Consider the following 72,089-nt stretch of genomic DNA (forward strand, 5'->3'; position numbering starts at 1 on the left):
CTTCAACTCAAAACCACCAATTAATAATAAGAATCAAATGTTTATCATATAATATAACCATCACAACATAACCCTCATGACTCAGATTTCGTAGACATTTGACTCTACTTCCAGAATACCAATGTATTTAGTGAGCTCATGTACATGTCATGATTTAATCACTCCTCAAGAGATTTAGCTATAGATTTAAATATCAGGACCCAATGTCCATCTCGAGCATGACTATGGTAAATTCCTTATATGTGCGAGTTATGGTTCCTTTTCACATTGCACACAAGTACAAAAACCTCCTTCAACTCTCACCCCTAAATATAATCATCTATGTGAGTTTGATACTAGTAGATTCAAAATGTTCTCTATACAAAATCCTTCTCAATACACTATCTAGCATCACATTGATGTAGTACTTCGTCCTTAGGAATCACTACATTCATAACACCCACATAAAACACATATCTCATTCCAAAACAATTAAATTTACTAAACATAAGGTTTAAAAAATTTCAATTTTATTTAACTTTAGTTATAAAACATGTAGCTTCACAAAGCACCTACATTCTTTCACCCAATGAGTTGCCTTGATTGGTAGTCTTGCTTAATGACAACATGGCTCACTCATTGAAAGGCCAAGATTAAAACTCCTTGTTTTCAAAATGAATGTTCTCACCCAGCGAAACCCTAGTTTGCTCAACAAGTGAGTATTGAGAGTAAATTTCTTAAAAATTCATCCAATGAGCCAAATTTCACTTGGCTTGTCCAACGAAAAAAATGATTCATCCAACGAAAGAAATGCCAAAAGCTTGCTAGAACAAAATCCTCGTTTTCATCCAATGACACTGAAGTCTTGCCTAACAAAACTACATATTTCAAAATCATATTTATGAACTTGTATCAAAATATATTCAGTTTAATGTAAAACCTACCAAGACAATCTAAATGATGATACTCATATATCATATATCAATTTACTTAAATTATGTAGTTCAACCTAATAAAACTTTCATAAACAATCATTTCACAAACAAAGTTCAATATGACATATATGTACTACAATATTATCATCACTCAAAAATTTAAATAGTATTATTCTAAATCTTTACCAATTGTCTTTATCTCAAAATAATTATTTCCCAAAGCTAAACTCTTGCTTACTAATAGACAATGCTATTTCCACCGGAGATATAATACAAAACATCCAAACAAAACAAAAAATTAGTATAAGATAAATTAAGATGAGAAGATAATTTCTTTCAATTATCCTTACTCAGTTTGGTGATTAAAATACTACAAAAGCTTGAAAAGAAAAAAATTAATAAAGTAAATAAAAATTTATTCTATTTGAAAATTTAATCGGTTAAGAATGTTCTTAATCTTAGTGCGATCAATTTATAAAATATATTAGAATTTGAGATGGATTTAAGTTAAAGAGGAAGAAGGAAGTATGGGTTTCAAGGAAAAATATAGATCGAATGTGCATGTCTTAATATCTTTGTTTCCTTTTATTCTATCATTTTAATATTATTTTACTTTAACACATTACAAAACCAAAATAATTCTTTAAAGTTGACATGAAGGAAATGAGTTTACATTTAAGAGTGATCATGGATTTTTAATGATTTAATCTAAATACATTTTAGATCCAAATATTTGGATCAAATTTTTAATACAAATCCATTTTTTCAGTAAAAGTGGTCGACTCGACCGAATACGACCAAATTTGATCAAAGACTGATTGAGCTAAATTTTGACTATAATCGACTCGACTGAATTTGGTCGAATACTACCAAATTTTGTACAGGACCAACTCTGCCAAATACGACCAAATTTAAGTTAGTCCATCTCAACCTTTAGTCTAACTTAACTAAAAATTTAGATTAAAATTTTGAATTGAGTTGTTAGGATTATCTATATTTAAAAATCTAAATTTAGATAATAAATATCTAATCTATAAAATATATAAAATATATTATATTAAAATTCAAATCCAATAAAATAGATTTAAATAAATTGACTTTTTAATAGGATATATCTTAAAATTGAATTTGAAAAAAATGGATCTGATAAAAAATTGGATTTTTGTGTTCACCTTTAATCTACGTAGAGTTTCTTTTAATATTTAAAAAAGCACATTAAATGTTGTGTAAAACAGCTGCATCCCATATGGCATGCCACTTTAGGTTAATTAATTTTTTAATAATTAAAAAGAAAACGAACAACACAAGACCAAACACATCATATTTTTTTTATTTGTATATATGTTCTCTTGATCCTTCTATGATATAAAAACAATGATTATTTGTAAATCGATAACAAACATTTCTTAATATTCAAGTCCCTACTCAAGGCATGCTAACGTCAAAAAGTAAAACAGCAACAATTTTTTTTTATGGAAAATAATATTGTATAATTACTTTATGGCTGAATTATTTTATGGATATACAACGTTTACTAAGAATATTTATTCAAACTATTTTACATTGGGAGATTCAATCATTAGATAAAGCGTAACATGTAACATCATACTGGTAGTTTATTTATTTTAAATGAGGAAATTTCATGAAGTATATGGAATACTTAAGGATGTATCTTTTTAATGAATTTAATTTCATCATAAAATTATTTATACTTTTTTACATAATAACAAATAAAAAACAATATAATCAAGTTTTTGATCTTTTATTCGTAGTTTAACAATTTAAAATTAACTTTTAACTCATCAATATTTTGATTTAAAATGATCAATTGTTAAGTTTTTTCTTTTTTCTAATTTCAAACAAGCAATAAATGTTAGTAACATTTCCACGTGTTGGATTAGAGATGGGAAAAATTTTACTTTTTTAATCAATTATCTTTTGTCCTATCCACCAACTTAAAATTCATTTTATTAAATCCAGATTTCAATCTAATTTACGTTTATATAATTATATAATTTATAGAAGAAAAATAACAATAAATTACTCTAACAAATGTTTACTAAAACCATTCCCTTTTAAGTCATCAAAATTTGTTGTTTTCGTCATAAAATCATGATGCAGTTTATGGATTTTTGTTAGTGATCGTTCATGCTAACAAAAACTGCCTGTTTGTTTAAAAACCTCTTGGACAAAATTACGAATTCCAAAACAATCTGAGACCAAGATTGTAATGAGTAAGTTAAATGGGCCTGAGGCCTGATTTACTAAAACTGTTGTAGGGGCAATTTTTCATGCATTTCCATAATTTCTTTCTTTTTGCATCTCCATACATTTTGAAATTCTTATTTTAGTCCTTTTTTTATTTTAAATTCTGAAATATATAATCTGAGAATGTTTTGAAATGCATGATTCAGAATGTAAAATTTATATTTTAGATCTATAATTTAAAGTATGAAATAAAAAAATCATTCTAAATTATGGTTATACTTATGTATAAAAAAAGTATTTTTTGTGTTTACATTTATTTTTCAAATTTACTCTTTAAATTTATATTTTTAAATTAAAATAATTATTTTATTAATTTTATCTTTTAATTAATAATTTCTTTTAAATTAACCGTTTTTTTTATTTAACCATTTTCTTAAACTTAACCACTTTTTTAATAATAAAAATATTTACAAAATAATAAAACTTATTTAGAATAAAATTATAATTTATGTATATTTGATTTCATAATTATAATAATAACAACAATAATAATTTTATTATCATACAAAAAGTAAAAAAAGTAAGCTCATATCTGTGTCTGTATCATATATGTTTTTACTAGCAATATATAATACAAATATTTTATTTTGTTATTCTATTATGCAATCTAAAATATAATTTTGTTTCTTGTATAATTTGAAATGTATTATTTATCCGAATTGTACCATCTATTTTGTATTTAGCCTTCTTTCCTAATTCAAGTTCAGCTTTCTATTTCACTTTTCATTTTTTCTATTAAACATACAATTCAAATTGTAAAATTCGAAACACAAAAATAAGGTGTGTATTACATATTCTATAATTCGAAATATATTTTTTATTTTTTGTTTTAAATCGTATAATTCAGAATACAAAATTTTATTTTTTGGATTATATAGTTTATAATGTAAAAATAAAAAATATATTACGAGCTATAATCAGAAATATAAAATAAAAGATAAATTTTATATTATGTAATTTAAAATAGAAAATTTGTATTATGAATTTTAGAATATATTTTTTATATTAGATTTTGAAATGTGTAACTCAAAATACAAATTTTATATTTTGAATTGTATATTCTAAAGTATTTTTGGATTGTTTATTTCAGAGTTAAAAATGAAATAAAAAAAATTAAATTGATATTTTAAAATGTACATAGGTACAAGAATAAATTATGAAGTTTCATAGAAAACATCCGGCATGTATATTTCATACATAAAAGAAGTCCTTATAATGCTTGACATAAAAGTGATTTATCCCAATTTAGATATCAAACAGTTTTTAAAATTATGAAATTTTGTTAGACATTTTATTTTCTTAAAAAAGAAAAAGAAAATTGAAATAACACATTCTCTATTTTTCCCTCCCTTTTGTCTTGTTTGTATTTTTTTCAATAACAAAAAATCAAAATTAATAAAATTCATATATAATAAAAATGAAATTACTTTACTGTACGTAATCTGGTGCAATAAATAAAATAATTTGAAACACAGAACAGCACGTGATCCACGGTATATTTAACTTTAGAAAGTAGAAAGGAACTACTTGTCTAAAATTTTCACCAGAAAAAAAGGAACACTTCGATAGTTTTGTTTGTTTGTGTACAATAATTCCTGAGTAAGGGTTTTAGCTTCTTCTTCTTCTTCTTCATCAGAGTACTCCAATGTTCAGTCTCATATCACCTTCGAGGGCTTTACCCATGGATTCTCTTCCAAAACTGCACCATTCTAATATCACTCTCAATCACCACACTTCGCCATTTCCCATTCCCTTATCCTCTTCCCTCTCTTTCCGTTCTCGACCTCCACCACAGTTTTCATCTTCTTCGTCCTTCAGGTTACCTTCCATCAGAGCCTCCACTTCAAGCTCCTCAAACGACCCCGTTTTTTCCTCCTCCAAAAACACCCTCTCTCTATCCCCACTTCTCCAAACCCTAAACTCCTTCCTGGCCCCCCTCGCCCAAACCACCTGCATCGTCATCGCTGCCACCCTCTTCTTCTTCATGCGCTTCCACCACATGCCCGCCATCGCTGCCACCCTCTCCCCGCCCGCTGCAGACTCCGAGACTGCGCTCACCGAAGAGGAAGCCGAGAGAGTTCTGGAGGAGCGGCTCAGTGTCAACCCTGCCGACATCGAGGCGCTCCGCGCGCTCATGGAGTGCAAGATCAAAGCGCGCAAGATTGACGAAGCGTTCGGCGTTCTGGACCGTCTCATCGAGCTCCAGCCGGAGGAGTACGAGTGGCCGCTGCTGAAGGCCAATATGCATATCTACAACGACAACCACGCTGCTGCACGTGAACTGTTCGAGGAAATGTTGAAGAAGGACCCGCTCCGCGTGGAAGCGTTCCACGGCCTCGTCATGGCGACTTCGCAGTTGAACGAGCCGTTGAAAGCGTTGTTGAAAAGAGTGGAGCAGGCGACTGAGGCGTGCAAGAAGCAGAATAGGGACTCGGATGTGAGGGATTTCAGGCTATTGATTGCGCAGATTAAAGTGATGGAAGGGGACTTCCCTGAGGCACTTAAGGCTTATCAGGAGTTGGTGAAGGAAGAGCCCAGGGATTTCAGACCTTATTTGTGTCAGGGTATTATATATACCCTCTTAAGGAAGAAAGACGAAGCTGATAAGCAGTTTGATAAGTTTCGCAGGCTTGTTCCTAAGGACCATCCTTACATGGAGTATTTCGAGGATAACATGTTCGCTACTAAGTTCTTCTCGCAGAAATTGGAGAGGGAGGGAGCAGGTGCTAGGGACTGAGGAAGGTTATGAGTTTTTGTTTTCTCCCTTTCCTTTATACTTAGTCTTGTTTTTGATTATATGTTTGTCTTATGGTAATTCAGATGTTGCCTTAGGTGATTACCGGGTTAGTTTATTAGTTTTAGTTTTCTTTGGTAATGGTGGTTCTGAATTACTGCTTGCTAGGTTTGTGGTGGATATAAATAGTAGGGTAACGAAGAGAAGCTATTTTTGTGCCGAAATATCAAATTGATGATTGATTTTTATTTATTATAGCGTTATATTTTATTTGGATTGCAGCCTCAGTTATGTTATGTTTTTTGCTGTTTATCTTCCTATGTTTTGGGACGGTAATATTGGGTGGAAGAATCTAGACACTGTATAGGTTAACCTTAGCCGTTAATGGTAATATAGGGTGATCATAACAATATGGAACGGAAAGCTCTTTCTGAGCAACAGTGTAGGTTTTGAAAATAGTGTTTTAATTGAGAGGGATTATATATCTTTTGTACAATGCGTGTGGTATTTGGACAACAAAATAACATATTTGGAACAGAAAAAGTTTTTGTAATTGTTAATCATAAGCACTACCATTTTTGTTGCTGTTGCATAATCTTATTTGATATGGAACCATGCTGATTCTAGTTACTGGCTAAGTTATGGATGGTAGGTTGGAATGTTTTTCTGTAGGCGTCTTGTGTAAATTCACAGGGTCCTTGACGGGCATGGATTGCTGTAGTTAATATTCAATTCCAGTCCTAATACTTTGGAGTATATCCATTCTACTTTTTCTTCAAAATATCTCGTAATGTTTTATTTTTAAATGAAAGTATCTGCAAAAAAAACAATTAGGTGATTGTTTTGTACGTGTTGAGTTTTAGATGTTATACTCATAAGAAAAAAGAGCTAAGTAAAGCCACCATTTCTTGTTTAGTTGGTGTCACAGAAATGTGAGTGTAGCCAACTGAGACTTGAGATTTATTTAGCTTGCAGGGACGGATTCATTTGTGACAGTTAGCCCACTTTTTGTGATAAATAATAAGTGATATTTGACATGGTACCTTAAATGAGATTTGCAAACCTATCCTATCTTTATTCTCCCTTTTCTGATTTTAGTGATCTTAGTGGTGATATTAGTCAACTTAGGTTAACTAGCTCCCACTGAAGTTACTTGTGCTTAGTAAAAGGTTGGCAATTGTGATGGTTTTGGTGAGATCTCTAGAGGAGATGGCGAGAGTTGGCATTTACTTTTAGATGATTGGATTTATTATTGTTCTATGGGGCTGGGATGGAGGAATAGTGCTGAAAGCATAGTTATCAAATTCGTGATTTAACTTGTAAAATCGCATGAGTTTACAACCTCACTACCTGTTTTCAAGTTAGGTTGGCAGTAGAATTGTGAGTAAACTAGGTGGGCTTGGGATGACTTGGCTGAACTTGGGCAAACTTACTAGTTTAAGACCGAGCTGACAAACTTGACCAAACTTACGAGTATAGGACTGATTTGATGAACTCAGCTTCAGGTTTTTTGTTATTGAAATAGCTCTCCTCTGTCGATTTGCTTGCGGAAATAGGAAAAAGGAGTAGTAGACCTGCAATAAGGATTATTTGTCATAGCTTTCCTTGGATTCCCTTTCCTTTGTCATTCTTCTCTTTGCACCACCTTTTCCATTCATGATGCTCATCACCACGCTCCTTCGTTGTTCATCCTCTGCGATCTTGCTTTGTTGCTTTACCTCACTGCAATTTGGTTTTTTCCCTTACTCAATGATTTCTCCTTCCTCACTGTGATTACATTGCTATTGTTGGTCTTCTTTGTGATTTATCTGCGATTGCTAACTCTAGCTCCTGCACATGAACTCAGTTCCTGGGAACAACTTGAATTGCATCTCCCTAGAAATTAACTTTCTGTTGTTTGTATTTTAGATCTTAGTTTTGCTTGAATACTCTGTTTTGTCTTTATCCGAATTTGGGAATATGAATTTGTTGAAAAAGATTTTTTTTATTCTAATCTGATGTATGTTTATAAGTAAGGTACCACTAGATTTAGTTACTTTATTATTGATGTTTACCAGTTAGTTTTATTATGGGATTAAAATGTTGAATTAATGTTATCTATAGTTATTTTCATACATTTAGGGTGTGTTCCTTTGTATAGATGGATATGGGGGAGAGTGTGAAGATAGATTTGTGTAGATTTAGGTGGATGGATATTTGTGTTTTTTTGAGTGGATTTAGAGGGTAAAGTGAGTGGATTTGAAGATAATTTTTATGAAAGTTAGTGAAAGATTTGATTGATGTGATAGATAAAATTATATGTTAAAATAGATATATTTATTAAGTTACCATAATACCCTTGTGTAAAAAAAAGAATAATTTTATAATTTGATGTTATAAAAATAATTATCATTAATTAATACGAATTAAAATTATATTAAAATTATATAAAATTTTAAAATAAAAAAATTAAATTTTTATGAATGTAAAAAAAAAGTTAAAAAAATTTTAAAAAAAAAGTCAAAAGAAGTTAAAGAGAAACGTAAAAAAAAAGAAAAAAAAATCAACGACACCGGTGTCGTAACCGGTGTCGCCCCTTGTAAAAACAAGGCACCGGTTACGTAACCGGTGCCATCACTCCACTAACACAACACCACACCGGTGCCAACCCCAACACCACAACACCTCACCACCACCGCGACAGAACACCTCACTCACCACCCTCACCTGTGCCATCCACTCACCACTCCAACACCGGCTGCCCCTGCAACACTGCCAACACCGTGCCCACACCGGTGCATTCACAAACTCCACGCTGCGACGGCACCAGTGCCTCCCTCACCACCCTCACAACCAACAACCAGTGCATTATCACCACTCACTCCACCACCCCGCAAGACACCTCACAGCCCACCCGCAACACCACACCAGAGAGACCACCACACCCCCAAGGTAACTCACCTCTCACGATGCTTCACAAAACCTCTGCCTCACAAAATCAAACGAGGGCAAAATGGAAAAAGAACCCTCTTTACTCTGTAATCTGCTCATAAGAGGGTGGATCGAAAAACCAACACATCCCTCAAATCCGCTCTCCATAATCGGTTTAAATCCATTCAATGGAACACAACACCATTCAAGAATCCGCGCTCTCTAATTCGTTTGAACAGTGCCATCCTCACAAACGAACAGGCCCTTAGGAAGTAAACTCTAACAAATTTACGATTTGAGCTTAAGGGTCAGCTTTATGTACTTCTATGATTATGGGTAAATTCTCGAGTTTGATAACCTTGACTGAAAAGTAAGATTTTCATGAATTTGTACATTTCATCATATTAGCACTTCAGTAAACTTGGGTGTTTGTTAATAACTGTTGCATAACATCCGGGGCCTGAGCCATCAGTTTAACATAATATTTAAAGTATAAGTTGATGTCACTTTCACCTACTTTATGGCCTTAAACGGGGTATAAGCTAATGTTATTTGAATGTTAGCCTGCTTTGTGCTTGAATCTGTAGATCAAGACAACTTCTGCATATATTGTCTTTGGCAAATTTCTGTTTTTGTCAGTACCTGGGAGCTTTTGCCCCGGGTTTTATTTTACATGTTCTTAATTAAGGTATGGGGATTTAGTTATCAGGTCCTTTGTTAATTGAGTTTCGCCCATCGCCTCACAATGGCTTTTTATACCAAATTGTACATGGGAAATGACACTTCACGTATCTGGACTATATTAAGAAAAAGTTCTAGTCGGATCAAATGGCTTGAATGAGAGTATTCTTGCAAGATGGGTATAAGTTTGTTGATATCATTATCATTTGTGTGTAAACATGGATTATTCTTTGATATCTTTGTTTTTTTCGTTGGTACTAGTTTGTTATGGTGTTGAGTTAATAATACTTTGTATACTCTGCGACATTTCGTTGTCAAAATAAATGCTTGTCAACTTTGAGCATGATAACCATTAGATTATGAGTACAAGCTCGATTATCACGCTGGTTCATATTCTGGTCTTATCTGAATTAGACGAGTTGTTTCCACGGCATGCATGCTTTGTCTCAAGTATAAAGGACTCTGAATTTGTTTTGTTTTTGCAGTGTATAATCTGGTTTAGTAAGTGCGCCAATCCAAATAATATATACTTCTATACCTTTCTTTTTCAAACTACTCTCATTTTTAAATACAGTCCGTCATATCCTTGAATTGAAACTCCCCACAACATTGTTTTTTAACAACAGTTGCTCATGTGAGTGGAAGTTGCAGTGGTCAAATAGAAATCTTCTATATTTTGGTTAATTTTTTGGAACACCGTGAGTGAGTGAGATGTGGGTGCAAATGGAATATTTACACTTGGATGCAAGAGATTTTTCTGTAGCAAAAGGATGAATTAAAACTTTATAAACTAGTTTTCAAAGAAAACCGTCTAAGATCTGTTCCAGTAAATAAAAAGATCTAAAAGCTCACTGAAGTAGGGTAATGATAGTCTTGAGTTTGATGAATTGCAGTTGGTCAATTCAATGGTTGCTTCTTTATTTTTTTCTTAAAAGATATTTGCACTTTAAATTTTAGGAATGCAGCTAGATAGACCAAAAGCTACATAAATGGACATATAAGTAAAATGGGAAAGTAGAAATAACAATATACTGTATCTGAATAGTTGTAATGTTCAGAAGATTTAAGCTTGACTTTCTTTTGGATTAGCCCATGCAATCCATCAATTTATTGGATCTAATTTCATATTTTGGAAATGAGTTTTTCTGAATGTATTTTTGGGGTTTCTTCATGCACTTCCAACTTTTATTTCTGCACCTCCAACTTTTTCCAAAATTCCCTAAAGGACCCTTGACTTTTTATTAGGTAGAAAATAATTTTTCTCTGCTCATATATTTACCCACCCATTAGTACTGATCCACTAACACTTTTCTTACGGTATATGGAAGAAAACATGTTTATAAAAGTATCAGGTTTCGAAAGTCGATTTAAGTAGGTAAAAAGTTTTAAAATCTGGTTAAAGAAATTATCAGATTTTGAAATTTAATTAAAATAATTACCGAATTTTGAAATCTGTTAAAATAATTACTAAATTTTGAAATTCGTTAAAATAATTATCAAATTTTGAAAACCGATTAATATAATTATCAGATTTTAATAACATATATTAATTTTTGTATTTATGTAATGTATTAAGAAAAATAATAAATAAAAATAAATTAGTATTCAAAATAATATAAAAAAACAAACAAAAATGAATTAAAAATAAAATTAAATGTGTGTGTGTATATATATATATATATACATTTTCTTTTGTTTTAATTTTTTAAAAATTTTTCCATATAAATTATTAAGAAAAATAAAATAAATAAAAAAGAAATAAAATAGAAAAATCAAGATTAATTTTTTTTAAAATAAAATCAAAGAAAATATTTAAAAACAAAATTACAAAATTATATATATATATATATATATATATATATATATTGCTTTTTATTATTTTCGCTGGTTTTCTATTTTTAACTTTATGTTAGTGTTTTTCAATTTTTGGTTTTTAATTTTTTTTAAATATTAATTATTTTTCATAATACATTATATCAAAATAATATTAAAAAAATTGAAATTATATATATAATATTAATTTTGTTTTTTTAGTCTTCTATATTAATTTTATAACATTAGTTATTTTTTAATTTTACTTATTTATTTAATACAATATATAGAAACAAAAATTATATATATATATATATATATATATATATATATATATTTCAAATCCGTTAACTATTTAAATTGGTTTTTTTAATTTTGGTAATTATCTTAATCGGATTTTGAAATTTGGTAATTTTTGTAAAATATAATTACTGATTTAGTTTTTTAATCTTTTAGTTTGGTTCAATATAGTTTCTTTATTATTTATTGAGTTAATTTAGTTTTTCAATTCTTTAAAAAGGTTCAATTTTGGTATTCTTCGTTAAATTAAAGTTAACACGATGCTAGTACATAACATGTGTCAAGTCGCGAAATTTTAATTTTTTTAAAATCTCTTTTCTAATTTTTTATTTTTTTTTTCTAAAAATACATAAATTGCCACATTCAAGTTAACGTCGTGCCATGTAACAATTTATCGTCGTTACAAGTGATAGTAATGGTAATATCTTCAATCTAGTCCTTTACAAATAATAAAAGAACCAAATTAAACTAAACAAAAACTTAGAGAACCAAATCAGTAATTATAACTTTTCTTAACTAGATTTTAAAATTTGATTATTTTCTTAATTGTGTCTCAAAATTCGGTATTTACTTAAGGGTTAAATATGTTTTTGGTCCCTCAAGTTTTAGTGAAATTTGGAATTAGTCCCTCTTTGAAACTTTATACCAATTTAGTCATTTATTTTAGAAATGCATGAATTTAGTCATTTTAACCTAATTTTGTTAAGTTTATCTGACGTTTCAAGTACATTTCTTGATAATATTTGAATTGTTTATACTGTTTGACACATTTTCGCTTCAATGTTAACTCAAATATTATCATAAAATGCGTTTAAAATGTCAAATAAACTTAACAAAATTGGTAAGAAGGACTAAATTCACGTATTTATAAAGATGAATGACTAGATTGGTATAAAGTTTCGAAGAAGGACTAATACTAATTCCAAAATTTACTGTAACTTGAGAGACCAAAAACATATTTAACCCTTTACTTAAATTTGATTTTGAAATTGGATACTTCTCTAAACTTCTTTTTCCTCTAAACTGTGAGAAAAGTGTGTAGGGGTGAATACCGGTGGATGGATAGATATAAGAAGAGAGAAAAATTATTTTTTATCCAAATAAAAAAGTCAAGAGTCATTTAGTTAGATTTTGGAAATTTTTAAGACTGCAGAATAAAAGTTAGAGGTGCAGGAAGAAACCTTGTATTTTTTACATTTCGGACTAAATAGATATCCCATAAATAAAGGAATGTACACAGTCAAATCCTGATTGAGGTGCAACTCAGGCCAACTATAATAGCAAAGATGAACTTAACTCTTGTTTTTCTACTTGTATTATTTTATGTGTATTGGGCATAGGTGTGTTTAGTTTGGGGCTTGGAGTCTTTGATTCAAATTGTAATGTAAAAAAGTAGAAGTTTCTTTTGACTTACCTAAAATCAAACATGTACATAAATTATGGAAAAGATAAACAGCAAAACAAATTATTGTGTCCTATACTGATAGGATCACGACCTAACGGATCAGGCCTGCGTTAGCAGATGCAAGCTGCCACCTATATTTAAAATCGTCTTACAATAATTGGTTCCGAATTTGCCTCAAAACATTATCTTGTTAAATTTGGTAGAAACAATGTTCCATAATGGAGAAGTTCTTTAAGCATATATATAGTTGATGATGTCATTATTTAATAAAGTTGTAGAAAAAGGTGTAGCTTCCTACGTACAGACAGAGCTACACAAACGGATCTCTGGTTCATTATTTATGAAACTACTTCCGCAGAGAATGAGAACTGCATATTGCTGAGTTAAAAGTGCAAAATTACAGTTAAAAGTTGAAATCAATTGGACTAACGTTATGCTTGGAAATTACTGCTATTGATACCAGTAGACCATTTTCTTGCATTGCAATAATTTGAATCTGAAGCACTTTAATCTCCTACTACATGAACAGCTGGCATTTCTGGGTAGACAATGGGAAAGTCACTGACAGCAGACAAAAGTAATGGTCCTATAAACGATGATAAACAAAGAGACATAGCAGATATAGCAGACAAAGTTTTCCCAGTAACCACACTTCAAACTCACCACACTTCCCACACAGATACAATATGGGAATTGCGGCTTCATCTATACTTTTTACAAAAGTGAGCTTCGGTCTAAGCACTTGAATCTTAATTCATGTGCATCCCACAAAGTTACATTTCAAATTTTGTTTCAGGCAGCAAAATACTCTCGTTCCTGTGTCAAAATTTTAAATGTTTTTCTAAACTTGTAAGTGTAATGTATTTTCATTTCTAGACTCTATGGAAGTAGTCTTCAATATTTAACTGTATTAAGTATTTTCACATGTCAAACTTATTTTAAGATGATGTTTGAATTGTTTATATTCTTTTGATATGTTCAAACTCAAATGTTAATATGGAATATCGTTTAATAAGTCCAAAAAAATTAACATTTATCTATTCATTTTTAAAGTTTGAGGACCAAAATATATCAAAATTTGAGATATCGATGAATTCTAATTTCGTGTTTAAATTTAAAAACTAAAAACATATTTAATCATCTTTAACTTATATAGTTTATATGTCCTTACTTAATTTAAAATATTTGTAGTACATTTTTACACCAAAACATTTATCTCATATATAAAACTATAGATTAACGTAATTTAAACACTACATACCACCGAACAAATAATAAATTTTACTAAAACAAGTAAATTTTAAATGATTTTGATATTATATTAAAATATAAATTTAAAGTCTAACAACATAAGATGAAATTTGTATCATTTATAATCATTTATATAATATAGATTTATTTTATTATGTCCAATAAATTTTAAAAAATAATTTATGTAACTGATTATATGTGATTTAACTCTACACGGTACTATTACAAGTGAATCTTGTTGAAAGCCTCAGCATATTATTGTTATTATTTTATCCATTTATTTCATAATTTAGGCTTTATGGAACTGATTAAGAGATACATGACATGTGGTGTCCCTACTACTAGTTGAGGCAGCTCTGTGGTCTAAGGTTTCTCATAAATAAAGTTTCCAATATTGCTGATTGGGTGTCATGACTCATGGGCAAACGTCCAAGTTTAATTGCAGTACCTACCGATTTAGATCATATGTCGTCAAAAGTTTCTTACTCATTCAAATCTCATAATTGTTTGGTCCTACATAACTTTAACTAACCAACTTGCTTTAAACTTTTTTTTTTTTAGCTTTTCCTATGTTCTTAAAACAATCTTGTTAGAAAAAATTAATTGAAATGATACAAATATAGAATAAATAGGGTTTACGAAGCTTCAAAGAAAACCATTTTATTATAGAAGCTCCGGAATCATTGCCATGCCGCAGAACTTTATTCTCAATGTGCTGCGGACAAACAAAACAATCATCTTTTGTTGTCATGTCTTTTCCTTCGGATCCATAGGGACGACACTGAAACCATCAAAATATGAACTTACGAAGCAACGTGGGCAATTAGATTAGAGCTCTCAAACCGGATAATTTGACCTGATTCGATTTATCATGGATTGATCATTTAGTAAGTTAATTTAACCTGCCTCACCTATTAACGAGTAAAAAAATTCGAATCTGACCCGATCCACCACAGATTGGCTCACGAGCTCTCTTAATTAAAAAAATATAATTTTTAAAATTTTTTTTAGTCAAAACTAAATTATAATTATAATTAAAATCTAAATAAACTTCAATACAGTCCAAATACAAACTAAAATCATAAAAATAACAAATTATCATGTGTTGACTAAAAAAACAATCTAACATGACCTAAATGCAAAGTCAACTTAACACAAAAACACTTGCGTAACTTTATTTGTGGGTTGATGAGCCAACTTGGCTCACCACAAATTTAACTCAAGTGAACCAGATTCTAAGTGAGTCGGGTAAAAAATCAACCCCGTATTGAAATTTATCAACCTAATTCGTGTCAGATTGGCTCGCAAGTTTCAATCTATTTTGACAACTCTGACTTAAATATTATCCGTTAGTTGCTTAGATATTATCCATCAGGTGGCTATGAATTTTGTTCGAATGTTTAAGTTAGAATTAGCTTTAAATCGTCAAATTTTAGCAAATTATAAATTTAGATTAATACCGAATAAATGTTTTTACATTGAAATATGTGTCTCTTTTGTGAAAAATAGGCCTAGCCCTTGAAAATGGTTTTATTGTTTCTGCTTGATTTGGATCAAACATGTTTATGGTACTTTAGCGTAATGATTGATCACAATATTTTACCGACACTGCAATCACTCTTAAAAAGTAAACTAAATGAAGAGAGGAAGAAAAAAAAAGCAAAAGAATAAAGGTGTAGTAGAAAGAAGCATGCACTTGTTAGCCTTTTTGACTTGTCTGTGTAGAATTCAAATATTCATCGATCATTACGTCTATGCTGCTCCCTATCAGCTCGTAGTTTCTTGTCCCTCCAACATTACTTACACACACAAATATTCACCAATAAATATATTATTTTACAATTTTAGATTAAAAACAATGTTCTAATATTTTTATATTGTGACAGGAGCAAAGGAAATAATGAAATTTGAAGTCAGAAATTTATTATACACACAATTATGGGGTATGTTTGACCGTCAATGACATTGTGGAGAGGCAATGTCACTCATGAGTTGCCCTATTATCAAGTAAAATCGCGTGTCATAATAAATTTTACAATTATTATATTTGCTTTGTAGGCACATAAATGGAAAATTTCCGGTCAAACACGAAGTGACAAACTTTAATGTGACACCGCTAAGTAATAAGATAACAACTTAGAATACTATAATTTTTTTTAGAAAATTTTACAAACAAGTGGAAAAAGAAAAGAAAATAAAAACACCTAAACTTAACAAAACGCACGAGATTTTTACATCAAAAGAACAAATACACCTTCAATTTCAGGAAAATATTTTGAAGTAGTGAAAATAATTGGTTCAGTATAGTCCATTGAGTTGGGCAGTGTTAAATTCATCTAAAAATTTTACCAAGCATAGAATCCAGTGCCACATAAGAAGGCTTTTGAGCCTACGTGGTGCAACCAGAGATGACCACGTGTCGTGTAGCATGGACGGAGGATCACACTCCTATACTACTCTTACTAGTTCCCCGCGCAGAGGGTGAGGCCTCCGGTGTCAGTGTATCGGTATTTGAATTGAAACTTCAAAAAATGAACACTATCCCATCGCATTCCCATCACACCTCTCTCCGTCTCTCTCTCTCTTCACGTTTTCTCTCACACTGTTTCAGTTTTGGCTTCTTAACTAAAATCAATCACCTCGCACAATTCAAGATCTGTGCATCTTCACATTTTTTTTTCCTACTGTGCTATTTCTTCATCTTATTTTTTCGTTCTGTTTTTGGTATCCTGAGCATAACATCCTAGGGTTTGTTATCATTTCGCAAACTATTTCTTCCATTTCACGTTTGTTTCGAATCACATTCTCCTGCTTCTTCAACCGATTTAGTGCTTTCAAATGCAGAGACCTAAAGGTGGTGGATCAAGTTCCTCCTTAATTTTTTTTTTTTTTTTTGTGTATGCGCTTTTGAACTGCTTTCTAGCTTTTGCTCAGTGCTGTAGTGTAATAATGCTGTTCTGTTTTCATCATGAATTTCTTGTGTTGTTGTGATGTCTTGTTACTTACGCTGCTTCGCCTTTGATAATTATTTCCAAAGCGTTTTCTGTCGTTCTCTTTATCTCATGCATGATTGAGTGGGAGCCGTTTCTTCTCATACTCTTTCAATTACTACTTTTTATCTTAGATCGTCACAAGTAGTGTGTGTCTCTTTTTAGTATTTTTGAAGAATTTTAGTAATCACTTCTCAATTAAACCCTTTGCCGTACGCGCTCTTGAATCTTCCATCCTAATTTTGTTTTTTAATTCGTTTTCAGGAAGCAAGCAGGTTCATAGACGTAGAAAACTTCAGAGATTTTCCTCTGATTCTGGTTCTTGCAGTGATGGGGTTGCAGATGGAGATTCAGTGAGTTTTCTATTTCTTTCAGCTTTCATCTCTAGACGCTTGGTCACGATTTACTTAACTGCATTTCAGAGTCATGAACCATAATTTCTTAATTGAAGGCTCTATTATGTTCATACAACTCATTGCATTACGTACACCTTATGTGTGGTTGGAGGGTGCGTTTTCTTGTAAAGAAGAATCAGAGAAACTGACTATCGTGAGAAAATGCATTGATTTTTGCAGGGTTCGTTTCAATTGGGGTTCGGGTCCTCAAAGCAACCGTTTGGAACTCCCATGAAGAAGCTATTAGCTGAAGAACTGTCCCGAGAAACTGAACCCAAAAGAAGAGCTCCCGGTGTCATAGGCAGATTAATGGGTCTTGATGGACTTCCGTTGCAATTGCCTGCCAATAAGCATCACAAGCATCTGTCAGAAAATCATGTGAAAGGAACAACACCGGCAGCGAAAACTCGAAGAAGTGGTAAATTATACGGCGGTCGAACGTCTGGAAGAAGTTCAAAGAATCAGCAAGAGTTTAAGGATGTGTTTGAGGTCTCAGAGATCTCAAACATAGAGAACTGTAGGTATTCTTCCCAGGGGTCTGTAAAGTTGAAGATCACTGATGATGAAATGTCATTTGTTGAACAGAAATTCATGGATGCCAAACTCCGTGCAACTTATCAAGATTTACCGTCTTCCCAGGATTCCCATGATACACTCGAGATTTCTAATAATGATCTTTTGCAAAAATACTTTAAGCGGCCAGATTATTTGTTTAAAAGTCATCTAGATGATCTGCAAGGTTCCCCTTCTGAATCACATTTTGATCACATCAGAGTTACCAAATCATCAGATATAGAGAACTATGAACATGGTGACTTAAGCCCGCCGGGCAGGGAGATAAAAGGGTTGAATTACAGTAGATCTCATCAGAAGCATCGTGATGGTTATTCTTCCCATGTAATCAGAAGACAGGATATTCATAGTTCGCCAAAATCATCAGAGCTTCAGTTTAAGGGAAGAAATGAGCCTGATGCAGTCCCAACAAGGATTGTTATCCTAAAACCTAATCTTGGAAAAGTGCAGAAAGCTACCAAAATTGGTTCATCACCTTGTTCTTCACATACTTCTCTGTTGGATTATGGAAAGTATCCTAAATTTTCAGATAGCAGATTTAGGGACTCTGAACTGAATCAAAGGAAAAATTTGCCTGATAATGCCTGGCATTCAAGGCAAAATTCTTTGGAATCAAGAGAAATTGCAAAGGAAATCACAAGCCAAATGAAAAATAATTTGGGTAATGGCTCCATGTTATTATCAACTTCTAGATTTAGAGGAAATACGTGGGACAATAGCTCATGTAGTTTTTCTGGGAATGAATCTCTTGAGGAATCAGAGGTGACACCTGCAACTTTGGGAAAACCATTTTACGTAAGTAATACTATCAGCCCAGCATCATGTTTTAGTGAGTCATTTGTGACTAAAGAGGCAAAGAAGAGATTATCAGAGAGGTGGAAAATGTCACTAAAGTCTCAGCAGGGTCATTCTGTATCCAGGAGTGGCACTCTAGCTGAAATGCTTGCGAAACCTGATAAGGAAATGAAAACAGCTAATTTTGACAGCAGCCCTAGTGGGGAAGGTTTACGTGATAAACTTTCTAACAACGGTAAACCTGCTGGATGGGTTGAACCATTGGGTATTAGCAGTAGGGATGGATGGAAGGATGGATGTATTGGAAGTTTACCAAGGTCTAAGTCTCTTCCTGCTTCATCTACTACTTCCTTCGGAAGTCCTAGAACAATTTTGCGCCATGAAGCTCTTCACGATGATCGATTTATGATCCCAAAGGTAGCCTATAAACGAGAAAGGAAGAAAGTGGTGAAGGGTCTTGATCGGAGACAGTGTATGAATACGAGAAACCTAAAAAGCAAGAAGTCTCGGTGTTCCGATCCATCAAATCTAGAAGGCAATGAGTCATCCCAAGACTTGAATACAATTCAAAATAAAGTGAGGTGTAATCTTGAAGAGGATTTGCCGAAGCAAGAAATGTTGGCCGCTGAGATCGACGGAGAAACTACTGCAGTTACTGAAGCTGTTGCAAATGTGGCAGATGAAAATGCAGTTGTTTCATCTGAATCTTATATTAAGGTGCTTCTTGATCCGAAGTTATTTTATTTTACTCAAAGATGACACTAATGCAGTTTTCAAAGACAATTTAATGCTGCTGTTTAAGCTTTTAGCTTTTTCATTGGTATCCTGATTATATGCTTATTGACATGTATGAATGCCATATTATAATCATAATTGTTTTACTGAACAGGTCAACTTACAGTAAACAGTAAAACACTGACCTATCTTCTCTCAGTTGGCATTGATATTGTATCACGTTAAATTAAGTAATCAATTAATTCACTCGACGCAGATTATAATCAAATTGGAAAAATCCATTTGCTAGGTTGAGACTTAAGTCTTAAGTTAGAAGTATGGAATAATGGTGTGGTGTGGGGTTTATAAGCCCTGGGCTCTCCAACTGTAACAACTAGTTTTTGTAGTATGGTTCTTCCAAGGCTCTTGTCAACTGAAAACCTCATGTTCTAATTGACTTGAAACTGGCTATGAGCGTTGCTGAAAACAGGATGGGATCGCATGAGATGTCTTTGTAATTCGGTGGAAGTGAATAAAGGACAGCTTTGTGCCAGCTATTTTACATTAGTTTATATAGTTTGGTTAATCCTTCTGTATGTGTATTTGTGGAAAATTCCTTTCAAATCCGTTCTCTTAGTTCTTCCATTTGCCATTCATATTTTCAGTAGATTTTCACGGTTATTCATACACTTTTGGTGCTTAAATGAAATGCAGAGTTTTTGGAAACATCTAAATCTACTCAGAAACTATTAGGTTATCCAAAATTGTTTAGATGCTGTAATAATCTAGTGGGTAAACTTCTAAGACATTAGCTTATGTGAGAGTGGTTCTTTTGTCTCAGCATGTCCAATTAATTTGGCCAGTAATTGTTAAACAATCTTTAAAATTCCATATCTTGCTTGACATTTGAAATATTTCAGGAGGTATCAGTTGGGTCTTCCGCTGAAAATTTTGTCCCCTTGCAAACACCTGTATCTGGACTTGAATCTTCATGCTGTAAAGATGCGGATCAACCCAGTCCAGTCTCAGTGCTGGAACCTTCTTTTACTGATGATCTGTCATCATGTTCCGATTGTTTTGAAAGTCTCAGTGTTGACATACAAGGTAACTCCCTCAGACATTTATTTGTATTACTGTATATAGGCAATGTTTAGTTTCCTTGTTCCATCCTTTGTATAGTTCCTAATTTATTCCCTTTTACTCCCTTGATCCTAGTTGTCTGGCATTCCTTCACATTTTCCCGTACTAATTACAGGATTAGTTTAGTATGATGGTTTTTTGTACATACATTTTATCCGTAATGTAATCAAGAAATAAATAGCAAGAGCTCTTGCTAACTGATAGAACCTTGAGAGATTAAACCATTAACTGAAAAGATGTTTTTTGTGATTTGCATTGCACTTGGTCAATGAAGAAACTGGAGATCAAATGTAGTCTCGTGCATGCCCTAATTCCGTTCTAGTTTAAGTGAACTTAATATTTAGCATGGCATCTTTTATAAAATTAAATAAGATGATTTTGTGATTATATTTTTTCCCATGCGATGGCATTAGTGCCTTTTAATTTAACATATAATCTATTAAAATTGGAATTGATGGTTTACCAGTATATTTTTATACATTCTGACTTCATAGCTGCTATTCAATAATAGATTTTGGGCGAGACTCTAATTTTTCATCATGATTGCCTCATTTCCTGTTTTGCATGATGTGAATTAAAATGTCAGACGGGTTGAAATGATAAATGATGAACATGAATGAATTTGTCCCTCATACTTGCATCCATGCTTTGGTTTCAAGCTTTTTTCAATTACCTTGTTGAGCTTAACAGAAAAAATGATTAGAGATTGATTTGGTTTCCTCCTAAACATATTTGTCTTTGATGCTTTTCCTGTTTTCTGATTCCTTGGTTTCATGTGCGTTTCTTGTATTCAGGGCTTCGAATGCAACTTCAGTTACTGAAGCTAGAATCTGAAGAATTTGTGGAAGGATCCGCGCTAATTCAAAGTGATGAAGATGGCGGGGAAGCATATTCAGGAATATCAGAAGACAATGGATTACTTAATGGAGATAGCTGGGAGTCCTCCTACATGATTGATGTCTTGTCTGAATCTGGTATTGATAGAGCTGTACCTGATGCATTTTTGGAAGTTTGGCATTCTCTTGAATGCCCTGTTAGTCTTTCAGTGTTTGATGAGCTTGAAAAAAAGTACTCTGATTGGAGTACTTGTCCACGGTCCGAAAGGAGATTGCTTTTTGATCGTATAAATTGGGGAATTATCGACATATACGAGCAATTCGTTAGTGCACAATCATGGGTAATCCCTTCGAGAGCCACAAATCTTTGTTCTAGTTCTAAATTGATTAAAAGTGGACTCCAAGACTGTTTGTACAGAATGCTGTGGAGTCAGGGAAAAGTAAAGGATACGACACTGGGGAAGGTGTTGGTAAGCGAATTGCAGTGGTTGAACTTAAGAGATGACATTGATGGAATAGTTAGCGAAGTTGAGAGCTTGCTACTTGATGATCTAGTGGCAGAGATAGCTGTTACATAGGCATTTTTGCTCTACGATGTTTCGTAATACATGAATCAAGTAGTAAAATGGTAATTTCGCAAGATGAATAAAAATTGAGACAGTATTATAGTGACTTCCAATATGCATTTAATAAAATGAAAATGTCAACATTTAAACATTAGGGGTAAAGGTTTTTGCCTCCACTGTTGTCAATTGTAAATACAAGGTGACTCCATATTTCTTTGGCACGTAAGTACGAACATATTCTTTTGGTTGGTTTTACCTCTCTAAACAACCCCCATATCCATGAAAATGTTCAAATACGTATAAAAACAAAAACTTTAGAGCATGAATTTTGTTTTGTTTGTTTCCGCCAACACGTGTGTTCATGTCACCAAGAGGAAGATCTAAATTCAGCGTGGAATGTAACAAATAGAAAAAGATTTTGATTCCCTTAAAAATAAACAAGGGAACCGTCACACGGTCTTCAGATAGCTTATGCTAGCGGTAACCGAAAGAGGTGATATTAAAAGCTGATAGTCGATACAAAATCATCCACCATGTAGCTGTCAACATTTCATCACTATCATTCTTTCTCTTCGTGCCTTGTTATTTTCACGTTAGGGGAAAGGCAATTCAATATGGGATATCTCTATGGGTCTCTTGTGCTATATATGGACGTAAAACTCATCACTGTATCTTTCCTTGTATATAGTTTAAATATAGTTTAATAAAGGACTTTCTTCATGCATCCCCAATATTTCTTCTTCACCTCCACATTTTTCTTAAAATCTAAGGTTGCCCTTTGACAATTTTAAATCAATTACTTTCATCATTTTTCTCTCTTATTTAATGAAAACTACTATTCATTCTCTTTTAACCTAAACCTAATTGCCTCCTTACCTCACCCAACCGATCCTCACCTGCCTCATTTTCTAAAGTGCCCTCAAGCCACACTCCTCCTCTTTGTTTTTTGCTCGCTCCTCCTCTTTATTTTTTGTTCGGCTCTTCCTCTTGCCTTCGTCATTTCTCTACATTAACAGGTAATCATATCCCTTTCTCTCTTTGTAGTTTTTAATTTTTTGTATTGTTGCTGCCATGATTGCTGCATCTATACGTATAAACATTCCTTTTTATTCGAGCATAGATCTGTGAGTGAAAAACGTAAACCACAATCCCGAAGTCGGCTTTCGCAAGTGATTTAATTTTGGAAGTCGACCTCCGTAAGTCATAAAATGACAGAAGTGGACTTCTGTAGACAAAAATAAGTTTCGGAAGTGGACTTCCGTATATCACCATTAATAACATTCAAAATGACACTTACGGAAGTCGACTTCCGTAAGCCATCAATACCGGAAGTCGACTTTTGTAGTTGAAAATGACTTTCGTAAGCTGAAATGACTTTTGTAAGAAGAGATAGTGATTTAGTGACTTCCGTAAAAGGCGTGACTTCCGTAGAAGGCGTAGGAGACATGACTTCCGTAAGAGGTGTGTACGTGTGAGAAAATTATCACAGCAAGTCGATTTTCGTAAGCACATGACGACTTTCGTTTATATTTTTTTGTACTTAATTTTAATTTTAATGTAAATACTTTTGGTATTAATTAATTATAATTATAATTTAGAATAATTATAATTTAGAATAATTAAAATTTTAAGTATTTACGATTTTGAATAATTTTAATTTTGATTAATTATATTGTTGAGTAATTACAATTTTAGATTATTATAATTTTGAACAAATTTATTTTAAATTAATTTTAATATTAATTAAATTAATTAAAATATTGATTAATTTTATTTATAATTAATTATGATTTTGAATAATAATAATTAATTATTATTTTGAAAATTTATAATTATTATTATCAAAAGCTGCTTACTACAAGAAAAAAAAATTTACTCACCAGAAGTCGACATCCGTTAAATTTCATTTTCTGATGTCGACTTTCGAAATTTGCGAAATATTCACTTTAAAGACCGGAAGTCCACTTTCGCAACACTAAAAAAAATTTCACTTCACTACCGGAAGTCGACTTCCGTTTTACAAATACACTCTCGGAAGTCGACTTCGTATATGGGAAAAAATAACTTGACTTCCGCAGAAGCTCACTTGTCTTCCGAAAGTCGACTTCCGTAAATAGCCGGATGAAAAATTACTTCCGTAACATGAAATATTAAAAACCCAACTCAATTTTTTCTTATTTTTTTCACCTATAACATTTACCTCAAATATAATTTTATCTTGTAATGGGTACCTTTTTTAAGAAGAAATGAAGCAAATGATGAAATATGAGTGGACCATGAACTACAAAATTCACCACTCAACCAGCAACGAAAGTTCTTCTTTTACGGTGCAAGTGAAAGTGAAAGAAGAGGGGGTGCATAGGTATATATAAAAACACTTCTGTCAATTAATTCAGACAGTCAACTATCTCTGCCACTTATAATTGTTTAATTATTACGTCTACCTTATTAATTTATTTTTATTTATTTAATTTTTCAAGGGTATAAATGGAAGAACATGAATCTTTGGAGGCACGGAAGAAATATTGGGGGTGTAGGAAGAAACCCCCTTAATAAACAATTAGTAGATTCAAAATTCGTAAAAATATTGTTTGGGCCAAAACTTTGTCCAGATGAACATAAGGGTACTGGATTGGGTCTGGGTAAGCCCATGTATCTGGGCTCTATCACTTGGACTAAATGCAGTTAGACCTTCAAGCCCATGTATGCTTCGGGGCATGATGCAAAACTATTACCTTTGAGAGGTATAAATACAAAGCAATGCAACGTCTTCTTCATTTCACAGTCGATTAGGGTTTTGTGCCATCAATGACGAGCGCCATGATCTACTCCGTTTAGCTCCTTTTCTTTTTATTTTACTATGAAAAGCGTGTGTATGTTGTTGTAGTCATATTCATCCTCTGTACTTCTCTGTTTTGGCAAGTGATGAAAAGAATCTTATCCTACACACCGAAATTACTGTGTGGATTTCAACTCCGCTTATTATCTGATGCCGCTCAATTTTATTTTTTTTATGTTGCAGCATGTTAATTTTTTAGTCAGATTGCGCTATTGGTTTATTTAAGTACTGATTGATTTGATTTGAGATTTTTATCTGTTTTATACTTTGAGGTGTATATATTCTGGTATGATGAGTTTTTCATATACGTCTGCAAATACGAGATTCTTCGATGAGTGTATATGCTCTCTCTGACCAGAATGCACATCTCTTTATACACCAGTTTCGTTTGGCCTTTTTCTTCCTGTAATTTTTTTTAATCAACGGTCTTCAGCAAACTTTCATCCCTATCAATTTATTTTTCTGTTAGGTATATAGATTCAAAGTCTTGGTACAGCAGTCTTACACTACATTAGGAGGAGATCATAACAATTTTTTATTTTTTTTTCTTAAATCATTGTTTCTTTTTCTTATTTTATTGATTATACCATTCTTATTAATTTTGATTTGATTAATTATTAATTTTACAAGAATTTAATTATTTAAAGCATTCTATATAAGGCATAATAAATAAATTTATTAATTATTGTGATAATCTTAAGTTTAAGAAAATTATTCATTTATATATCTTATAAAAGAATTTTGTGTTGACAATTCCTTATATACACTATTTATATCTATAACAAAAATTGAAATGTTCTAAAGATCACTGTACATATATTTATTTATTTAAATCAAAATTGTATAACAAAAAATGGAATTATAATGCAAAATTCTTTGAGTGAGACTCGATTAAAACGACTTTTTGGATATAGTGGGCACCTTGAATAGATATTAAAAGGTAGCATACAGTTTGCGAAACGCTTCTTCAATTTGGGTGAGTTTTATTTAGTATATTAATTATCATATATAACTTTTGAGATTGAATTTAATTTTCTTTCTTCATTAATTATAAATATAGTTTGGTGTTACTTTTGTTTTGATATCGATGGCTAAAATGAAAAATCTGAAAAGTGGTATTAGTTTTGATATAATTATTTCTATATGATCATTTGTTAGGAATGAATTTTAGAATATTCATTTGCTATATTTAATGTTGCAATAGTGAGAGAAATTTACATGGGAAGCGATTATTGAAATTAAGTTAGATTAAAATCCGTCTATGATAAAATGACGGTTCATGTTAAATTATATATGAAATACATAAGGATTATCGTTATCTAAAAATATATATAGCTTTTATAAATAATTTATAATTTGATCTAACACTCATACGTCAGTTAAAAGACTGTACAAACCAAATTTTACTGTTTGTATAATTTTGTATAATTGGTCAAATAAAAATTTAATAAATTTTTTATAAAAACTTAAATCTAACTCAATTTCATAAAATTAATTTATAATACTAAAAAATATATTATGAATTCAATTTATTTTTAATTATTATTAAACAACATACGATATTAAATATAAGATGAAATAAAAAAATTAAATTAAACTAAAAAAATAGAAAATTAAATTAGTAATTATAGCTTATATTCTTTTCATAAATAAAATTCCAACTAAATCCCTTTCAAGTTTATTTTCCTAACTAACTCTGTTTCTCCAAAATTCGGTCATGGAGTGCCGAATTGAGGAATTTTGTTCCAGAACACGTAAATTAAAGTGAAAATTCTCAACATGAGCTACGAAGTGAAAACACATATTTCACCATAAATGAATTTATTTTCAGCTTCTCACACAACGTTGGTTTTGAGCTCGTGCAAACCCAGCTAAACCAGTAAATATTATGTGGATTTTGGCGTAACCAGGTAGAAACGCATTCAGCACAAACGCGGAAACAGGTATTGCTTCCTTTTTTTTCTTCTTCATTTCGGCGAATATATGCTCAAAAGCCTTCCAATTGACTAAAACAACAGCCATTATAAAACACATCTATATAAAAGATGTACCCAAGGATCAAAAACCACTTGGGTGCTAAAATGTGGTTATAAAACTACAAACTTCAAGTTTTTTAATGAAGTGTTTATATCTACACTTATAATATCGTTATTAAATTAGTGACATGATTTATTGTCAAAGTTTTTTTCTCTCTCACAAAACAGCAATCATTCCTGTCATCACATTCGTTTATGAAAAAGACACAGATTCTTGATAACCTGCGCATAACCCCCATATTATATACACGGGAAAAAGATACACAAATCATTTTATTGCTTTATGGATGCTGATGATTTCCCTAACACATTATTCTTTCATATTGCAGGTAAAAAACAAATGGCAGTAGAGTAAAATTTTTCAACAGAAATTAGACCAATACAAAACTAAGGTTCCTTCCAAATAAACTCTAATATCTCTTCAAAGCCAAAGTTACAGTACTTTCTAACATTTGTATTTACACTAATTAAATTACTACCCAGTTCGAACCTTGAAATTCTAACTGAAAAAAAGAAGCAGCAGCACAATAATGGCAATATGAGTTAGATAAAATTTGTTTTTTTTGTTTCTGCATAACCGGATCCAACTACTGAAACAGGTTCTGGCCAAAATTGTGCATTCTTCACCTTTGATATGCTTGCCAATACGCTCAAAGGAGTCACATCACCAACCACTGTAACCTTCTTTGCCGCAAAGTCTATGTTGAAGGATGTTACTCCTGTCATGTAATTAACAATACAGGAAAACTAAAATCAAAAGACTCCATACACATGTCTTCTCAATTCAAGAAACAAAGTCCCTTTCATAATTAATCACAACTTTAATGAATTTATGCTAATTGTGTCAGAATAGATGGAGAAATCAAGTTTGATCATTAAAAACAAGGTTTTTAAGTCACTTTAGCCTCTGTACATTAATTTTCATCTGTAAGCCAAGGAACTTTAATTCTGAAACTTTATCTACTCTTACAAAAATGATGACAAAACATCTCGTGTTAAATTTATGGTTCGAAAGAGAAGATTTTACCAGAGTGATTTTCATACCTCGCATTCTGGAGAGATGTTTTCTCACCTTCCCTTCACAACCTTTGCAGTGCAGAGAAACCCTCAAAACTACAACCTGCAAGAAAAATCATTCAAATCACACCCCATTTGAAGTAGTTAAGATTCCTTGACACGAAACATGAGCACATAATTCAGATAGAAAAATCCTAGATAAGTGTTATAGGTTCATGTATGTATAAGTACTAGAATCACAAGGAAAAAACTAACTTTAAGGGTAGATTATGCTATTCTTGGACTGTGATTGAAGTTTCACCTCTGTGATTCACATAAATAAATTTTGTACTGAAACAATTATGCAGATGAGACTTCATTCTGATGGAAGAAGGTTCCAATTCAAACAACATCTAAGGAAGAGTATATAAGTTTTGTATAAAAATTGAACCTGGTCTGAGGAAGCAGATTTTGGAAGAGAGGAGCTAGAAGAGGGTTTATCATGATGAAGGACTTGAGCTTTCTCCTTGTCAACGTTAGTTAAAGCCAGAACAGGATCATAAAGTGATGATCCACCATGGAAGGAAGGCATGTCACTGAGCAAATATCTTGAGGAACCAGGAGGGGTGATCAAATCAGTAGGTGGCCTAGCCCAACTCCTTCTCAGAACACTATCAATGGGTTTTGAAGAGTAATTGTTTGTGATGTGTTCAGTCAATTTTTCCACACTACTTTTCTTCTTTTGATCAAGACCCTTTGTTGCATGTTTCTTTTTCTGGCCACTTGGCTTGGAAGTGGAGTTTTTCTTAGGCTTGGGGAGATGATCATGCAGAGGTTTGGAGTCGATGTGGGGCTTAGGAGAAGAACTGGGGACAATGAAGTCTCTGGAAGGTGTTCTTCTTGGATCTGTGATGATGGGGTTGTGGCGATCAATGGCTCTGCCACCAAATTGAGCAGTGTTGGAAATGGAAGAAGAGGGTTCATCCATGCTAAGACATATGGCTGTTGAGGCCTGTGATGCACAGAAGATGTCTATGCCTTTCATATCTCGATGATGAAGGGTAAGAGATTTTGGTTTAGAGAATGAATCTGCAGTGTAACAAAGGAAGAGATAGAGAAGAAGGTTTGAACCAGAAGGAAAGTTGGTACTCACTGCTTTTAAGCTTCAATTTGGAGTGAGTGAGTGAAGTGAGGTAGGTTGAGATATAGAACAAAGAGAAAAGATGTAAATATTTTTAGTATCGTGTTTCTGATAATTCTCAAAAATTAATTATCTCATCTGCATATTTTATATAATACAGAAATAAGTGGTGCAAATTCTTCAAAACATTCCATATACGTATCTTATATCCTAATTGAGGCTTTGTCATTCTCTTAAAAGGGTAAAGATGCAGAGCGAAATCATCAAATTTATGGAAAGGCAGAGAAAACCAGAGTGATTTTTATGACATGCAACCAACATTACTGTTGCTTTAAAGAATGAAAATGACACAAAATAGGTACACTGAAATTGCCTTAACTCTTTGTTTGTTTTCATTATGCAGAAAAAAATTAAAAACTTTCAGTGCATCTATTCTTATACATATAAAAGTTTAATTTCAATGCATTCTCAATTCATCAGAAATCATTCTTGAAATAATTTTGAAAATGGTTATGATTCATTATTATGAGTGCATGTGGTGTTTATTTACCCAATTTATATATTCCAGGCATAGTACTTTTTGTGTCTTTTTGCACGGGTGTCTAAATGTTTGTGATTATGATTGCTCCCATAATAATACTACATGGTAATTATTTCTTGAAGTAATGATTTTGTGCAACAACATATGCATACATGGAGGTGCAGACATGTTTTGGAATGACGTGAAGTTGCAGCGACATGAATTTTCATTTTATGTGGTGGCTTGAATTGAATGGATAAGAAAAACGAGGCACAGATTACTAAAGCACAGTGAATTTGGGTAATTTTCTGTTGCAGTGTTGGCTTGTTGGGCATGGCCTACACTATTTACCTACCAACATGCAGTTGACAGAAGCACTTTATAGAACATTGAAAACTTAGTCAGAGGAAACAGCACAACCATTAAGTACATTCAGATAGCAATTTGTGTTTATTGAAGAAATAATAATGCTATCTGTGAGACACAAAAACAAACCAAATCAAACAATTTTAGGGTTGATGATAAGCATGAACATTTGATGCTGGGACACAGAAACTGTGCAACTTGAACACAATGCGAAGAGGAAAATCAAAAACATAACACATTATAAGATTCTAATGGAACAAATTCTGCCAGTTAGTAAACCATTTCGAATTTTGCTTTCTTGTGGATGGATGCGACGCAAAGTCGCTTTTTTTTTCTCTTTTATCAACTGGAAAAAAAAATGAACGAAATTCCCTTCACATATTCATGGAATCGGATGCTTCTGTGGCTCTCTTCCTCTTCTTTTTTCCTTCTAACTTTATTATCTTCTTCCCCCATTTTTGAACGATAGCCAATGTTCTGCACCCACTATTCAAAATTCTCTCTTTCTTTTTCCCCCTTTATTCTGTTTTCTCTTCGATTCCAATCCTCAAAGGCTTTAGAGATAGAGCAGAGCTTTTGTTATGTGTCACAAGGGGTGGAGGCAAAACTCTTATAATAGAATTTAGATCTAATTAATCGGATCATGTGTGGACGTGTTAATTTAGATTCAGATTTTATAAGAAATTTCAAACGAATCTCAACCTTTAAAAAAAATGTTTCATTTAAGTCGTTGAAAAAAATAATAACGTTATTTGTTATTTATTAGTCATTATGTCTGGTATGAAATCTTACATTATTAGTGTTGTGTGATAAGATAATGTCACGTGTCAATATCATTATCAATTGTTATTATCTTCATTTAATATAGTCCTCCTATATGTATATTTATTCTAACTTAGTCTCCACCTATTACTTTTTTATTCAATTTAGTCCTATTTTTTTTTAAATAAAACAATATTGTCTCTTTCTTAAATTTAAGACAAAAGTTATTATTTATACAAATGTTATACTGATTTCTTTTTATTGAAAATGACGTTTTAATATATTACATTTTTCTTAATCGTTAACTCATGTTTTGTTAATCATGACTTTTACCACTTAATTTTGTAAGTCATATTTTAATATATTACAATTTTCTTAATTATTAACTCATGTTTTTGTTAATCATGACTATTACCACTAAATTTTAATATAAATATCAATACTTAATTTTGTAAGGTAGGTTTTAACGTATACATTTTTTTTTATTATTAACCCATGTTTTGTTAATCGTGAGTGTTACCACTAAATCTTAATATAAATATGAGTACTTAATTTTGTAAGTTATTTTCAATAAAAAAGTATCAATATAACATGTATATAAATAATACATTTGGTGTCAAATTTAAGAAAGAAACAATATTGCTCTATTTTGAAAAAAAATATATATTGAATCAAAAATATACGAGGGACTAAATTGAAACATTAATACATATATGATGACTAATTAAAACCAAAACGATGTCATGTGCAATGATACTGACACGTGGTATTGTCTTTCTACGTAAGACTACAATGTCACACGTCATACCAAAGATATAACATGTGACATTTTTTTTTCAAAAATAAAATTAAAATATTAAAAAATTATAAAAAAACATATATTAACATGTGACACGTCATTAACTTATTAGTTTTTTTCTTTTAAAAAATATTGTATTGAAACATTTTTTGAAAATTGGGACACAATATTAACATTTTTAAAGGTGAAAACTAAATTAACACATTTACACCTGAGTGAGATAAATTTAACCTAGATATTTCCTTGAATTTGAATCAAGCATAAAATGACAAATTAGAAAACAATTCATTATAATAACATAGATTATTCAAAAACTTAATGTATATATACAAGAGAATAAATAAGAATTATCTACAAATTTATAAATTTCTAATTCAAAATTCAATTAATTTTTTTTATTTGTATAAAAAATTTATATTTTTTAGTTGAGTAATTATCATTTATTTTTTTAATTATCTGACTTGATTATTAGTGTTAATAAATATAAAGTTTTGTGGTTAATATTAAATAATATTGTAATTAATATAAAATAATTATTATTTTTAATACTTTAATATTAATTTATATTGGTCACGATATCTCACGTACTTCTCAATCTATAAAGACAAAAAAAAAATATAATCCAGACTAGATAACATTCAGATTATTTAATTAAAAAAATAAACAAAAAGTATTTAATAAAAATATTTACAAATTTATAAGAAAGTTGAAACTTAATCACCTTTCTCTTTTATTAGTTAAATAATTTGATTACAGCTGGAATCACAATATAGTAAATTAGCAATTCATTCGTTAAAATAATAAAAAAACATATGCACCAAAATGACAATAAAAAATTATGCTATCAATATACATTCCTTTAAAAAAATGGTTCATGGTCTAATATACAACTTTAGAAAATTACTCATACGTACTTATAATATTGATTAACATGTTAATATAGAATACAATTTATAAATTCATAAGATATATGATGTGATAAAAAAAACTAATGTTTAATAGATGTCCATAAATTAAAATAAAGATATAAATATTATTGTCTTAAAACTTTATATAAAGAGAAAAGACCGAATGAAAAAAAAAAACATGTAATTTAATTAAATAGAATAATACATGTTATAAAGTTTTAGAAATTTCATAAAATAAGAAGAATTTAAAATATATAAATAAAAACTTTATTTTAAAATTTAATTTTATGAAATTGAGTTAGTTTTAAAATATACTATCAAAATCATAAATGTGGAACTATCTTAGGTTCATCATGTCATTTATTAATATATAAAATATTCAAGTCATATTAATAACATATTAAACGATTTACATAAAAAAATTATTTTCGTGCACACTATTTTTTTCTCTAGTAATTATCAAAGATCTATTATTTTATATTTATATAATGATATCAAATAATAAATCTTATATGATAACAATTAGATTACTTTAAAAACAAACATTCCAACACATGGATAATCCTCGGTACTAATAATGAATTTAAAATAAATATTTAAAATATGTAATACAAACTCTTACGGATAAAAAAAAATGTTATATAAAAATTATTAAAGTTCATTGAAATATTGCCTCCACAATGGTCCAAAACAAGTTTAGACAAGTTTAGACAACTGCGTGAGAATCGCCCCCACAATGGATCATGGCCCATTGGCCCATTTATACTTATGAATGACCAAGATATGTGGGAATTGTGCTGTGGGGATCACCAAATAAATCTCCTCTTAAATATCTTTCTATCCTTCTTCTAAATGTTCAATATTTAAGAATTATTTATTTATTATTTTAAATTTTGAAATAATATTAATTATTTTTCAATTACTCCCTTATTTTCAACTAGTTTTAATTAATATGTACCTATATATTTACTATAATGTAGAAAGGAAAAGATAAAATAAAAAATTTCATTATCATGTTAATATCAATATAATTTAAGATATTTCATTTTTACTCTTTTTTTAAAATGAGTTATAATTAGTGCACAATGATTATTTTGACCCAGCTTTACCATTCAACACCCTGGCTAGTTCAGATTAATTCACACTCTAATTTACAATAAATAAATAGTCTTTTAGAGATTTAGTTGAATAACTATTATATTGGTAAATTCATGAATGGTTATCAAATGTGCATTTGGAGTAGGGAATTCATTAAAGATAAAAGTGGTAGTTTATTTAAAATAGATTAATGTTAAAAAATCATAGATATTCCACACTAATGATATAATATATAGAAATATATTTTCGGATAAATATTTCTCAACTGTATTCTTATTGGTTTTATTTGTTTTTATTTAATTTTATGTAAAAAATAATAGTCACGATGATTTTTAAATTTTTGATATAATAGCTACGAATCTTAAAAATTTATTTATATTTCACGATAAGATATAAGTACACTTAATAAAAAATAAACAGGAAAGAGTATATTTGTTTAGAAAACATTTAATATAAATATAAATTTTAAATATCCTACAAAAAGTAAAAAGAAAAAAAAACTTTAAAAAATGATAATTAGAAAATGAGTGGTGTATTAATTTCTTGAATGTGTAAAGAGTCAGCATTCATTGCATGCTTGAACATAATGTTTTCCCTAAAATCTGGAGTGATGTGTCTTTCAAATTTTGATTGAATTCACCAATGCCCATTAACTGTTACGTGTCCCTTTATTCCAAGACACTTTCTCTTAATTGTTGCATTGATTTTCCCTTAAAATATTCTTAATTAACTAATACTTTCCATCATAAAATTACAGATCCTATAAATTTGTACATAGACTTTTTCTTTCTAATTAGAAAAGTTTCGCACATATTGCATAAACGTCATTCGCTTTCCCAACACTGATACTTCTTAATAGAACCGTGTCCGATTCGACTCGACCCACCACGAGTTAATGATTTAGTGAGTCAATTCAACCCAGTTCACTTTTTAGCAAGATAAACAAATTCGAATCCGACCCGGCTCACCACAGGTTGGCGGATTAAACAGGTTGACTCACAGGTTCACTTAATTAAAAAACATATATATATTTTTTTTCCGGTCAAAACTAAATTGTAATTCTAATTAAAATCTAAATAAACTTTAATACAATCAAAATACAAACTAAAATAAAAAAAATACAAATTATTTATGTGTTGGATAAAAAAACAACTTAACATGACCCAATTTAACAAAAATAAATAAAAACACTTGTGCGACCCTTTTACTTGCACCAACCCGGCTCATCACGAGTTCAACCCGGATGAGTCGGGTTCTAAATGAGCCGAGTCAAAAATCAACCCATATTGAAATTTGTAAAAGAATTTCAATCCAACCCGACCCAAACCCGTGGTGAGCCAGGTTGGCTCGTTGGTTCCAACCCATTTTGACAGCTCTACTTCTTAAACTTAAAACAATTAAGCGAAAAATTAGTTAATTTAAAAAAAAATATTTTTATTGAGATGCGTAAAAATATGACTTTTTTTCTTATAAATATTTAATGTATCTTTAGGTGTTTCGAAATTTTTAAGCCATATTGCCACTTGGGGAGTATATTAGCAACATATGGCATATCAATGTGTGCATGCATCACATGTGTGGTTGTCAACACAATTTATAGAAACACACTTCCAAATAACTTTAACTTATTCATCTTTGTACGCAAACAACGTGGTTCACATTCCAACTTCAAAATATTTTTAATTAATTAAATTTTTTATGTAAATTAATTCACAATTTGTGAAGCTTATGTTTTCCAATGTGGTCATTTTCAGTATACGTGCATGCACAATAGCGTATTTGGCGCATGAAATCATCTTTGACAAAAAATATTAATATGCTATTTCTTTTTTTCAACTTTTACTTACCACACCCGTCTCATTTATTTCCCCTTCCACCTTCTGTTCCCTCTATCACTTTATTTTCCATATTGAACGAGGCACATGAAATACCAGTATATGAAATATGTAAAGTTTAATTTAAAATTCCATGCCTTCACTGTGGGTTAACTAAATAAAAGTATACCTTTTTGGGAAAAAAATTAAAAGCGTTAAGGTTTAATTACATTTTTGTGATTTCGTAATGTTCACAATTCAAAATTCTCACGTGATTTACATTAAACTTTCCGACATACATTTTCTCATTCGTTAATTTTTTCACGAGGGGTGACGTGTTACAATAGATTAAGAAAAGTGAAAATTTTCTATTGTTGTTTGAAGTTTCATATTAATTAGAGATAAAGTCAATTAACAAAATATAAAATTAATTTATAATATATAAATTGGTGTAATCCTTATTTTCCAAACTGATTTTGTAGGGTTAAGTTAGATTTAATATCCACTTCTAATGATTGTTTCATTCTTTGGATCTCTTTTTTCGTAACACGTTTTCGTTAACTTAGAAAGTACATGAATTAATAAAATATACAAACAAAAAAATAGTATTAATATTGTTGTGAAATAAATTAATATTAATACTGAAATAAAATACTTAGTTAAAGCAAAAGGATTGACTTGATTTGATATGAAAGGAAATGTTACAAATAAAAAAATATGAGAAAAATGTGAACATGTATGGCTTAAGTTGTATAAATATACGTCTACATCACGTAGGTTATTTATTTTCAAAGTTATAGACAATTGATATGATGTGATTTTGTTGGGTCGGTCATCTCTAGAAAATTGGAGGACCTTTCATTTGCATTTGCTTGACTGCAAAAACATTTGAGGTTAGGGTTATGGCATGCGTGAATACCTCTAGATTAATTACACACTCTCATCTAATTGGTTACTTTGCAATACAATAATCAAACCACATGAGAGAGAGTGAAAGTTGCTAAAATTTGATTGAGTTTTAAGTCTATGTAAGTCTTTGATGGAAGTTTCTATTATGTGTTTAGGAGTGTTTTTCCTATTCCATCACTTTATTATATTCCCATACACCAAATTCCAATCACCATATATATTTTTTAAGGGACCTTTTTTTCTTTGATTGATCAAGAATTTTTTTCATCTTTCTGGTTAATTTTACCAGTTTTGAAATCAAATTAAAAGTACAATGTTTGAAATTTCATTTTCTTATCTTTCTTTTGGACAATATAAGAAAATGAGAAAATATGGTTAAAATTTTCATATCGACTAAAAAGTAAAGTGAAATTATATTATATAAAATAAGTGTAAATTTTATCTTATTAATTAATTTTGTGAGATCGAGTTAGAATTAAATTTATTTCTTATAATAATGTTAAAGTTATTCAAAATTTAATCCAATAAAATTTGTTGTTTATTTAATCTATCGTTTTATTTTTTATTAAGTTGTTATTTGACTATTTATTAATATCTAGCTGTATATCTCAATGTAAATAATATATGTTATAGATATGTGCAAAATTTTCCTCTGAATATTATAAAAAAAATGAAAACAATCAGAATGAAAATAATATTGTTTAATGAGTTGAAATATAATGGAAATGAAGGAAAATAAAATTTCTTTTATTTGCTATTAATTTTTTTTGTTGTTTTGAAAACTACATTTTAATTAGTCATTAATATCATAGTATAAAAAAAATACTTATGATTAATTACGGATGTTCATGGTCGATTATAGGTGTTCTATGATGGATTACGAATACAAACACTCATTTGAAAAAGGTAATTGAAAGAAGGATATTTGAAAATCTGTGTACTGCAATGTTTAGAGCCTATTGAGAAGTGGTTTAAGAGTTGTTTTAGAAATTTGAAGAAACTTATTATGACAGTGTTAAAATTGTTTAAACAAAATTTTGATTGTTTTTCAAAACAATTTTAAAATATCAACCTTAAAGATAATGATATATTATTTTGCTCATTCCAATAATATTTTTTCGTATACAAGATTATCAAATTTAAATTAAAAAATTATAAATTATAAATTGTTTTAAATCATTTTTTAATTTTTTTCATTAAAGTAAAAGTAAATACAAATTACATTATAATAATATAATATTCTGGACATTACAAATTACGTTATATCTCATTGGTTAATTATTCAACTTCAAATAGTTCTCACACGCTTCATTTATTTTCATATTGTGTGACAAAATTTAAAAATAAGACTGAGACTTTGTTTTTTCGCATCTCATTAATATTGAGTTTACTTTGTATATCCAAAATAATAAAGAAGGTCAAGTCAAATTACTTGGTTCAAATATTACTTTGACCTACCAAATCTCCCTCTGTGGGGCCTGTAAAAACAAATTAAGATTAGAAAATTATGGGCACGCGTGTTTTATTCTTAATGACACTATATTTGGGCAAGAAAATTCTCCAAATGCTTTTGGTATTATATAAAAATAATATTTTATTTAGAAAGACGAGTTAAAAATCATTTAAATTATGAAAAATTAGAATAATTTATTATTAGTTTACATATTTTGAAATTATTATAATTTAATCAAGCTATGTATGTGTCTTTATGTTTGGAGATAAAAAAAAAGGAGCGATGATAAATAAAATTTAAAAGTGTGATGATTATAAAGTTTTAATTATAGTGGTGGAAAGTTTACGTCATGTGAGTGTGGCGCGTGTAATTGGTGAGAAGTCATTTTTGAAAGGACATGGCACTTAATCCTCATCGAAAGTTCTCGGTTTGTTCACCCCAACAAGGCAACCACAGTAACCATTTCCTCTAATTTTTGTGAAGACCGAAGAGTATTCTCTTTTATAAGGCGTTGTTAATTCTAACCATTTCAATTATTATTTCACCTTCATCAAACTATCACCATCAACATACATTTGTTTCCATATGAAGGATAAAATATCAAACAAGTTATTTTAGATATTGATAATAAATTTCAATGAATACAAAATTTAATGTTTACCTTATAAGAATGTTAAAAATGAGTTTTAAAACACAAAATCAATTTGTGAGGTCAGATTTGTACTTCAATATTATAAAATTGTCTTATCTTTAGTTAATGTGAAACTTTCAACAAAATAATATTATGTTATCATGAACAATTGAGTTTTTTGTTTTAGAAAAGAATATTTCACTATTATATAATTATTTGCTCTTCACAAAGGGAAGGCCAAAATGATTCCACTTTATCATATATTTATTATTAGTGTGATATTCATATATATTATGGTGAGACATAATTTAATGTATATCGTTAAATACCCCACTTTGTACTCTGTTTCCTCGGTACGCACGAATGCAAAGGCTTGAAATAATGTTGGAGATTGGAGCAGTTGGCAATGAAATTGATATGTAAATAGTGACGGTCAAATACCATATATCTCAAAAAGACAAAATTAAGATTGTGAAACATTACATACAATAACATATCTATCTACCTTCAGTCCCTTTCATTTCGTCTTCGTTAAAACCACCACACTATAATTCTTCGTCAATTCACATCGAACACTTCATTTTTATTTAAATTTAGATACCACACCTCATGTTTATTCAAACAAATAAAAAAATTGCCTAATTAGAATCACAATTTTTCCGATATACCCAATAAGTCCCACATCGCTTAAGAGTCGATGTCAAATGAAATTTAAATACTCCCTTCACCTTCTAAGGTGTCTTTTAAGGACAAAACCGTGACGGAGCTCAAAACGTTCCAAAACATATAATACATCGAAAACGCGGTGATTGTTCCTAATGATGGCTGTCGTTCAAACTTGTGTCGGAATCGAAATATTGACACATGTGATAAAAAGAACATAAATTTATTATTTATTAAATATATAAGAAAAATTTAATAGTAATTATTTTTTTTTCTACCAAACTGATAAGTCCTATCACCTGTTTTCTAAGTGGGCTAAAATAAGTAAGAGTCAGTCCAACAGGAAATTGTATTTACACCCCCACACATTTGGTTGACGTCACTCTTCATGTATATCTACTTTATGTTTTTTTTTTTTAAGATAATAAATGAAATGGAAAGCTGAATATATTTAGTATTTTCTCTTTCAAAAATGGAAATTTGTAAAAGAGAAGAACAATAAAGAAAAAGTATGATATATAATGCTATAATTATTTTTATTTATTTAATTGAACGTGTAGAACCTTATTTTTCTTGGTCATTTTTTCCAAGTCAGGAAGAATATATAAGGATATATCTTTTACTTTGATAAATTCATTAGTTATGACATATATAATATCTAAATAGCTTATGTAAGAAAAAAAAAAGAGAGTCAAGTCTTGCTATCATGTATATTTACTATAAATAATTTTAATATTTCACATATTTTTTGACAGTACATATTAAATAAATTATATAACTTTAAAAATTAAATATATTTACATTTTTGTTTAATCCATAATAACATAATTTATAGGAAAATATATAATTATTAATTTATCATTAGGAATCTTCAGTGTATACCCGTTGAGGCACTGAAGATGTTATCTGTGGTGTTGAGCTAATGTGAAATGTTGACAATAGAAAAATACTCTTAAAAAGTATGAAGAAATGTTTAGTTGTTTTTTTGCAGTGTAGGAAAATAAGAAACAATAAGAAGAATATATGAAAAACAGCTAAGATGTTGCGTCCTAAGACTTCCAATATATCATCTGAAAGATGAGACCATAAAACTTCCAAAATATCTGCATGACTGACCTTATTTGTGTCAGAAATAAGGGTGGAATTAGTTTTGTAACATCGTGTGTTTACATTAGCCATAAAATTCCACAATTTTAAAAGAAATACAACAAACATTTGTATACTAATTATGATTATAACTTTTTGGTTTAAAACGTCATCTGAGTTAATAAACTTATACATTTATCAAACTCGATATTTCTCCACCTACAATATTCGCATTCATTTTTTAATGCAAAACAAGTAAGTTCAACAAAGTCCAAAAATTTATTAGAATAAATATAGCTTCCTTTACTAGAGTTTCTTTCTAGAAAATCTAAATCTTTAATCAAACATATTGTACTACAGATCAAGATTAGTATAGATGAATATATTAAACTCAAACCTCAAATATATTCGTATATATGATTGCTAACAATTAGTGGGTTTATTATATAAGACTAAACTTAAAAAATTTAAAAGTAGATATCTTAATGATAGATTAAAATTAAAAAATATACAAATATGATTAGTGATTTTTAGGAATGTCAACGTGGACTTGGCTTAGCAGGCCACCCTGTAGACCCACCAAAAAAATGTGAGATGGATTGAGATATTGAACTTGCTGGCTCACAAAAATCCGACCCGCATAACCTGCAGTCTGCGCGGGTTGCCTGTGTCTGCTTCCTTCTGAACTTTTACATGAACGTTTCAAATTCTTGTATGAGTGGAAAAGACAAGTGTTATGTATTTTTGAATGTGATGAGATTTGAAGAATATGCCGCGTGTGTCAAAGTAAGAATGTGAATATGACAACAATATTAATTATCAATTTACCATTCAATTCCTCAAAGTCTTTGCTTAATATTGTGAACTTATTAAAATTCAAAACTTATGTCAGATAGGCTAGACTTTTCAATCCACATTTTTAACACGGGACGGGCTAGCCCAACTTGCATTTTACGGGTCAAGTATGAAATGAGCCTAAATAAATCAGATCTTACATTGTCACCTAAACAATTTTTTATAGGAACCCCAATAATTAGATAGAGATCAATTTTTAAGATCATTTTTTTACCTGCAATTTTTTGTGTATAATATATTTTTGTATTATATATATATATATATATATATATATATATATATATATATATATATATATATTGTCGGATTAAATATAATTGAGTGTGAGTAAACGAAATTATTATCAAATATCTGAAAAGAAAATATTTTACCTTCTAATCTCTAATTTTGCATTCCTTTTATTTCTTTAAAACCCGGTATTACTTTAAAAGATTGATTGTTAAATTGCATGACATAATTATTATTAATTTATATTATTTGGAAATTAAATTGCTCTCAATTAATTTAGGGTATTAGGTGGTATATATATATATATATATATATATATATATATATATATATATATATATATATATATATATATATATATATATATATATATATATATATATATATATATATATATATATGATAAGTATGAAAAATACTTATTATTCTTGTTTTATTGGACCTCTTAATTGTACTCAATCATGTGTTTTGTGGGAAGTTTTAGGTTGTTTTTAGGTTTCTTTTAGGTTAGATATATTTTGTGTTTTCTTGGAAATTATTGTATAGAAAAGTGAAGGATTGGAGAAGAAGTGAGGTTATTCTGTCAGGACCCAGTCGCCCAGCGAGTGTGCTCTATCGCCCAGCGAGTGTGCTCTGTCGCCCAACGAGTAAGTCATCTCACCTAGTGAGAGGACGGTTTTCTGAAGTGGTTATAGTTTCGAAAATTACACGAAACTGTTGTGCTGGAGTGTGGGAACGCGACAGGACCAGGAAAGAGACGAAAAAGCGCCATTCTAGGGCAAGGAGACTTCACATCAATTCATCCATTCCATCAAATTCATCCATCCTTTGTTCTCTAGATGCTTAGGAGTGATTAAACTCCTCCTTCATTGGGGTTGGATGTAATGAACCTATACTCTTTGTAATTTTCCTATGCAATGTAATCTCTTTCGTTGTTCATATGTTCTATCTTAATTATAAATATGCTTGATGGAAATCTTTGCTATTTGGTTATACCTAATTATTGGAAAATGAATTGGAACTTAACCTTGGATAGAACAACCATGAGATTGGGTTCTAGGAATAGACGTAATCTCTAGGTCATTCTATACATCAAATCTTAATGCAAGTCATGTGTTAAAATAGTTAAGGAATTAATATTTTGACATATTTGACTTAGAATTTACTTCTAAGGAATTAGGGGCTAGTAAGCTTATGATGAGGATGTTTGAGCAAGATAGAGAAATTGTGTAGGAAATATTATGTTAGTATGGTTCATGAAATCCAACCTTGGTGAAGTCTTTCCTAATTTCTTTTATCACTTTCATGTTGTTCTTAAATTAAACCAATCGTTTATGTTGACATTATTGCTAAAATTAGTAAATAATCACATCTAGACAAACGAACACAAATCTCTTAAAAAAATGATACTTGAACTTCTATTTTAATTACTTGTAACGAATCGATACACTTTGACTTTTTATATTTATTAAAGAATGAAATTGTCCTTTTTAGTGACCATGAAAAAAATCCACGGGTAAGTGTGTTATAGATATTTATAGTGACGCATGCCTTTCCAGCTTAGACTTTGGGTACACACTTTTTTTATATTTATCATACATCATATGTTAATTATTTATAAATAAAGGAAGTATATGTTACTGTGGGAATGGAATAATAAGCGTGATAAGTAGTATAATAGTTAAAGTAAAGGGAAACGAAAATTAATTAAGTATAATTATTAAAAATAAATTAAATAATGAGTAGAAAAAAATACTCTTTTGTTCGTTTTCGATTAAATGAAAAATATATATGAAGAGAGAAATAATATAATATTTTGAAGTGATTTTTATGGTGAAAAATAATAAATAAGGACCAATTGTACATTTGATAATTCTATCTCAAAAAAGCAATGACAAGAATAATAAATATAAACAAACATAAAAATTTTAAACATTTATCATCACTATAATAAAAAAAATATCATTTGATAATTTTCTTAAAGAGATGTAAAAACATGTCTTCTCCAAAAGTGATATTAATATGACGTTGGCAGGTGACAATACTAGGAAAATGCCATGTACACAGGCGCGTATTCTTTTTAATGACATAGAAAGTTACATGTAATATGGCAAAAGTTAGTTAAAGTCACCCAAAATAATTAATAAGTTTTTATTAAATTATGCTAATTCAATTATATATATATATAAATAAATTAAACTCTTATAAAATTTACCCTCAAATTTTAATTTTAATTTAATGGTTGATCATACTTTATCTATGATTAATGTGAGTTTTGTTACGTGGCAGGGTTGTGTGGATGGTGGTGGGCGTTAATTGTCTTTGGTTGAAATGAGGTTCCCAAAATCAACATCAGTGTGGTATCTTAATCTTGGAGGAAATGTGACGAAGGGAGAGGCTCACGCGTAGCTTTAACCGAGTCCATAACCAAACTCTTGAGGATGGAAGAGATCAGTTCCTGTTCCATTTCCTGACCTAATCAACAGAACCAAGCATTTAAAATTCAACGTATCCCTGCTCCCACCATCAGACCCTCTATATATACGTTCCTCCTTCCACTTCCAACTATCTATTCTTCTCTCACGCTCCAACACAACCACTATCAATATCGCTTTTGTTTTCTGTGCAAGCATCAGAAAATACACTTCTCACTTCCCTACTTCCAAAATAAGGAAACCATTTTGATTTTGAGTTCCAAATATGAGAAAGCTGTGTTTTAACCCCAAGACGCCGTCGTTTGCCATGGCCCGCAATTCTCCTTCTTCACCACTATCTTTAATCTCAAGCCCTACACCGCCCAGGCTCAGTTTTTCCGAACCTAGCAGCGTCGTCGACGAAGACAGCTTCATGGAGGAAGCAGAGGCGCTCATACTCAAATGGAACCCTGACTCCTCAGCCTATGCCAGAGTCACTTCTCTGTTTTACGAAGACAAAATCGAAGCCAAACACTATATTCACTGCGTTAACCAGCTTCACCAAACCATGCATTCCTTGATCTCTCACAACCCTTCCTCCCATAAACTCATCCTCGCTCACAACCTAATGCAGATCGCCATGAAGAGACTCAAGAAAGAGTTCTACCAGATCTTATCCATGAACCGCGCTCACCTTGACCCCGAATCAGTCTCCGCCAGATCCTCTCGCACCTCCGCTAATTCCAGCTCCTCCGATTGCGACGACGACTTCGCGGCGGAAGACGATGATATCCGTGCCGCCGGCGACTCTATCACCGAAGTCGAGCAGGTTTCCTCGGGCGCCATGGCGGATCTGAAATTAATCGCCGACTGCATGGTCTCTTCCGGCTACGCGAAGGAGTGCGTCAGCGTTTACATCATCATCCGAAAATCCATAATCGACGAAGGAATCTATCGCCTCGGCGTTGAGAAACTGAGCTCCACGCGCGCTAACAAGATGGATTGGGAAGTGCTTGATTTGAAAATCAAGAGCTGGTTGGAGGCAGTGAGGATTGCCGTTAGAACGCTGTTTAACGGGGAGAGAATCCTCTGCGACAACGTCTTCAGTTATTCAGATTCCGTAAGAGAATCCTGCTTCGCCGAAATTTCCAGAGACGGCGCCTCTCTCCTTTTCGGATTCCCCGAACTCGTCGCCAAAACAAAGAAATCGTCGCCGGAGAAGCTGTTCCGCGTGCTCGACATGCATGCTGTGGCCTCAGATCTGTTGCCGGAGATCGAGTCCATATTTTCCTCCGATTACAACTCCGCCGTGCGTTCTCAGTTCCTCACTTCACTTCAACGACTCACCGAGTCTGCGCAATTCTTGCTCTCTGAGTTCGAGTCCACGATCCAAAAAGACTCTTGCAAGCCTGCGGTGAACGGCGGCGGCGTGCACTCGCTCACGATTCAGACAATGAATTATCTCGCAATCCTCGCAGATTACGTTAACGTTCTCTCTGACATATTCCCGCGCGACTGGCTTCCTCTGCCGAAGTCTTCGTCGCTGCCGGAGTCTTATTTATACAGTCCGGAGTCTGATTACTCTGCGTCGACGCCGGCGCTGACGGTGCGCATGGCATGGCTGATTCTCGTCCTCCTTTGCAAGCTCGACGGCAAAGCGAAGCATTGCAAGGACGTTTCACTATCTTACTTGTTTCTCGCGAACAATCTCTGGTACGTGGTGGCCAGAGTCCGAAGCTCGAACCTGCAGTACGTGCTTGGCGACGATTGGATTACGAAGCACGAAGCTAAAGCGAAGAGGTTCGTGGCGAACTACGAGAAGATGGCTTGGGGAGAAGTGGTTTCATCGCTGCCGCAAAATCCGGGCGCAGCGGAGGCGAGGGCGGTGTTCGAGAACTTCAACCTGAAATTCGAGGAAGCCTATCGGAAGCAGAACTCGTTTGTGGTAGCTGATAGAGAACTACGAGACGAAATAAAAGGTTCGATCGCGAGAAGTATTGTGCCGAGATATCGCGAGTGGTATAATGCGCTGCTTGCTTCGGTGGGATCAGTGAGGGACTTGACGGTGAGGGAGATTGTGACGTTTACCCCACAAGACATTGAAAATTACCTTGCTAACCTCTTCCTTTTTGGAACGTCATCCAGTTCTGTATCGTCCTCTTCGGTAACTTCGTCTCCTCTCCGGCGTTGGAGTTGAGTTTTTCTTGATTCTAGTAATGATTATAGAGTTTTTCTTTTTTTAGATAGCCAACAGAAGATATAACGACTTTCTCAGTTTTCTGCCTATGGCAAATGTAATCATGACTTAATCATACAGGTTTTTTCTACTTTTTACGTTCCATTTCAGGATTTCATCTGCTACATTACTAGATAAATTTGTTTCATGCATCACTAACCCGGAGTTCCTTACCCATCTGTCTTCAGGTGAACATAAACAAAAGGAAAATAAGTGAATGCCATATTTTATTATTAAAAGAAGTTTTAAACTAAATGTAAGTGAATATTTGGGAGGGAAAGGATGGGATAGAAATATTTTTTCTTTATTTCATTAAAGAATAAATAATTCAAATAATATTCATAAAAGAGGTGATCAAATCATGATTTATCTTAAATTGAAGATTATATTTTTGTTTTTTATAAAAATATTTGTTCTGATATCTGTAAATAGATCCTAATTTACAGGACTTGACCTCTAAATTTATTTCTGATAATATTTTTTCTCTAGCTACCAATTTAGATACTAATTTATAAAATAAAAAATTATTAATTACTAAAATAGTTATTATTATGTTTTTGAATTTTTTTATTTTTATTTTTTTTAATTTTTTAATTTTTTTAAATGTACACGTGTCAATTCAGGAGTGTGCCACGTGTCACTTCGTGGTTTTTTTGAATTTTTTTTTATTTTTTTAAATTTTTATTTTATTTTTTTTAAATATCCACGTGTCAACCCAATAGTGTGTTACGTGTCAAAATCAATATTCTATATTATGTTTTTGAATTATTGATTACTAAAATAGTTATTATGAATAAAAATTATAAGTGGTCACTATTTATTTATGGTTAAAATACTTTTTTTGTCCCAATTTTTGTCAAGTTTTTTCAAATAAGTCATAATTTTGGTTTTGTGTTCAAATAGATCCTAATTTTCGTCAATTTTGTTTAATTGGGTCCTTTTTTGCTAACATTGTTTAAATCATTAACGGTCATGAACAGTGACTGTCACGTGTCACTTCGTGATTTTTTTGAATTTTTTTATTTTTATTTTCTTTTAATTTTTTAAAATGTACACGTGTCAACCCAGGAGTGTGCCACGTCGTTTTTTTGAATTTTTTATTTTATTTTTTTTGAAATTTTTTTATTTTTTTGAAATGTCCACGTGTCAACCCAATAGTGTGCCATGTGTCAAAATAAATATTCTATATTCAATTTGGTTCCTATATTTGTTATTTTTGTTCAATTAGGTCCCAATTTTTGTTAACATTAACCAATTTGGTCCCTATGGAAGATGTGACCAAATTTAATTTTTATATCAAAGTTATAATGATGTGAATTTTAATATATTATATAAAAATATTTAATAAAAAATGTGAATTTTAATATAAAAATTAAATTTGGTTTTAATTTGGAGAGGGACCAAATTGAATTTAGAACATTGATTTTGAGTTATTTGTATAATAAAAATGATAATTTGTATAAAAGAAGTAAAAAAGAAAGGAAATCAAATTAATAAATTATATAAAGTTATTTGTATAATAAAAATGATAATTTGCACAATGTTCTTTTACATTTAAGTTATTATCTTACAAAAATGTATTGGTAAAATAAGATTGATATATAATTTCCTCTTTTGTTAGTTTATTATAGTTTGAGAGAGATTTTTCTTCTTCTAAAGAGTCCTAATGAAAAAAGCTTTGCCTATCGTCTCAAACAAGGAACTTTGACTTTTTATTTTATTTTTTTCATTTCTATTCGTTTCACTCCATTTCTGTGAAACCAAGAGTAACGCTTCTTACATTTTTAAGTGAGTACAAATAATCTTAAAATGTCAAAGACTGAAAAATTTACAATTAAAGTGTGTTTTAATTAAACTAATTTTATTTTCCCCATGCCACATTATTTATCATAATTCTTATTATTATTTTTGTATCTTTCTGTTTTTTTCACCCTTGCAGCGTGCTGCGGAGATATTTATGTTTTTTTTTCAGCCCTTTCATTCATATATTCGCATTAATCTAGGATTTAAATATAATTTAACATTTAATAAGATAATATTTAGTTTTATGTGATTTTGACATTTTTTGTTTTGTTTTTCCATATGCATTTATAATTGTAATGTCTTTATCATTTTCCATTCATTTCATTCAAGCGTTAGGTGAGAGGAAAATTCGTTGATAGGAACTAGCGGTCCACTTTTTCTACCTTATACACCATTTTATATCATTTTTAAACCAGTAATTGAAATTTTGCCATTTTATTTTTTACTACTAACCGTTTAAATAATTCTTTATGGAATTTATAAGCCTTTATTTTTTTAATTCATTACATTTTATTTTTTCTCTCTCTAAATTGTTTAATATCATTTTCCGGACAAATATAAGGCTTACTTTAAAATAAATAAAAAAATCATAATATTTTGTATGCTTGTAATTTTTCTTGTATATTCCTCTCTATGTCTTTTTTTTTTATGTGATTCAATCTTTCTTACGTGATTCAGCTCCTTTTCTCTTTAAAATAAAAATGTGTATAAAGCGTCGTAAACGAAAGAAGAAAAAACAAAATTTTAATGTGGAACAACCACAACTTTTGTCAACGGAAAACAAATTTGAGTCATTGGATTGAGAAAAACAGTGATTAATCATTATTATGATAGCGATTGAAATTTAAAGAGGAAACAAATAAATAATAAAAAAGAAACACGTACTAATTTGAAGTAACGGACGAACAGATTGCACATGACGTGAAATGGACACATTGAGTGTTAAATATCATTACCAAACGAATTCAATAAAATAAAGAAATGAGTAACATATATAAATGATTTGATCGAAAAAAAAGAGTAAAATAAAAAAATAAAAAAAATGGGTTTTATTTATCAGTATTTATTACTAATATTATTTTATTATAAGTAAATCAAATTATAAAAAAAAATCATTATCAAACATATGAAACATTATTTTGATTGTTAGCTTTTTTTTCTTTTTCTTTTTCTAAATTCTCATTTTCTCGCCTTTTTTACTCTCCTTACAGAAAAAGCAAACCAACCCCTAAATATGGGTAAAATATTCAATACTTACCTACCAGTATTATATGAGATAAGATTTTGTTTAGTTTAACAAAATTACTGATGTAATTATATATATATATATATATATATATATATATATATATATATATATATTAAAATACTTTAAGTTTTGCATATTTTTTATATAACTTTAGAATCACATGTAATATTGTAGGCATTAATGAGTAGGAGTTTAACATATCATATTTTTTCATCCAATTTCAACTCAATAGATCAAACATATCAAATCAAAAATCAATTGAAAATAAAGTGTAATTAATAGTCTCCCTGGCTTAATTCCTGTTTTCTTCGAACAATTGTTTTTAAAATTTAGAAAAGTTAGAGATTTAATCTAACATAGATCATCTATTTTTGTTTTAATCTTACATATGATAACAAAAACCTCCACAAACAACTGAAATAAAAAATGAAGAAAAACAATTACTCGAGTAAAAATTTCGATCGATAAAAAATATATACCCACTTCTATAAAAAAAGAAGAAGATAATTGGCTTTTAAAAGTTAGATAGAAGTTAAAAAGAAAAGTATTCAATTTGAGAATATGAAAGCTTTAATAGAATTCTTGAACATAAATAAATTTTATTCCATAAAAAAAATATTAATTTGATTATATTTTAACGCATTAATAAAGCATTATGATAAAATGTGAATAAAACGTCAATTATATCTTGAGTTAAATATCACATGCAGGTAAAATGAAAATAATTGATCCAAATAGATAATAAGCAAATTAATATTAAACTATTATAATTGTGCTAATGGTATGAACAAAAAATATGAAATTGAAATATACAAATCAATTTTTTGTTCAAGATTTTTGATAAAGAACTGACGTTATATACGAAAATACATGTATTATATGTAAGTATTTTTTTTCATACTTGATTAATCCAATGAGTCTAATGGTATCTCACTTTTCATGATTCTTATATTATAGCCTATTTACATTAATAACTTATTAATGATATTTTTATTAAATTTCGTAATACATACATTAAATATAGTATAATTGTCGTTATCAATATTTAGTAAAATAATTATATAAAATGATGTATTTGTATTAACATAACTATGGATTTACAGAATTATATTACTTCTTAATTTCAACTGTTTCAAAATGATTGACATCTGTTCATTTAACGACAACTTGGAATTTTTTGCATCAACTTTGTCAAAAAAAATTCCAATGATAGTAAACAATTTACACTCCTAAAAAGAAAAGTAGAAAATTATACCTTTTACACTCTTGTTTGGATGCTACGACTAAAGTAATTGAAAATGAATTTATAATGAAAGTACGAATACCATGTAACTTAACACGAAAATCAATACAATTTTTTTTGAAAACTTTCTTGCAAGCAAAGATTTGTGAATAAAGACGTACAAATATAATATATATATATATATATATATATATTGTTATATTAATATATAATATTTTTATAAAAAAAATTTATATAATAAAAAATAAATTATGATAAAATATTTACTTTTTATTTTAATATAATAAATATTTACAAAACATTAATAGACTATTTTTAAAAATATTTTTTGTCTCGTTTCGATTTCGAATGTGAAATGACATTATTCCTTCACACCAAACCCAAATTCGCATAAATCTTCTGAAAAACACAACCAAAACAAAAGGAATTTTGATTTTTGTTTTATTGTTTCTTTTGGGTCACTCTCATATCCAGAACCGGATTCCCACTAAAACTCTATTGGTAGAATTATAAATAAATATATATATATATATGATAATAACTTTTAAACGTGTAGAATTATAAGTGTGGATATAAGTTGTTGAACTCGTAATTTTTAAGACATTTCCTTCCGATTCTGGTAGATATTTAAAAATGCATATTATCCACACAAACGCGAAAAATAATTTTGTCTTCAAACTAGTGACTCCAATAATTCCAAAAGTAGTGGTTTTATAATTTGATACAACACCGGGTCATTTCCGATCATATTTTGAGCCATTGAAGGTGCATTTTTTCCAACCATCACGTTCATATGTTTTATTTTTAGCCTCATTTCTATCTTCAATCACCAACCGTGGAAGTGGTAACAAGTTTTTGTCATTTCAATGTGGTCCTTAATATATATATTGCAATAGCTATTCCAATTAATATATTTTATTTGTATTATCAAACTTCAAACGTCTTGAATCATTGTTCAAAACTAAAATTGTTTTAAATCCTCAGATAGTTCTAGATGATGATGATGACCCGAGCTTGATAGTTCAAAATAAAACAACAGAAAATTTACAATTGAAGGACCAAAGTTTTGTTGTCCTCCTTTACTTGAAGTTCACGTATTTGCATCAGAAAAAAAGGAAATAAAATAATTGAAATAATTATGTGGATTCAATGATGATTTTTTGTGTATATATTGTGTTTTGTTAATTTCAATATGTTTTGGCGAAGGCGACAAAGTGAGTCTCCAATCTATTAAAAATTGTGGCTTAAGTTGGTATTTTTAACTTACTAACATGCTTTGATCCTTTTTTTTAATTTGTCAAATTAATAGGTTAAAGATGGAATATGTTGGTATGCTAATTTTTTGTATTATAATATTTATAGGATAAAGATATATAATAATATTATAACTTAAAGAATAAATAATTATAAATCAAATTTTAATTATTAATTATAATAAAATAATTTAATATATAAAGTTAAGAAATATATTATGAATCTAACTCAAATTAGTGAGATTAGACATTAATAGATTGTATAGATTAATAGATTTAATAAACAATAAATTTTCTGACAATATATAATACAATATGTCAAATAAATAATTGTTGAGATTATTTCTAATTCATGATTTTAATATAATGTTAAAAAGTAAATTTTAATTATTTTAATTGGTCTGAAGACATCAATTAACTAATTAAAATATAAAAAGAATTAATTATTATTTTAATTGGTCTGAAGACATCGATTAACTAATTAAAATATAAAAAGAAATAATCATATGATTAAATTGCCACATACATATATAAATTGTAAAAAAAGAAAAATTCGGAGTGGGCCTATCGTCCATTAGCCCATTAGCCTACCTTTTGACAGGAACAGATCAAATTTTCTGACCTATTTTGTTATGATGGACCATTCCACATCCCGTTTTTTGACGAATTAACGGTAAATTGGGCAAAAATTGATTTGACTTATCTGTTTTTGTCATTCTTACTTACTTTGATAAAAAAAAGAGAAGTATAAAAAAAAATGAAAATGAATAATAACATAAAAATTAATAAAAGATTAACCAAAATGTATACGAATTATTTATTAGCTTATTAATAATTAATTTTTTTAATTTTTTTAATAATGTTTGTCATATATAAATTTTAGTAAGAAACATTCTTTCTATACTGACATGAAAATTAACCGGTGTTGTTGGGTAATTGAGAAAGGATTGGGCCTGGGTATGGATTTGTTTTGGGGACACTCTGTATGGGTTAAACTATGTTTCTCGGGGTTTCTTCTTGCATCTTCAATATTTCTTCAGCACCCCAAAAATACTTTCCAAATTAAAAGAATCTTGATCATTTGACCATAACAGCAGTAAAATTTTAAAAATATTCAACCTCACCCCTCTTTCCTATTTAATGTATACGAACCTTATCAAACCCTAACTGCGTAGACCTCACTCCCAAACACCATTAAACGTATATGAACGTCGACTTCTGGAGAAGAAAGTTCCAAATCTAAACTTCTAGTGTATAGTTTTCTGGAACAAATTGCCTTTAGATGTTGACTTTTAATAATTTGTTTTTAAATGTCGACATCCGGTGAAAGTTGTGTGACTTCAAGATATTAAAGATTATAAAACTTCCAAATATCGATATTTGGTGAAGGTTGAGGGACTTCTGGATGTTTACATCCTCTTGTTTATCTATGTTTGGATGTTTAGAGATTTAGATGTAAGAATAAGGAAGCTCACATAGGGGTAAGACGATTAGAAGAGTTTATATGTACATTATTAGAAACAATGATATTTTGACAAATTAAATTTCAACATTTTTCTTTTATAATCTATGATGGTCTTTTTTAAGTGATTTTGAAATATACAAAAATGAGAAAATGAAAAAGTAAAAAATCACTTAAAAGATGACACTTTAAATTATAAGAGAAAATTGTCAAAATTTAAATGTTAAAAAATTATTTTCCTTATCTCTATTGTGAGAAGTGTAATGATCATTGGCGGACTTTAGATATGATTAAGGAAATCACAACTCTCTCATTTCCTTTATTCAATTTTTAATATTTATTTTAAAATTATTTTTATATATTATTATATTATTTATATTAAATTTTTAATTTTTTTTAAAAACTTCGTGCATAGTTTTTATTTTCTTTTATTTTTCGTTTCTTTCTTATACATCTCCACTTCTTTCTTCCATTTTACTTTTTATTTTAATTTTCACTCTCAATCCCACGTTAGTTTTAAAATAAAATTACATCAGGGTGGACTTAAGAAGTTAAAAGAAACATTTTAAACGGATTAATTTTTTTTTAACTTTTTTTAAAGCAATATGTTTTATTCTTGTATGTGATAAATTTGTTTATTGTGTATTACTATGTGTATCACTTGAAAGTGATAAATTTATCTTTTTCTAAATAGATGAGTAGTAATAAATTTATATTAGAAAAATTATAATAAAAAATAAAATAATTGATTCTTTTTTTTTAAGGAAAAGACTTGTGATGAAGATAAAAAAATGCATTTACATGAATAAAACCCGAGAAATTTCATGTGAATCTAAAACAATTGAAAACAACTTTCTAAAGTTATTATAATCTGATATAATGAATTAAAAAAAATATATAATTTGAAACCTCTGAATATTTTGTTCACATCCAGGTCTAATAATTGAGATATAACTTTTAAATTTATGGAAGTCTCATCTGATTCTATTACTTCCTTAAAATTATGTTTTTTTTATTTTATTTATTTTTTTAAAGAATTACAACTCAAATTGTTATTTCTTTTAAATTATTTAAAAAAAAACTACAACAAAACTGAAATCAAACAATCAGTTCGTAATTGTTGAATTTAAAAAACCGTAAAGTTGAATAAGTTAATTATATTTTTAGCTCTTAAAATCATAACTGAATCTAATTTTAATACTTAAAATCTAAAATACAATTATTTTGAAGTTTAGTTGAAATTTAAAAGACTAAAAAGATAATTAATTAGATTAAAGTGAATTAATTAAAACAGTTGAAGACAATAAAGTAAGATTAAAAATAAGAAAATAGTGTTAATTGGTGTGTGGAAAGAAGGAAGAAAGTAACGAACAAACAAATCAACGATATTGGGGAAGGGAGTTACCGCTTATGGTGCAACTCATCAAACGAAGACGATGGAAGCGGTGTTGTGTTGAGAGCATTGTAGAATGGGGGTAGCCACCACCACCACCTCCACCACCACCACCACCACCACCACGTTGGTTGTTGGTGCGGCCAATCATGGATCGCCGTTATCACCTTCGCCGACTCCACCCTCATCAACGCGACCCTCTCTCCGAACCCATCACTCCCACCCCCTCCACCACCCGAGCTCCACCTTCTTCCTCTCTGCCTCCGGAAAGGCCCTCCTTCTCTCCAACTCCAACAAACGCCCCGACACACCCCGCCAGAAGTATGTCAAGCAGGTAACGGGCCGCAACAACGACACCGAGCTCCACCTCGCCGCTCAGCGCGGAGACTTGCCCGCCGTCCGCCAGATCATCGCCGAGATCGACTCCGTCTTAGTGGGGACCTTCGAGTTAGACTCCGAGGTTGCCCACATCAGGTACGCCATCTTAAACGAGGTCAACGACCTCGGCGAAACAGCACTCTTCACCGCCGCGGAAAAGGGTCACCTCGACGTCGTCCTCGAGCTCCTCCCTCACTCCACCGCCGAATCCCTTTCCTCCAAAAACCTCTCCGGCTTTGACACTTTGCACATCGCCGCTAGCAAAGGTCATCTTGGTACGTATACGTGAATGCATGCATGCATGTATGCCCTCACTGTTCATGCAACATTGGTTTTGAACCAATGAGTTTCAGTACACCAAGAGAATTTTATTGAAGTTTATTAAGAGAGACTCAACATTACAACTGTGGATTTTATTGTGGCAGCCATTGTGCAGGTGCTACTAGAGCATGATCCTGGGTTGATTAAAACGTTTGCTCAGTCAAATTCAACGCCTCTGATCTCTGCAGCTACACGAGGGCACGCGGATGTTGTTCAAGAGTTGTTGTCTCGGGATCCTACTCAGTTGGAGATGACAAGGGCCAATGGAAAGAATGCTCTGCATTTAGCCGCACGCCAGGGCCATGTGGCTGTAGTCAAGATACTGCTGCAGAAGGATCCACAACTTGCTCGAAGAACTGATAAAAAAGGACAAACTGCACTGCACATGGCTGTCAAAGGGATTAGTTGTGATGTCGTGAAGCTCATTTTGGATGCGGATGCAGCCATTGTCATGCTCCCTGACAGGTTTGGCAACACTGCATTGCACGTAGCCACGAGGAAGAAGAGGGTAGAGGTATATATCATAATGCCTTCACTTCAAGTTTTTCATATTTCTGATATAAAAACTGTGTTTGAACTAATGACTTACGAACATTGGTGCAGATAGTGCAAGAGCTGTTACTTCTTCCTGACACCAATGTGAATACCTTGACAAGAGAACACAAGACAGCTCTAGACCTTGCGGAGGGGCTTCCGATAACTGAAGAAATTCTGGAGATCAAAGAGTGTCTGATTCGTTATGGCGCAGTTAAAGCCAATGATCTCAACCAACCGAGGGATGAGCTGAGGAAAACCATGACACAGATTAAGAAAGATGTCTATTTTCAGCTGGAACAGACTCGAAAAACAAACAGGAATGTGAGTGGGATTGAGAACGAGCTACGCAAGTTGCACAGGGCTGGAGTCAACAACGCCGGCAACTCAGTAACGGTGGTTGCTGTGCTATTTGCGGCGGTTGCATTTGCAGCACTTTTCACAGTTCCCGGTGGGGATTATGATAATGGGATGGCAGTGATGGTACACACTGCACCATTCAAGGCCTTCTTCATATCTAATGCGTTGGCGCTGTTTACATCATTGGCAGTGGTGTTGGTTCAAATCACCATTGTTAGAGGGGAGGTAAAGGCTGAGAGAAAGGTTGTGGAGGTAATCAACAAGATGATGTGGTTAGCCTCTGTATGTACTTCTGTTTCATACACTACAGCTTCTTACATAGTAGTTGGTCGGCGCAGCCAGTGGGCTGCAATACTCGTTACAGTTATAGGAGGCATCATAATGGGTGGTATTCTGGGTACCATGACATACTATGTGGTCAAATCCAAACGCTCCCGAAGAGAGAGGAAGAAAGAGAAGAAGTCTAAGAAAGAAGGAACGTTGCGTCTTTCATATTCTGATGAGTCAGAAATAAATCCAATCTATGCCATTTGATGTTACTGTGGATTTCGATGTTGGTTTGACGCCTCTGTTCAATGATTTTGTATATGTCGAAGAACTCTTAGCTTAGTATCGTATGTAAATGGCTCCTTCTTAGTGAGTGTTTCAAAGGGAACAATCTAAGGAAGCCGAGGTTGTTAGTTACACTTTTCTTATAATGTTTGGTTGCACATCAGATATCAGTTGTCATGTATGTAGTCTTTGAGAACATTAATATTTTTTTGTAGTTTGTTTCTGCAATTTACATTCAATCTCTTCAGAGTTCTGAATTATGAAGAATATGAACGTAATCATGTGAAGTCTGGTTTTCATTCTTGCCTTCTTTAATTCTCGAGTTGTGATTAAAATCTGTGTACCAATTGGTTTTGGTGTTCTTCATGTTCTAAGAGTTTGAACTCTTAGCAGTCAAGAATAGAGAAGATTGATTGATCATGGTTTTGATTGATATTCTGTCATTTTCACTTTACCCTTTATTTTTTTGATATTTCTGATTTTCAATTCAGTTTCTGTACTTTTGATTCTGTTTTCAATTCAATGCATTGCCCTTTACTTCCTTTTATATGCGCGTGTACTCTTTATACCAGCTTTCAATTTACATTACAGTTTATCTTCATTTTCGTTGTGGTAGTTAAAATAGATTTTACAGTTTATCACTGTTCTTACATTTCTGCACTGATTTTCTCCAGGCCAATTTCTGTTTCTAGCTCTGTATTTCAGTTTTCTGTGTTGAACCACATCAGTATCAATATGTGAATCTGATCCCCAGTTACAATTCCAGTTCTTTGTTTTACAGTTTTTTTTTTTCCAATTTAGAAGTCAGGTTTTTCAGTTTTTTTTTAGATATTCCCACATTAGCTTCGGTTTTGCACTCGGATTCATTTTTAATTCATTAGTTCAGATTTCAATTTGCATAGTTCTGTATCAATTTCGATTCTGCAATGTTCCTTTCAGTCAATAAAAAATCACAATGTTTAGTTCTGATTTTAATTTCTCTGTTTTGGTCTAAAGCTGTTTACATTTGTGGTTCCACTGATTTAGTTTTTGATTCCGCACTTTCTTTTCCGTTTCTATAGTTTAGCTGGAATTAACATCTTGTATAAATCTGCATTTACAGTTTCAATTGTTCAATTATTGTCCTATTTTAATATTATTGTTTAGTTTCAAAAGATTGCATGCATTTTCTGATTTTACCATGTTCAGTTTTAGTACAATTCATATTTTGTTTTAATTTTCAGTTTACATACACCAACACAGTTTTTCTTTTTACTACCTTGTTCTAAATTTACAGTTTAATTGCCCATCTTTTGTTTACTGTTTTTAATCACAGTCAGAGTGATTTAATGTTGTAATTGATTCCATAATTCCTTTGATTGATATCTGGGTTGACCTATAGACTATAGTGCATTAGGGCTAAACAGGTTTATCAATGAGTTCTTAAACTTTTATTGTTAGTAAAACTGCGGAAGCAAACAAGTTTATGTTCATAGTTTCTGTTAAAGTAAATCGAATCATAATCGAATTATAAGGTTTAGATTACTATGTCCTTAAATAATAAAAGATCGAATTATAATGTTTAGATTACTATGCTGTTAAGTAAAAAAGAGTTAATTCTTAACTAATAATTATAACTTTTCTCATCATTCGATCAAACACATAGGCATGACTTTTTGTTATTTTGATCGATTATCATTTAAATTATCATTTAGTAAACATAAACCATTAAAACAGAGAAAGTGTCATTTGAATGTGTTATTTTTGTTTAAGCAATATTTTTTACTTGAAAATAGAAAAATTATCTACACTCTCTCATCCAAGTTGTGGAATATTATACTTGACTAACATACTTATTCATTTAAATGTCTCAACATTATTTGAGAGTGATAATCTTATAGGGGAAAAATATTGTTGTCTTCTTTATTATTCTAGAGATCATTTGTCACTTGATTTAGTTGAACGTGAAAACAAAAAAAAAAAATTGTCCTCTTCCACATTTGAGCACTTAATTTTAGAGAAGATAAATGGTTGTTTTGACTCTTCACTCAAACTCAAATTATAAGTTATGACTTGAACAATAAGCTCTATTACTTAAGGAACTAGATAAACAATCTATCGGTAATTATCGATCGAAAAATTTGTCGGTAATTACAAAAAAATTTGCTGGTAAATTTGTTGCACTGTTCATCTTCTTCCTTGTCCCTCTTTCAATTCTTTTTTTCATTTTCTTCTTCGCCGTTGTCATCTTCTTTTTCTTCCTATTTCTTCTTCTTCTCGTCTTCTTATAAGGTGAGCTTTGGAGGAGAAAATTTCCGCTCTTTTTACCGACAAATTTATCTGTCGATAAATTCGTTGATAAAAGAAAATTAAATTATCGACGAATTTACCGACAAAAAAATTCGTCGGTAATTCAAATTTGGGCAAAAAAAATTTCGTTTCTTTTACTCACGAATTTTTCTGTCAGTAAATTCGTCGATAAGAAAAATTAAATTATCGACGGATTTTATCGATGAATTTTGAGTTATGTAGTACCGACGAATTTATCGACGAGAAAATTTGTCGGTAATTCAAATATGGGCAGAAAATTTTCCATTTGTTTTATCGACAGAAAAATCCATCGGTAAATTTATCGGTAAAAAAAAGTTGAATTACCGACAAATTTTTCTGTCGATAAATAAAATCTATGTTACACACAGATTTTTCTGTCGGTAATTAAAATTTGAGAATCTGTCGGTAAAATCGGTAATTCAAATTTATAGACAAAAATATATTTGTCGGCAATTTCAAATTTTTTTGTAGTGTACACATACCTTACCTGTAAGTAATTTACAACACTTACTTTTTTTTTTTTGCAAATTTTGAGATTAATTACCATGATTAAGTTATTTTATTATCACACATATAAATGTCCATTTGTAATTGTACTATACTTACTCAACATTATCTTGGACTCTATACTCAAGATTATTTTGGCTTAAATACCCAAGATCATCTCAAATTGTATAAATGTTTATCTGGTATAATCTCATTTTGTGTCAAAGATGACCAAGGTCATATCGGACAACACCACATAATGTTGGATATGATATTTCGGTCAAGGTTATAACAGTCAACTGTAATTAACATAGGTTAAAACATAAAATAGATAAGTGGAATCCTAAACAAATTAACTAAGGTAATCATTTAAGTTATTCATGTCTAACAAGGTAAAAACCCATATACCTAATGTAAATAACATTGTTCACGAGATGATAATCAAGTAACATTCGTTATTACAACATTTATTATCATTTGATGCACATATCTCACTTGAGCTTCAAAATATTTTTTACATGCACAATCCATCTCAGATTTGAATGATATTAACATGAGCTATTTGGAATTAAAGAACGAATCGTGAAGTAAAGAGCTTTGTGATTCTCTGAACTTTGGTACTTTAAGGTCTTAAAATAAGTCAATTTAGTTTATATGGATTAGTTCATCTTGGTTGAAGTTAAAGTAAGTCAATTCAATTTATTTTTTTAAGCTATAAAATTTTATAGTTAGTTTCGATACATATTTATTATGGTACAATCAAAGTAAATTGTTTACTTGACTCCTCTATTTATAGAAATAAAATAAAAATTTTAACCTATTTCATCAAACATTGTAATTCAAAAGTGATATTATAAATATAGTAAATAAAAATCAAAGTGTGAACCTCTATAACTAAATTATATAATTGAAAAACAAATATTCAAACAATATTAAACAACATTTAACTATTTAAAAATATAAATTTTCAATTTACATAATTAAAAATAATAAATAACTGATGAAAAAAATATTATAAAAAATTATTGTCGATAGATCACAAATTAACTTATTTTCAACTTCATTTAAACTCGTTTAACCTGCAAATTACGTGAATCATATTTAATTTAATTCATAATATATATATATATATATATATATATATATATATATATATATATATATATATATATATATATTCCAAACATACTCCAATCCAGATAAATTGAATTTATTTACACATTTGAATTCATTTTAAAATGTGGAATAATTTATGAACATAGTAATTATCTACAACGTACTACTTTCCTTGGTGTTGTTACGTGCCCCTAATCCTATTCTTTCGTGCATTTTCAAAAGTTTTGAATTAGTGATTAAACATCAATCAATCACAATATGAGAATGTTTGCAACCAAATCTCATTTAATTCAAACATTTATATTTTTATAATATAATTTGTAACGTGTTCCCAACAAACCACATTGTTCCAACTTTTTGTCATAAAAAAATAGTATATCATTTCTTTGGATGGAAATAGTTCCTTAGATTTTTTTTTTTTTTTATATTTGCATCATAATATTTTTGGGAAGATAGGGATATATTTATAAAAGATATTCCGCACATACTTATTTACTTGTAAAATAAATATTTCATAGTATGTATGACATATTTATAGTTAATATATAGGTTTCATATAACTCCCTTTCTTAGTTTAGTAAATAACTATATCTCTTTCGAATTATATCGATAACTATATCTCTTTTAAAGTATATTGGAATTACATTTGTGATACTTTATACATAAGAATTTTTATTTAGAATTCATATAACCAGATTTAATATAGAGAGAGAATTAGACCAATAAAAAGAAAGATTTTTATGTTTTTTTTTGTATTACTTGATCATTCATCCAAAAAAATGTAGATATTAGTGGGCCTTATATTTTATCCCACCAAGTAAAGTCTTTCATAACGTGTGTTTTAAGTAACTGTCTTGTTAACGTGTAAAAAATAATTTTTAATTATTCTTAAGATTGTATTATATTAAAAATGATATAATTTTTGAAACCAAAGGATTAAAGTCCTAAAGATTATAAGATAAAAGAAATGATGGGTAACCATCCATGCAGTTATACAATTTTTTTCCGAAAATATATTGTTGATTATTCCAAGTTGTGAAAGATGTTTGGTGGGTGTAATAAGAACCCGTCAAAGAGAAGAAGAAAGTTAGTGTGAAAGGGATAAATAGAAGAAGAAAGTTTGAGTGCCGTGGTGCTCTCAAACACCCTTACAGCGATACCTGTCTCTGTCTCTCGTACACATTCTTAACCCTATCTTTCCTTTCCATGTTGTTGCTCAAACTTTTGTTTCGTGTCTTTTCAACCCTTTTCTTTCCTGTATTTTTCTCAACCAATCAAATCAATATCAAGCGTAAACATTTTGGGAAATAATTTCTTAATAATTAAATTTTGATAATTTTTTTAATTTGAGTTTACATTTTCTAAATAATTTTAAAATATAAAAAAATTAGAAAAATAAGAAAAATAAGAAGCTACAAACTCGTGTTGCAAGAGAAAATTATAAAAATTTAATTGTTAAAAAATTATTTTCTAAATATTTTTCAATTAGGAAAATGATTTTTTAACAGTCAAATTTTGACAACTTTATGCTACAATCTAAAGTGACATCTTTTAGGTGACTTCTCATTTTTTTCATTTTCTTATTTTTTCAATATTCCAAAATCACTTGAAATATGATACTCAAATTACAAGAAAAAGTTGTCAAAATATCATTTTTTATAGAATTATTTTAAAGTGGAAATGATTGTTAGGAACAAAACAATAAAGGAAAGAATAAAGGAGAGAAAAAAATAGACACGGAGAATTTAACGTGGTTCGGCTTACCATGTGTATGCCTACGTTCACGACTAACTAGGAAGTATTTTTATTTCTCATGTCAATGTCCTATGTGGTTGGGCTCAGGGTCTCATTAATGTTTGTTCTTCCCGGTGAAACCCCCTATGTAAAATCTTAACAAGTGGTATCATAGTCGATGGTTCAAACCGGCTTAGACGAGTGCAGTATGGTCCTAGTATCGAAAGTCTTCCTGGTAAGGGTTCTAGGTAAGTGTGTCCCGTTAAGAAGAACGGTGGTACAAAAAATGGCAGAAAAGGAGTATTCGTGGTTGGGAATGCTTCCGCTGGAGGGGAAGTGTATCAGAGCACTATATAAGAATAAAGACCCGTAAACTCATTACCTTAAGATTTTTGGCTGAGAGTGGTGTTAATGCCTTATGTGATTGGACTCAGGTCTCATTGGTATTGTATCTCTCTAGTGAAACCTTCTCCTCTGTAAAACTAGCAATGATCCTTGACACACTCATTACTATTTGGCAGGATCTAATTTTAAAAATAAAGAGATGAAAGAGAGAAATAAATAAGCTAAGAAGCTTTACTAAAGAATGGAAAGAAAAAGAAGAAGAAGAAGAAGAAATGGAATCAAATGGATTAAGGTTGATGGAGTTTACACTTCTGATAGTCAAATGTTAGTGAATGATGAAACATACTTAATTTTCGAAAAATGTCAAGTGTTAATGACTACACTGATTCATTGCAAAACATTAAAGATTCATACATTTTTAGTTGAAAGTGATTATATCATAATTTGTTAGGTTATGTGGAGAGTATGAGGATATTGATATATGTATATGTTGATTGTGATGTTTGTGTGAATTAATATGATATCTCCACCCGAAATAATATTGTAAATGATAAGAACCGAACTATATATTACTACTAACAATAGTAATATGTTTTAATTTTTCCAGACTTGCTATACATTTTTTTTGGAAACTTAATGTTTGAACGATGCATAAAATATTATATATATTGGAGATTGTTATATTTATCATTTAGTATATAAATATTGAATGGGATATTATATAATTAAATTTACCTTTTAGTTTTCTTTTCATTATATTTTGCAATTTAAATGGTAGAACAACATTTCATATCAAAATGAGTATCATGCTCTTCTTTGACTTTTCAATGTTGATATGATTTATCTGAATATTTACTTCTACTTTTGAAAGAAGGAGAAATCAGTTTGAGAAGCACTTATACCGTTACGAAGTTCTGAAATGATGACTAAAATGTAGTCAATTGATTAAGACTGGGAAAATGATTTTTTAACAGTTACATCTTATAATTTTAGATATCATCTTTTAAATAATTTTCTATTTTTTTATTTTTAATATTTTGATAACCATCTAAAAAATAACACTTCATAATATAAAAAAAGTTATCAAAAGTAGTCAAAATTATACCTTCAAAAGATTCAGCAATATCTGTGTCCTACAAACAACAACTCTCTGATCGTTTAGAATTGTAATTTTTTTTTTGGCCATAAATTATTAGAAATCACATTTAAATTATTTTATAATTTATTATTATAAAAAAATTGTGTATTTTTTAAAAAGGTTTTCACTTTAATTTTATTACAAATATATAATATTGTTCCATAATATCTCTTGTACCATTGAGTGTATAAATTAAATGGTGTTAGATTGTTTTTAAACACGAGAAGAAGAAAAATATAGAAACCTTAGTTGTCCCTATTCAGTGGAAAATTGCAGTCAAATATTGAACATCATCTTGCATGTTATGTCATGTCATCATGTCGTGGGACCACTGCATTGTATTGTATTGTATGCAAAGTTGAAACTGGCAAACTGGACCTAACTCGTGCATTTTGTTTTCCGCGTTTTCCGCACCCATCCTCCATTCACACTGTTCTTCTTCTCTTCTTATGTTCTTCTGTTCTTCATCTCTTAATTACTCTTTTTTTAATCTTTTTTTGAAGCTTACTTGAACTGCTTCCGCAAAGGTGTTACCTTTTTCCTCCGTTGAACATGGGGTAGAAGGTTTTTCATTTGCTTCTTTGCCTTTTCCCACCTCAACTTCATCCAAATTCCCCTTTCAAGTTTTCTTCTTAATACTATTTTCCTATTTAGTTTCGACGTGTCTTAGGAAGAGAAGCATATAAACCGGCCCTCTATCAGCTACCACGTCTTATTCATGAATTATTGGTTGGTTGTTCTTTTCTTTTCCCTTCAATTAAATATTGTTGCTTGTTGACCCATTTATTGAGTTGATTTTCTTTTTTTGTTTCAAAAGATCATATTTTTTTTTATAGATTTGTTGAAGCAATATTGCGTTCCACCCCTGCTGAAAGAAGTTATGCTTTGAATCAATTTTGGGTTCCTACTATTGCTCACCCTTTAGTTTTTGTGACCTCTCTATGTAGCAGAAGCTAGAAGCAAGAAGAAGTGAAGTCTGAACAGTGAACTCTGAAATGGTGAGGATGTGTTTTGGAGTCGAGTGGACCTTGAGTGCTTATCCCGTTCTGTACAATTTTGAATTGCCTTCGCAATATTGGTTGGTGAATTGATAGTGAGAGATAATAAATTGTTGTAACTTGGGTACGTCTTGAGGAAATGTAAACTTGATAAATTGGAGCTCCATTGAAGTCGTGAAGATACGTTGAAAAAGATGATGAAGAGACAATTGACAGGTATACGGGGTGATTCTCCCCTACAATCTGCAATCCGAGCTGGGAATTTAGAATTGGTTCGGGAAATCATCTCTCAGAGTCCCGAGGGTGAATTAAAGGAGCTTCTTTCAAAGAGAAACAACTCGTGTGAAACTGCTTTATATGTTGCAGCTGATAATGGTCATCTTGATATAGTGAAGGAATTGATTAGATACCATGATGTTGGGTTGGCTGGCTTCAAAGCTCGAAATGGATTCGATGCATTCCACATCGCTGCTAAGAATGGACACTTGGGTAAGTCTCTTAATGATCTCAAATGGGTAGGTGTAGATCCTAACTATTGGTTACTACTTTGTTGGTTCACTTGGCATTGCTATACCAGTACCAGATTAGGGTGTTTTCTAAACCCTTTTGAGCATACACGCACTGTTGCAGTAATTTAACTTCATTTTTAGGAATGTTATGATACGTATTTTAACAGTTCTTGCTTAATTTGTCAAGAAGCTTGGTCATGTACTGATATGGTAACCTATATGTATTATTTATCAAAGAGTTAAACGCTTTTTCTTTTTCAAATTTGCCAGAATCTTTGTAAAAGCTAGCTTTTTAGGTTTAATAGAGTCTTATTTCTAAATTATGTCATTATTATCAATTTAAACTTTGGATTTGTCTGAATGATTTTCACTTTTACTTGTGTGCAGATATATTGAAGGTCCTCATGGAGTTTATTCCTGAAATTTCGATGACTGTTGATCTGACAAACACCACTGCGTTGCATACTGCTGCAGCACAAGGACACATTGAGGTAGTAAATTTTCTGTTGGAAAATGGTAGCAGCTTGGTAAGTATTGCGAAAAGCAATGGGAAAACTGTGTTGCATTCTGCTGCAAGAAATGGTCATGTGGAGATAGTGAAGGCCATTCTGAACAAAGAACCTGAAATTGGTCTGAGAATGGATAAGAAGGGGCAGACAGCGCTGCATATGGCAGTTAAAGGACAGAATCTTGAGTTGGTGGATGAGCTTGTGAAATTGAATTCATCTATGGCTAATATGGTAGATGCCAAGGGAAACACTGCACTGCATATAGCAACCAGAAAGGGTCGTCTACAGGTAGAAAAAGATGCTTTCCTTTTTATGTTTCATCTCTTAAGAAACAACTTAATATTCAGGTGCTAATCTCGCAGGTTGTTCAGAAGCTACTAGATTGCAAAGAAACAGACACAGATGTTATCAACAAATCTGGAGAAACAGCCTTGGATACTGCAGAGAAAAATGGTCGGTTGGAAATCTCCAACTTTCTGCAACACAAGGGAGCTCAAAGTGCCAAGTCCATCAAGTCGCCTAATACAAACACAGCCCTTGAACTGAAACGAACAGTGAGTGACATAAAAAGTGGGGTTCATAACCAGCTGGAACACACCTTCAAAACACAGAGACGCATGCGAGGTATAGCGAAGCGAATTAACAAAATGCACACTGAGGGACTCAACAATGCCATCAACTACAACACCATTGTTGCTGTCCTAATTGCAACGGTTGCTTTTGCTGCCATATTTAATGTCCCGGGCCAGTATCCTGAGCAACAAGATAAACTCTCTCCTGAGATGTCTCCTGGGGAAGCATACATTGCTCCTGATATTGGATTCAAGATATTCATAATCTTTGATTCTACTGCACTCTTCATATCACTGGCTGTTGTGATTGTCCAAACATCAGTGGTTGTTATTGAGAGGAAAGCAAAGAGACAAATGATGGCAGTTATAAACAAGTTGATGTGGGTGGCTTGTGTGCTAATTTCTGTGGCGTTTATTGCAATGTCATTCATAATTGTTGGAGATCATAAAGAGTTGGCCATAGCAGCCACTGCTCTAGGGACAGTGATTATGGCAGCAACTTTAGGAACACTCTGTTATTGGGTTATTGCTCACCGCGTTGAGGCCTCAAGATTAAGAAGTCTTCGAACAACAATGAGCAGTAGACAGTCATTGTCTTTGTCGATGATGTCTGGATCGGAGAATGAGTACAAGACAGTGTACGCTATATAACTTTGATTTCTACCATTTAAGAGTTCTCCTCCTTTTTTGTCAAATTACACTAACATTGATGTAGGTGTTTGTTTCTTAGCAGAACAAACATTAACTAATGTTACAAAAGCATACACGCCTTTGCAGAACACAGGCAAAATGTGTAATCATTGTACACTTTGTACTTCAATGATCATTCTAAATTGCAAGCGTTGGATGATGCTTATTTTCTCATTAGCTTCATCATAAAATAGATATCATACAAACTTATTGTTTCTTTGTGGTTTTTTATTTGTAGATGAATTATTATGAACTTCTGTTTTAGAAGAGAGTATATCAATTTCCTTAATTAGCACCAAATAAGAGATCATAGTCACCACCAAAAAAGAAAAAAGGAAGAGTGAAGTAGGTTCACTTCTGCATCTTGCTCCAATCAAGTGATATTTTAATAATAATATTTTATTATTTTTATTATTATTATTATTATTATGATGAGACTACTTACTTTGGCCACCTGATTTGTGTATATATAGTAATAAGACAAAGGAAAAAGCAAACAGAAAGATTTGCTTTAGGGATTACTGGCAAGTTCCAAAGACTGCCATGTGTACCACTTTACTACGTTAAATGAGTGTCCACTTTGTATGATTTGGGAAATAAAATAATACTGTGGCAAAACATGTAATTTTCTGAATATATCAGGTTAAGTTTTCTTTCCTTCAAAATAAACTTAGGAGAAAATGAGGGAAAAGAAATTCAAAACTACCTTCTGGCACATGGTTCGTGCAGAAATCAGTGTAATTTCTTGTCCAAACCTCTGTCCTTGCTGATATATTTAATATATTCATGTTTATTGTTAGAATCTACTATTTGTCCGTTGTAAGCAAAGAAGTAACCAGGGAAGATAGAAATAAATAATGATCTAAAGTTCGAACATTATTGGAATGTAAGTGACTAAGTAATGCCAAATTATAATATTGTTCAACTTAACATCTTCATCATAGTACAATCCTTGAGAATCTGCATTGTTTTCTGAGAAGGAAAAAAGAGACGGCATTCATTATTTAATTCTGTGGGCTAAAATCCTAAATGGGTAGAAGCATGATGTGAGGTGTGTTAGCATCAACTTGATATATATATATATATGTCGGGTAAGAACAGGTGGTGGAAAGTTACGTGGGAAAAACAAGCGTAATTTTTTCTTTCTGTTGTTCTGTCTTTTGCTAATTTTTGAGAAGTTAAACATTGAAAAGAAATATTAAAGGGAAAGAATGAATATACGACAATAAAGTAGCAGAAGATTTCAGTGCAAACTATATCCACATGAAAATAATGATTTTGAGGCTTTGAATATCCGCTGACATTACTGACGTGTTCCACTTGGTCACTGACCCAACAGTGGCACCTTCGTATTTTTCTCTGGAAAGGGTCAAAAGGATATGATCATTGATCAATATTTACTTATACGTGTGCTTATAATGCTTCTTTTGTTGTCGTCTTATGCATACATATTTTGACTTTTCTATCAATAGTTAAACCAGAGCTTACGTTGCTATGTGTTAGCTACTTGGAGGTGTCTGGTTCGATAAATGCAAAGGAAGTGCTAATAATGCATTGGTATTGTCGGGTACGAGGATCATAAACACTACAGCATGCAAAGGTTTATCTGTTAGTTGAAATTTTCTTGAGTTGGGATTTGTTTAGGGGAATTGAAGCAGCATTATTTTTCGTAGGAGGAACACGAATCAAGACTAGATCAATGGCTTCACAATTTGATGTGACTAACACAACTTGCAACTCTCAGATGATATGTGCAAGATGAACACAAAACAAATCATTTCTCACAATATGTAACTATGTCTCTACCAGTTAAGTCACACAATATCGTTAATGTTAATAAAAAATAAAGGTTCCGTGCTATTTTGTAGCTAATTTTTGCAACAGGATCGATATATAGATGCAAATTAAGGCTAATTAATAATGCATTTATGGTGTACGAGGAACATAATAACCACCATAGCAAGGAAAGGCTTATTCCTATATTTATGTGTTTATGGGACACCAATCAACACTAGCCATTGGCTTCACAGTTTGACGTGACTATTGCAAGTTGCAACTCTTGGATGCTATCGATGACACCCACGAAGATCTGTTCGGTTGGTGCTTTCTTCTTCTTCTTCTTCTTAAACTACCGGGACCCTTGAAATACAACAAATCACTTCACAGAATACGTAAATGTCTCTAGAACCTTCTGCTCAAACAAGTTGCAAAACATATCAATGCAAACCTATAACATTTTTATCATATTATGATATTAATCAGACATTAAACATAGTACAAATTTGAAAGGTTTTACCTTTAATATCGACACACAACCATCCATTTGCATTGCCTTGCCACCGAAGTACACATCAATTTAACTGAACTTTGAGCTGTGGAATAATCATGTACTTTGGTTTTCTACATTTGATTTAATATGCATTTACCTCTGGGGACAGATTCTAAGTTAGGACTTCATCTTGTACGGAATGTAAACAAGAACAGTGGTAAGAGCTTAACAGGTTTAGCTTTTCTGGAAGATTCTTTAAATATTTATCATGAAAAAAAGAAAGAGTACATGAACTTGGACAGAGGGAGCGGGAGAGAGATACGTAGCTTTATCCATTGACCATTAGGACTATGAATGAATATGAAGAAGCAACCCCATTGGCGGGGGAAAATAATTGCTTGTTCTTTGTGTTTTGTTTCATGTGTTTGTCTAATCAGTACACTGCGTTACAACATTCACGTATTGGTGCAACTTCGAAGTCCCCGCATGTGATTCAGTTTCATGTTCATGTGTAGTTCAAAACCAAAAGAAACGAAGAACGGAAGAAGTGCACGCGTAAAGGTTTAATTGTCTGCAGAATAATTGTACACTAGATTATTTCTTTAATGTGACATCTGCAGAATAGTACATGCCCCGCAATGGCAAGTTGTGATGTGTTTGGTGGTACCTTTATTTGCCCTTTACAGAATGAAAATGGGAATTTCTTACTTTACTTTTGTTCTAAAATTGAATTAAAGGGAGACATATATTGCATTCTCATCACAATTTTGTGACTTATTTACTATTACACTTCCATTACGAATTTACGAATTTAGATTCTCTCTAATATCTTCAAAATTGTATTTTTATAGTTGAGCAGAGGATAACACGAAAAAAAATCTAGTAGAGAAACTGAACTCGGTAATTACATTATACAGATGAACCATTTTAGCTGTACACTGCAGTGAAGTATGCGTGTCTGTGGTGCTTGGCTGGGGATTCGTTGTTAGTAATGATGCTTGTTTTTAAAAAGGGATAAGTCGGCGAGGAAAAGGTTTGAGGCACCAAATGTACCATGATTTTCACATCTCACATATGAGACTACTCTTTACCACTTTTTAGGCTTTTTCTTCCTCCAAAAAGGTGAATGGCTGTTAGTAACCTTTTTTGGGTCACTGTTAGGTTATTCTAAATGACTTTCAACTTTTTCCCTCCCTTCTTTTCACACAAAAGCTTAAAACGATTAAACAAATCTGAGAAAAGGGAAAGGATATGAACATCGCATTCATCATTTACATACACTACCACATCATCCTATCAGTTATCTCTGTCGAACTCTGAAGGAATAATTGCTGGGAAAGCCTGAGGCAGTCATTGAGAATCTAGTTCTGGGGAAAAGAGTCAGATTCAGAACATTAGACTTGGCAGTTGGAAAAAAAATTCACCCTTTACAGTGGAACCAAACTAAGAAAAACAGTCAAAAAATTCTGAGGAATTTTCATCATTTGGGTGCGGTTAATTCATAATATACAGTATCTTAAAGGAGCTATGTGACAGCTTAGGATATCTGAGACAAAGTAACTACAATTAAGTGAGATTTGTATGTGGGGGCTGCGTTTTAGTGTAAATTGTTGAACAATCAAATCCACAAATCTCGTGGAGTGGCACAGGAGGGTTGATTGAGAAGTGTGGACCAATTTCAAATTTAAAAAGACAAGAACACGGTATCCTATCATGGCGCTTTGTCATAGAGAAATCTCATGACGACTTATCATAACTATGCATTATTTAAAAAACCAAAGTCACTTTCGCTTGAGTGAATTTGCATTCCCATGGACTAATTATGGCAACTGTTACAGCTAAAAGATTCAACTTCACTCAGTATGCAACATGTACAAGAATTCACAGAGAGAGAGAGAGAGAGAGAGAGAGAGAGAGAGAGAAGCTAGAGTACCCATTTAACAGATTAATGCTGCAAACCAAGCTATTTACTCAAGCATCAAACTCCCTTAACACACAATTGCATTTCAAATGAGAAACTCGTTCTTTTTAACAATCGCAATTTCCCTTCGTGCTTCTCATCAATTCCTTGTTTCCACAAACTGCAGATTTTGAACAAAAATTGGTCGAACCACCCTTTTCCTGGGACTTTTTACAATGAGCGATGGCACTCTCGATTGAATTCTCCAGCTCCACGCTTATACTCTTGTTGAACAACTGCAACTCATAAGACCCAGCTGAACTGAGAGAAAAAGACGAAGATGAAGAGGACGACCCAGAAGAAGAGGAGGACAAAGATGAAGCCTTGGAAGCATAATGCCGTTGAATCACCCCAGAGAAAGACCTTCTGCTGCTGTTACTGAACCCATCTTCAACCACGTCACTGTTCTTGACCATACAAGATCTCTGCCTACGGTGCTTGTAGTCACAATAAAGCTCAAACGGTTTTTTGTTTGTGTTTGTGTTTGTGTTTCGGTTTCGGTTTCTGTTTCTCCTAGCATCATCCATGTTCTGGCACTCCTTGCATTTGGGTTTCTTCAGTGCCCCCATTTTGCTTGTTGCATCACTGGCACAGGTCTTATCTGAGCAGCCAGATTTGGTGAACAAAGATTTGAAGTAAGTTTTAGAAGCCCTGAGCCTTTGAGCGAGCCAGAAGTGCTTGGTTTGTTTCTTTGGAAGATGGTGATGATCACTGACCAAGCCTTCTATCTCAGAGGACCAATCAAATTGATACTCAGAAGAAAGCGTTTCGCAGGAACTAACCCTGCGTGACTCCGAGGGAGAGATGTTGCAGGATTCAAGAGGGGTGATGGCATTTGTTGAAAGGAATCTACTTTCTTCCAATGAA

The 72,089-nt window shown here is 31.1% G+C and overlaps 6 protein-coding genes, 1 non-coding gene and 1 pseudogene across 8 annotated transcripts in view; 6 read left to right on the top strand and 2 right to left on the bottom strand.

The window, feature by feature from the left end:
• The first annotated feature begins 4,703 nt into the window (after positions 1 to 4,703).
• Positions 4,704 to 6,197, top strand: LOC114163322 (protein SLOW GREEN 1, chloroplastic-like). Its single transcript, XM_028047569.1, has one exon. The coding sequence runs from the start codon at positions 4,828 to 4,830 to the stop codon at positions 5,917 to 5,919; it is 1,092 nt and encodes a 363-aa protein (XP_027903370.1). The 5' UTR covers positions 4,704 to 4,827; the 3' UTR covers positions 5,920 to 6,197.
• A 10,574-nt stretch (positions 6,198 to 16,771) lies between these two features.
• LOC114182338 lies at positions 16,772 to 22,390 on the top strand. Its single transcript, XM_028069231.1, has 5 exons — positions 16,772 to 17,129; positions 17,530 to 17,618; positions 17,841 to 19,745; positions 20,663 to 20,846; positions 21,677 to 22,390. Exons 1-5 carry the CDS (start codon positions 17,114 to 17,116, stop codon positions 22,294 to 22,296), a joined length of 2,814 nt encoding a protein of 937 aa, XP_027925032.1. The 5' UTR covers positions 16,772 to 17,113; the 3' UTR covers positions 22,297 to 22,390.
• Positions 22,391 to 25,198: 2,808 nt separating this feature from the next.
• LOC114165670 lies at positions 25,199 to 25,281 on the top strand. Its single transcript, XR_003599750.1, has one exon. It is a non-coding gene; the product is annotated as a small nucleolar RNA R16 (small nucleolar RNA).
• Positions 25,282 to 27,506: 2,225 nt separating this feature from the next.
• LOC114173125 (protein SODIUM POTASSIUM ROOT DEFECTIVE 2-like) lies at positions 27,507 to 29,547 on the bottom strand. Its single transcript, XM_028057357.1, has 3 exons — positions 28,607 to 29,547; positions 28,204 to 28,279; positions 27,507 to 27,878 (listed from the first exon to the last, which is right to left on the bottom strand). Exons 1-3 carry the CDS (start codon positions 29,198 to 29,200, stop codon positions 27,703 to 27,705), a joined length of 846 nt encoding a protein of 281 aa, XP_027913158.1. The 5' UTR covers positions 29,201 to 29,547; the 3' UTR covers positions 27,507 to 27,702.
• A 14,128-nt stretch (positions 29,548 to 43,675) lies between these two features.
• Positions 43,676 to 46,141, top strand: LOC114170288 (exocyst complex component EXO70H1-like). The gene has a single exon (XM_028056044.1). It carries the CDS (start codon positions 44,089 to 44,091, stop codon positions 45,997 to 45,999), a length of 1,911 nt encoding a protein of 636 aa, XP_027911845.1. The 5' UTR covers positions 43,676 to 44,088; the 3' UTR covers positions 46,000 to 46,141.
• Positions 46,142 to 54,590: 8,449 nt separating this feature from the next.
• LOC114190882 lies at positions 54,591 to 56,568 on the top strand (annotated as a pseudogene).
• Positions 56,569 to 64,082: 7,514 nt separating this feature from the next.
• Positions 64,083 to 67,186, top strand: LOC114185705 (ankyrin repeat-containing protein At5g02620-like). 2 transcript variants are annotated; one of them, XM_028073591.1, is made up of 4 exons: positions 64,083 to 64,444; positions 64,663 to 65,202; positions 65,610 to 66,019; positions 66,094 to 67,186. In XM_028073591.1, the coding sequence occupies exons 2-4, from the start codon at positions 64,908 to 64,910 to the stop codon at positions 66,952 to 66,954; spliced, it is 1,566 nt and encodes a 521-aa protein (XP_027929392.1). In that variant the 5' UTR covers positions 64,083 to 64,444; positions 64,663 to 64,907; the 3' UTR covers positions 66,955 to 67,186. The 2 variants fall into 2 exon arrangements, with proteins under 2 accessions (XP_027929392.1, XP_027929383.1); XM_028073582.1 differs by having other exon boundaries at positions 64,666 to 65,202.
• A 3,842-nt stretch (positions 67,187 to 71,028) lies between these two features.
• LOC114181288 (probable membrane-associated kinase regulator 3) overlaps positions 71,029 to 72,089 on the bottom strand; it is a 1,419-nt gene continuing 358 nt past the window's right edge. The window contains exon 1 of the mRNA XM_028067709.1: positions 71,029 to 72,089. This exon is cut by the window's right edge and continues 358 nt beyond it. Within this exon, the coding sequence (XP_027923510.1) occupies positions 71,291 to 72,089 (799 nt within the window). The 3' untranslated portion in view covers positions 71,029 to 71,290.

The sequence above is a fragment of the Vigna unguiculata genome, chromosome 1, assembly GCF_004118075.2.
Source record: "Vigna unguiculata cultivar IT97K-499-35 chromosome 1, ASM411807v1, whole genome shotgun sequence".
Classification (NCBI taxonomy): Eukaryota; Viridiplantae; Streptophyta; class Magnoliopsida; order Fabales; family Fabaceae; genus Vigna; species Vigna unguiculata.

Coding starts and splice junctions, on each gene's coding strand:
- LOC114163322 (XM_028047569.1), top strand. CDS start 4,828: ATGTTCAGTCTCATATCACCTTCGAGGGCTTTACCCATGGATTCTCTT.
- LOC114182338 (XM_028069231.1), top strand. Junction 17,619..17,840: donor GGGTTGCAGATGGAGATTCA/GTGAGTTTTCTA, acceptor TGATTTTTGCAG/GGTTCGTTTCAATTGGGGTT. Junction 20,847..21,676: donor TCTCAGTGTTGACATACAAG/GTAACTCCCTCA, acceptor TCTTGTATTCAG/GGCTTCGAATGCAACTTCAG.
- LOC114173125 (XM_028057357.1), bottom strand. CDS start 29,200: ATGAAAGGCATAGACATCTTCTGTGCATCACAGGCCTCAACAGCCATA. Junction 28,280..28,606: donor AATCTGCTTCCTCAGACCAG/GTTCAATTTTTA, acceptor TTTTTCTTGCAG/GTTGTAGTTTTGAGGGTTTC. Junction 27,879..28,203: donor ACATCTCTCCAGAATGCGAG/GTATGAAAATCA, acceptor ATTACATGACAG/GAGTAACATCCTTCAACATA.
- LOC114170288 (XM_028056044.1), top strand. CDS start 44,089: ATGAGAAAGCTGTGTTTTAACCCCAAGACGCCGTCGTTTGCCATGGCC.
- LOC114185705 (XM_028073591.1), top strand. CDS start 64,908: ATGATGAAGAGACAATTGACAGGTATACGGGGTGATTCTCCCCTACAA. Junction 65,203..65,609: donor TGCTAAGAATGGACACTTGG/GTAAGTCTCTTA, acceptor ACTTGTGTGCAG/ATATATTGAAGGTCCTCATG. Junction 66,020..66,093: donor CCAGAAAGGGTCGTCTACAG/GTAGAAAAAGAT, acceptor CTAATCTCGCAG/GTTGTTCAGAAGCTACTAGA.